At 38.4% G+C, this 72,089-nt stretch overlaps 1 protein-coding gene across 1 annotated transcript; it reads left to right on the top strand.

Annotated features, from left to right (window-relative positions):
* Positions 1-47,372: 47,372 nt before the first annotated feature.
* LOC133785666 (uncharacterized) lies at positions 47,373-48,867 on the top strand. The gene is made up of 4 exons (XM_062224886.1): positions 47,373-47,604; positions 47,683-47,805; positions 47,928-48,436; positions 48,616-48,867. Exons 1-4 carry the CDS (start codon positions 47,373-47,375, stop codon positions 48,865-48,867), a joined length of 1,116 nt encoding a protein of 371 aa, XP_062080870.1.
* Positions 48,868-72,089: the final 23,222 nt, after the last annotated feature.

Genomic DNA, 72,089 nt, shown 5'->3' with positions numbered 1-72,089 from the left:
GTTGGCGCTGGGATAGTAATGACGGGACCTGAGGGACATAAGATGTATTGTGCATTAAGATTCAGATTTGAAGCTTCCAGCAACGAAGCATAATACGAAGCACTCCTAGCTGGCCTGCGACTAGCCAGGGAGCTGAAGGTAACACATTTACATGTCTTTAGTGACTCACAGTTAGTAGTATTTCAGGTGAAGGGAAAATATCAAGCTAGAGGCCCAAAAATGGCTTCATGCCTGACAAAATTAAAAGGGTATTTGGATCAGTTTGAAAAATACACCATAGAACATATCCCAAGAGAGCAAAACACAAATGTCGACGCTCTCGCAAAACTCGCCTCTACTCAAGACGAAGACACACTTGATCCATCCTTATCGAATACCTCTCCAGGCCAAGCATAGCAGAAGAGGAGGTTCACATGGTCAATACTCCCGAGGAGTCATGGTCCACACCCATCTCGATGTACTTAAGTGATGGAACGTTTCCTTTGGACAAAAAAGACGCCCGTAAGCTGATTTACAAAGGCGCCCAATACACCCTAGTAGATGGAGTTTTGTATAAAATAGGCTTCTCCACCCCGCTCCTATAGTGTATAGACAAGGGGGAGGCTTTGAAGGTTCTGCAAGAGATACATGAAGGAGAGTGGAAATCATGTTGGGGGGCAATCCATGGAAAAAAAGGCCATACGACAGGGGTATTATTTGCCTACCATGGAAAAGGATGCGGGCGATTTCGCGAGAAGATGTGACAAGTACCAATGACATGCGAATTATCCCAGACAGTCACCAAATGAGCTAGTGAGCTTGACTAGTCTGTGGCCCTTTGCTGTGTGGGGGATTGACTTGGTTGGTGCGTTACCAACAGGAAGGGGAGGAGCAAAGTACGCGGTTGTAGCAGTCGATTACTTTACTAAATGGGTTGAAGCAGAGCCTCTAATCAATTTAACGACTAAGCAAATCACAACCTTCATCAACAAGTTCATCGTCTGTAGGTATGAAGTACCCTACAAGATAATCTCTGACAACGGGACCCAGTTTGAAGGGGGGTTATTCGAAAAATATTGCAGAGAAAGGGGGATCAAGAGGAGATTCTCCGCTGTAGTACACCCGCAAACCAATGGACAAGTGGAGGCCATCAACAAGATCCTAAAAAGGAATTTGAAAACAAAATTGGAGAAGTTGAAAGGAGCCTTGGTCGAAGAACTGCCCAATGTGCTTTGGGTCTACAGGACCACCCCTCGTTCCACTACTGGAGAAACGTCTTTCGCCTTAGCCTATGGGTGCGAGGCTATTCTGCCAATAGAAATGAAAGTCAACTCCTTTCGTATACAAACATATGATGACCATACTAAGCACACAGCATTGGCTGGAAATTTGGACCTGTTGGAGGAGAGAAAAGAAAGGGCACAACTGAGGTTGGCAACATACCAGCAATGGGTTGCAAGATACTATAACTGAAGGGTGCAAGAGAGGACGTTCAGGGTCGGAGACCTCGTGTTAGGGAAATTTCTACCAAACACTCGCGACCAGGGTGCGGGTATACTAGGGGCGAACTGGGAAAGGCCCTACCAAGTTGCCCAGGTGGTGCTCCCTAACACCTACAAGCTAGCACGTTTGGATGATACCATGGTACCTAGAGCATGGAATGCAGAGCACCTAAAAAAATATTATCAGTAAGACCTCCATGTCTGAGGCAAGAATATTATTGCTTTGTATAAACATGCAAGTTTAAGAGTAATAGCTATGAATTAGAGGGCTAACTTAGACCCCCTGATATGTAGTAAGAACAAGGTCGCAATAGATAGCTATGTACTCTACTCATTTCCAATGAATATGTTTCTTATTGGCATGACACATTCCTCATTTACGTGAACATATATCTAACTCTCGTGTACCTATCGCTAATTGGAATTATCAAATTGCATGAGGAAAATGATCAAAGTGCTCGATGAGATAAATCTCGCCAACCACTTGGGGGGTAGAGTATACAGCCAAAAAGGGTCCTAAAAGAGACCCTTACAAAAAAAAAAGGGAAGCAAGGAAGAAAACCTTGCAAGGCATCTCTTGAGTTCACGAGGATTAGCTGCCCTTATGAACATCGAGAGGGTCAAAAGGTCCTACAAGAAGAACCTCCTAATAAAGGCTGATACCTCCATGGGAGGAAAGGCCTCAGGAAGAGCATCCACCAATAAGCCTAGAGCGGCCACCAAGCTGTCTAGCCAAAAAGGGTCCTAAAAGAGACCCTTACAAAAATAGTACTATGAATAATGACGAGAATGACGCTTCTGGCAAGAAATAACCAGCGCACACAAAAATATATAAAAGGATGGCTAGAACCCAAAGGGTCAACATATCCTTACAAATACAATCAAGGTACACTAAAGAGACCATCACTACTGGTCCAAATAAAGAATCAACAAGTTATTAGGAAAAAGAGAGACATGTCGAACCCATTTGGCTCCTGTATACGAGGGTGGGCTCAAAAGGACCTCAAGCATAAAGAAGCAAAAACAAATGATCACATATATATATATAAAGAAGGTTGTGATAATATTACAAGATAAAATCAGCATCAGCATCAGCCACAGCAGGACTTAGAAAAGTTCCAAAAAAAATGAGGTTCAAATGAGCATACAACCAAATTGAATTAAAAGGTAAAAGTTGTAGAAGCAAAATCTGAAGGCCTCCCGCCGTGAGCATTCCACTCGGCCACCTTGACAATGACATGGTCACCAAAGGAGGAGAAATCGAAGCTAGGATTCTGCCTCCACATTCCATAGAGGGTGTGCTCTATGGACTTGTACTCAACCTAAGCTAAATTAGCCTCTAGGAGAGTGACCCTCTCCTGCAACATCGCAGCCTTGGCTTCCGCTCTCCCCAAATCAGCCTCTAGGAGAGTGACTCTCTCCTTAAACATCATAGCCTTAGCTTCCACTCTCCTCTTCTTTTTTGATGATGAAGAGGCCTTCGCCAGGGCCTTCTCTAGCTTAAGCTTGATGATAATAAGCTATCCCTGACCTCCTGAACTTTGACCGCTAGACGGTCCCTTTCAGCATTCGATGAAGAGAGGTCTTATGCCGAGTCTGCGAAGTGTTGAGCCACCAGAGAAGCTTGCAAGGAAGCAAAAAGAAAAAAAAAAAAGAGCAAACAAAGAACCCAAAACACAAAAAATGAAAAAGAAGAATGTAAGACGCATGAACTCACCTAGGTTGTGCAGTGCACAAGGGTCTCCCCAAGCTCTACCATGGGAAAATTCCTAAGACCTCTCCACTCATTCTCGTGAATACCCTCGGCGACTCGGGTATACCTTTGCACGTAAGGGGCTGATATGTGACCCACCCAGGATGTCCCCTCCAAATCAGGGGCACCTAGGTGAGCAGGGACAGGTGACCCACTCACCGAGGGAGGAGGAGGCGCAGGAACATCAGAAAAAGGGAGCCTTGAAGGGCCATGATTAGCGGGAGCGTAAGGAAGATTATCATAGTCCTTGGAGAAAGGCATAATGAAGCACCCTGGCATGGTCTGTGGACCGCGGGAATGAGAGACCGTGTCGCAGTCCGTAGGGACAAAAGGAGGCACCCATTGGAGGATGGAGATGATCAGGCTGGACGCTTAGATTCTGGGGAAACCTTCCCAGGCACCCATTCCACATCACCCTCGTATGGGTGAGGTTCATCTAGAGTCGCCTTCTTCTTTCACTCAGAAATATGCCACAACAAGTCGGGCTCCAAAAGCCTGGATAAACCACAGTGGTTAAGGTTGGGCCCAGTGAAGAGACAGGCGACCATTTTCATAGCAGGATAGGCATCGAGAAAGACGTCTACTGGTGCTGCCTCTAACTTGAGATCGTCGGGGATACCGAAGCTCTCTGAACAATTAACTCAGTTATCAATATGAGTGTAAGTTCCAAAATATAAAATTCAATGTAAAAGGAAAAACTTGAAGTGCTTACTTGGGGATGAGAAAAAATGTTCACAGACGGAAAGGGGACCCTTCACGAAGAAAAAGTCTTGCTTCCAGGAACCCGGGTTGGACACAGAACCCTCTATCGGGGAGACCTGAGAATTGGCTTTTTGCAGGAAGTAGAATCCTTTGGATTTAGGGGTGGGCCTGAGATTGTACATAAAATGCACCTCTTAGGCCATTGGAGCACGACCGTTAAGCTCCACAAACGCCATAAATAGCCAGCTTAAAGTCAACCAGCTGTTAGGTGCCAGCTGAAGCGGAGCAAGGTCAAAATGGTTGAGGACCATGACGAAGAACGGGTGTAAGGGAATGGTGCCATCCGCCTTCAAGATGTGCTCGCTCATGGCCATGTAGCCCTGGGGGGATTATCTGCCTGACACTTGTTGGAGGGTGCGTATAGCTTGTACTCTTTGCCAATGTGATACTTCTCGGATAATTCTAACAACCAGTTTTCTGACACGTTGGACATGATGGTGGATGCCAATAGAGGACTAGAATCTGGCTTCTCAGGAGCCACCTGTCACCACATTCTCTTTGACATATCTGCAAAACCCAAGGAAAAAGGTGAGGTCAAAATAGGGCACTTTACCCTCTATTTTTTCCTTCTGGCGAGAGTTTTCCACTGAGGCATTGAGTGTGGAAGCATCGAATACGGGTGGATTGAAGACAAGGGTTAAGGGGAACCAGGGGTGACCTCAGGGCTACTATAGAGAGAGAACGGGGCAGGAGGTTCAGGAGGGAGGTTTCCCTTCATGAACTCCAACTCCATTTTTAGATCAAAAAGGCTCACTCTAAGGCGTGCAATGTGATCGTTAAGATCAAAGGAGAAAGGGTCTCCATCACCCCTCAAAATCGAATCTATTTCGCTCTCCACTTCCCAAATTTTACGCCTAAGCTCAGCCATGCGCTCAAGGCGACATATACAGGCCCTCCTCAAGGTGTCATAGTCCTGGTAAGGGTTGTTCTCAAAGGACCCTGAGTCTGAAGATAAGTCTACAAACTCGACCCCCAGAGAAACGCTAGACGATCCCCCATATGCCATGAAACCTTGTCTTGTTGGTAATAGGGGTGCAAGTGTAGGTGGAAAGGGTGCTACAAAATACAAAGGAATAAGCTCAAAACCTCTAGACACAAGTGCTCAAAATGACCAACTACGGGGTACAAGGAAGGGTATATCTGCAAGACAACCCATCCCTAATAATGCTAATTCAAACACATTGAACATGAGAAAGGAAGAAAGTGTACCTTGGGCGGGTAAAATCGAGCACCGTCATGGTTGAAGGAATGCCAAGAGTCGAAAGTACACGTCGCGATCAAAGGAATGCCAAGGGTCGAAAGTACACATCGCGGTCAAAGGAATGCCAAGGGTTGAAAGTACACGTCGCGGTCGAAGGAATGCCAAAGGTCAAAAGTGCACGTATGTAAAAAGAAAGGAGAAAGGTGTTTTAGTCACCTAGCACCTATATAGACATTTACATATAAAAAAAATTAAATAATAAAGAGGAAAGAAAGCCAAAGTGACCTTGTGATGAATGGAACCACTTACCTCTTGGAGGATGGGAAGATACAAATACCACCAAGCTAAGAAAAGAGTGTGTAGTAATTATGTTTAAGATGAAGATCTATTTATAAGAAGCTCAAACTCATCTTAGCCGTTGAATACAATGCATGATCTATGGTCATAAATGGAGCCAAACACCTACATTGGAATCCGCAAAGCCAAATGATAGGCTCACATTCAATCTCAAGGGATCACAAGGATCACCACCTCCAAAGTGTGTTTTTATATGCCACCAAAGCAAAGAAACAAACTAATGCCACCTATGCTCTGAAGACACCCTACCGAAAAGTCTACCGGAGCACCTAAAGGTCCTCCCATAGACTGGGGAACAAGTAAGAATACCGACATTCTGCTTGAATGAGGCCCCTGCCTCATGACCCTCAAAATATAAGTTTGGGATGGAGATAGACTCACCCACACGCCCTTCCGCCTCGCGCCAAGGGGCCTCGCGGACACCGTCTCACCCACACACCCTTACGCCTCGCGCCACAACCTCATCTCGCGCGTAGGGGCCTCGCGCTAAAGGTCTCTCAAGGCACATGCCTCATCTCACGTTAAGGATGTTGCGGGGTCACACCGAAGGTGTCGCAGGGTCACACCGAAGGTGTCGCAGGGTCACGCCGAGGGATTCGCGAGGCACACGCCTCGTCTCGCGATGAGGGTGTCGCGGGGTCACGTCGAAGGTGTCGCGGGGTCGCGCCGAGGGAGTCGCGAGGGTCTCACTGAGGGAATCACGAAGGTCTCATGAGGCACACACCTCGTCTCACGCCGAGGGTGTCGCGGGGTCACGCCGAAGGTGTTGCGGGGTTGCGCCGAGGGAGTCGCGGGGGTCTCGCGAGGCGCACGCCTCGTCTCGCGCTGAGGGTGTCACGAGGTCACGCCGAGGGTGTCGCAGAGTTGCACCGAGGGAGTCGTGAGGATCTCGCAAGGCGCACGCCTTGCCTACGGAGCCACTCTTCGTAGCAAGTGTTTTGCAAGGCCATCCTACACTCCTATTGTCGCATCTCGTGCTGACAGTGTCGCGAGGCACATGCCCGCCTACGAGGCCATACCTTGCACCAAGAATATGCGCCTAGGGTCAAGAGGCCCCTCTCGTCTCATTTTCATAGGGCCATCTCATGAGGTCCTTGATTGCTAGGCATCTTGGAATAACATATAAGGATTTCAACACTTGAAGCCCTTGGGAATAAGGCACCGTGCGAGGGTGAAAACCTGTGACTTGAGGAGCTCATACAAGTACAGAATGCACCTACAAACCAAGAGGAGTTGGAGTACAAACATGATGTACACGCCATACAAGTAGTGGTCATATGATTAAGGTGCCTAATGTGGTCATTATCAGCCAATCTCTAACACTCGTACTAAACAAGTAGTGGAGGTACATCCAGGTACTGAAGTTGAGGTGCTCCAACAAACTCTCAACATGTATTAGAACCGACCACCACGCTCATAGCACCACTACCACCTGTAAACTTCATATGTAGGGTCGTGTCCCCAGGGACCACAATGTACTAAGAGTCATTAGTGCTTTACTATAAACATGACCTCCCTTCATCTGAGAAAGGGGGGAATTTTGGGGAGAATTTTGTAACCACTCATTGTTAATGGAAATAGACACTCTACATTCTCTATATTCTAAAATTTCTGCATTTACATTTTGTGTTCTTGAAATCATAAGAAAGTTTGCTTGAAGTTCATTTGACTTGAATATACTTCTTTTACAACTCACGAAGTTCTTGATCTAACTTAGTTGACAAGTTCTTACCATCAACAATAGCAAACCCCAAGATTTTTATCATTATCGTGGTTTGGAGTTATGATTTACATTACCTCAATTAGTAGACTGAGGACCTAGATGGGTTATCATATACTACCTTGTGATCTAACCTATCTCAATTAGTAGACTGATGACCTAGATGGTTTTATCATATGCCACAGTAATGAGTTGATGGCCATTAATATTGTAGTCCTATGTGATATACGTTTTTACGTCATATGTTTTATAGTATATGTTTTATGATATAGTCTTATGATTTATGATATATGTTTTTAGTAGATTTTCCTTGCTGGGAATTAGGCTTATTCCTTTTATTTTAGATGGTGCAGGAAAATGAACTTGGAAGGTGGGACAGATTCGTGGCAGCTTGGCATGTGTATGGGAGATGGATGGATTGAATGGACTGTGGGAAGATCGAGGATGACGTTGTTTAAAGTCTTTTAATTTATGTTTTATGTATTCCTGCACTTAGTATTTAAAAGATTTATTAAATTTTATGTTTTTACGTTTTATGTACTAAACAATGGGTACCCATACCTTATTTTGTATTTCGTACTGTATTTTGGATTTTCAGTAAAGTTCTAATATTTTACGTTTGTATGTATTCCAAAATAGTAGTTATGTTTAGTAGTTTTTAATGGTCCGAGGTCTAGAATTAGTCGGGGAATTACAAAACTTTTGTTTTGGGAACTCATTAATGTAAATGGCTGGGGACATAGTATATATATATATGGAATCTATAGCTACTTGTAAGAGATTGAATAATGGTTTTCTTAAGAGTTAACTTTTGGGACGGAAATGTTATTGAACTCAAATTCATAATTTAGTTATGAATTAACCTTCACTAGTAAAGTCAATGGTACTTAAGGAAACAAGATATAATTAAAAGGGTAAAAGGGTAATTTTATTCCCAGTTAATTATGAACCATTATTAGAGGGTTAATTTGTATGTAATGATTATATCAATGGATGCTTTATTGTATAAAGTACTCAGTAAATGAATGTCTATAATTACAAGAGTGCAATGTCATATTTATAGTGGAGTAATCAAAATTACTAAATTAATATTATTTAATTAAAGAGTTTAATTAATAATCTCAAATTTATTGGAGCTTGAAATTATAGGTCCATAGGTCCCCAGAGCAGCTTTATCAACACTATTCAAGACAAGAGTTAATATAAGGGGAAAAATGGTTGAAAGAGATGTTTAAGAATAAATTTGTTCTTCCGGGCCAAAGATGCAATTATGTGATATTAGTGATTAATTAATTAACTACAAATTAGTTGCGATTAACAAAATTAATTAATATTTAATTATTAAGTAATTTTTTAAATTATATTAAATAATTAAATTTATTTTCAAAATTATATTAAATAATTAATTAATTATAATTTTCAAAATTATAATAAATTGAATATTTAATTTCAAAATTTAAATTGGTTTTAATTAATTGGTAGAATTAATTAATGTTACCCATAAAATTAGCATTGATGACGTGGCAAGTAATCCCTGGACACGTGGCTGACACCTGGAAACGTCTGCTAGAGTATCGACCAGAGGACACATTAGAAGCAGTGTAAGCCTGTCTTACCCGCGACCAGTCTGGTCGATGGTTCCATGTACAAGGCGACATTTATGGGAAGATCTTTATGAATCCCGAATTGATCTCATACAATCTTCTGGGTATCCGATTATTCAGGAAAGAATATCTGTAACAATCTTTTGTAATCCCCCTTGAGCCTATAAATAGCAAGAGATAGCTCAAGGGAAGGGACCTTTTTTTTTGGCTTTTAAATCACTTGAGACTATAGTAATTCTCCTAGAAAACTTGTATCGTTCTTCAGAGATTAGTGAAACTCATCGAACCCCAGTTCTTCGATCACTCTTCTTATTTTTATATCAATATCAGTCTAAGTGGACGTAGGTCATTACCAGATTCTGGGGCCGACCCACTATAAATTACTGTGTCTTATTTACTTTTGTCATTACGTTCTTCTCATCTCTTTCATTCATATCAAGCATATTTTGACTCCATGTCAGTTGGCCAAATCTTGGGTCAACATTCTGGTGCTTTCATTGAGAGCTTGATTTATCGTCGTTGAGAAAACTAATGGCGAAAGCTGGAAGGAAAACTGGACAGGCGGCCGCCGCTGCACCGTCAAACCCGCCACCTCCTCCTCCTCCTGCGAGCATGGCGGAGGATGAGCCACAACTGGAATTTGAGGAGGAGGAAATGGATGATGCAACGCTGAAGAGTACCCTGGGCGCGTTGCAGGAAGAACTGGCTAGTCTAAGAGCCAGTCAGGAGACTGCCGCTGAAGTTATGGCGCGGCAGCAGTAGGAGATCGAACGGCAGCGCGCGGAATTGAGCGAAAGGCAGGCGGAGGTGGACCGCCGCCAGAACGAAGCCATGGAAGCCCTTGAAGCAGCCTTGCTACTAGCCAGAAATCAGACTGCACCTGCCTTGCAGCCTGACCAACTGGTGAATGAGCCACCCCAGAGGGGTCCTAATCCGAGCCCACCGATTCAGCCTTCGAGTCCGCAAAGGCCCGAGCAGCCTCAGATGCCCCATGACGATGTCCCACAGGATCTTGAGGCGCAGCCACCATCTCAAGCTGCTCGGGGTAATCCCCTGCAACAGAGGCAGAATAGGGCCGAGCATCAGCCTCGCAGCCCTAGACGTCATAGGGATGATGGGCCGAACCTACCAAACAGAGGTCAGTACCCTCCTGGCAACAGGTGAGACTCAGAGTTAGGCTCTGCGGTCCAGGGCCCCCCATGGCACGATGATGCACGAGGACACCACGACCAGCGCAGACCACCTTCTAATGCTCGGGATGGTTCAGCCAGGAACGGACATCGAGGGAACAGTCGATCTCACCATAGCCAGTCGAGGTTTAGAGATGGGCACGGATACAATGAGGCCGACTCAGGTAAGGGAAATGCCGGTGGGAGGAATGGAAAATGAGGTAAAAGTAGGAGTCAGGTACCTCAAGATGACCAACCAAATAGACAGGATGCTGGGGGGCAGCCCAATCAAAATAATGTCTTCAACCGGCTCGGTGGTAGGGAGCAGCGGAGAAGAGAAGAGGACCTGAGAGATGTACTCAATGATCGCCGCGAGAGGCACGGCGAGAACATCCCCCCAGCAACATAGGCCACCGCGATTCCTACCGCAGTACAGGCCCAGATAGACGCACTCAACCAGGCTGTGCAGCAGCTGGTCGGAGGAAGGACGTCTTACATTGACCACGATAGGAGAAAAGGCACTCCTTTCGTACAAAGGATAGCTAACGCTGAAACTCCCAGCAAATTCAAGATGCCTACGCTTCCAAACTTCGACGACTATGGAGACCCAGTCTCGCATGTCAATAAGTTTGAAATTCAGATGGACATTCAGAAAGTGTCCGAAGACGCTCGGTGCAGGATCTTCCCTGCAACACTTTTTGAAGCTGTGCAGGAGTGGTTCTTTAAGTTCCCTCCTGCGAGCATTGTATCTTGGGAAATGTTCGTACAGGAATTCTACGGACAATTTTATGCTGGTCGTGTGCACCCAACCGAAACAAACTAGCTAGTCGAAATTCGCCAGCAGGACGGGGAGTCAGTGAAGGATTACGTCCAGCGCTTTATGCGAGCGGCGGCTGGAGCAAAAATAGTAGGAGACGAAGGCAAGATGATGGCCATTACCGCAGGGGTTAAACGTTGCTCTCCCCTCTGGAAAAGTCTCTGAAAAGAAGGAGTGAGAACTACCCAAGAATTCTTAGACCGAGCTGACCGCTACATCAAGCTCGAAGAAGCCATTGCTGATGATGGAAAACCCTCGGACAAGGGTAAGAAGGCCGCCGAACCCGCCAAAGCCGCCAATGGTTCTAAACCTAATGGCAACGGCAAAGGTAACGGGAACGGCAATGGTAATGGCAAGAATGGTGGAAAACGGCCGTATAACGAGCCTTCCACCTCCGACAACAAACGAGCTAAGGGCAATCGTTATAAGCCTCGGTTCACTAACTACACTGCCCTCGTTGAGTCTCGGGGAGAGATTTACCAGGCCACAAGCTCCAGTGTGCCTTACAAGAAACCTGGACCGATTCGAAAGGACATTTCAAAAAGAGACACCACCAAGTTCTGTCGTTACCATAACGACTACGGACATGACACTAATGAATGCAACCAGTTAAAAGACGAAATCGAGTTCCTTATTAGGAAAGGACACTTGAGAAGATACGTACAGGCCTCGGGAAATTCCCAATGAGAAGCTCCAGGTGGCAACGAGCAGGCGTCCACACGCCAACGCTCGCCACCATTACAGCCTGTCCCCGTGGCTGGAACACTCTTAACCATCTGTGGAGGCCCGCACCTCGCGGGAAATGGCGGGAAGGCCAGAGAACGATATGCTTGGACTCTGCACCACAACCAGGACATCGAGATGATGACTGTGGAGGACCGTGCACCAAAGAAGGCTCGGTCAGAGGAAGGTGAGATAACCTTCTCTGATAGCGATACCCAACACGTCCGGTTCCCACATTCCGATCCGCTGGTCGTGGGCATCCAGATGGCCAATATGATGGTAAAGAGGGTACTGGTCGATACAGGAAGTTCAGTGAACATCCTATACAAATCAACATTGGACCGCATGAAATTGTCCGTAAAGGACTTGGAGCCCTGCAATCAAACGATATACGGCTTCTCTGGAGAAGGACTCGCCCCAGCCGGAATGATCAAACTCCCAGTAACGACAGGTACAGCGCCTGCAACAAGGACATTACTCGCCACTTTTGTAGTGGTCGATTGTCCTTCAGCGTACAACGCCATTATTGGAAGGCCCATACTGGTTGACCTACGGGCCGTCATCTTTATGTGGCACCTAGCCATGAAGTTTCCAACAGACGCGGGGGTAGGACGTGTTTTGGGAAACCAAAGAGAAGCCAGGGAGTGCTACAACGCCTCGATTACAAAGGCGAAAAGCGAAACGCCGAGAAGCACTGCCCCAGATAGATTGCAGATGGCAGTTGATACGCAAGCCCAATCAGGTGATGAAGTCACCAAATAGGGTGTTGCCCAAAGTGAGGATGGAGACTTGGATCCTCGCTTTGGGGATTTTGAGGAAAATTTTGGACCCGTCGAGGACCTGGAGGAGGTCCAACTCGACAAAGAAGACCCAACCAGAGTCATAAAGGTTGGGAAAAACTTAGAGCCTACCACAAAGCACGCACTGGTGGAATTCTTGCGAGAGAACCAGAAAGTTTTCGCCTGGTCGCATAAAGACATGGTTGGGATAGATCCTGCAATAATCAGCCATGTCCTGAATATAGACAAGACCTTTCCACCCGTGCAACAAAAAAGAAGGCTGCTCGATAAAGACAGATGACGAGCCTTAAAAGAAGAAGTGGAAAGGCTAAAGGAGAATGGATTCATAAGGGTAGCTTTTTATCCGTCGTGGGTCTCCAATCCGATGCTGGTCCCCAAGCCTAACGGCAAGTGGCGGACCTGTGTGGATTTTACAGACCTCAATAAAGCCTGCCCAAAAGACTGCTTCCCACTCCCAAGGATCGACCAGCTGGTCGATGCTACTGCAGGGCCCGAGATCCTCTCATTCATGGATGCATATTTGGGCTATAACCAGATTAGCATGCACCCCCTGATGAGGATCACACCAGCTTTCAGACCGATACGGGCTTGTATTGCTACAAAGTAATGCCCTTCAGACTGAAAAACGCAGGTGCGACTTACCAAAGGCTAGTCAACCACATGTTCAAAGAGCAAATCGGTGCAAACATGGAGGTATATGTGGATGACATGCTGGTAAAGTCTAAGAAAGCAGAAGGGCATGTGAGGGATTTACAAGAATGCTTTAATGTGTTAAACAAGTACCAAATGAAATTAAATCCCCTCAAGTGTTCCTTTGGAGTCGGATCAGGGAATTTTTTGGGGTTTATCGTAAATTCAAGGGGAATCGAGGCCAACCCCGACAAGATAAAAGCCCTGATCGACATGAAGTCGCCAGAAAGGATCAAAGATGTACAAAGTTTAATCGGAAGAATCGCAGCCCTAAGTAGATTCATTTCAAAATCAACAGACAAGTGCGTCCCGTTCTTCAATCTACTTAGGGGGAATAAAAAGTTTGAGTGGACAGAAAACTGCGAGCAAGCATTCCAGGCGCTGAAAGCTCATATGGCACAGCCTCCCATTCTATCAAAGCCGATCGAAGGAGAAACTTTGTTCATTTATCTGGCAATTACTGAAGTTGTTGCCAGCGCGGTGCTAGTGAGAGAGGAAGAAGGAGCACAAAAGGCAGTCTACTATGTCAGCAAGAGACTGATCGGGGCAGAATTGAGATATCCGCCAATCGAGAGGTTAGCATATTGCTTAATCCTTGCCTCTAGAAAGCTGCGCCCCTACTTCCAAGCTCATCCTATCACGGTTCTATCTGATCAGCCCCTTCGGCAAGTCCTCCAAAAACCCGAGGCGGCTGGGCGATTGTTAAAATGGGCAGTCGAGTTAGGGCAGTTTGACATAACCTATTCACCGCGAGCAGCGGTAAAAGGACAAGTCTTAGCCGATCTTATTGCAGAGTTCACCGAACTCCCAGATAGCGAGAAGTGCGAACAGCCTGAAGCGCCCGAGCCTCAAGACAGAACTCCTTCGTGGAAGCTATTCACGGATGGTTCATCCAACGAATCCCATGCTGGAGCGGGAGTGATATTGATAACGCCGGAAGGGCATCGATTTCACTGCGCCATCAGGTTTGAATTCACTGCATCAAACAATGAAGCAGAATACGAAGCACTCCTCGCTGGATTGAGAATGGCAAAGGATATGAGCATAAAGACGCTTGATATCTACAGTGATTCACAGCTGGTGGTGAATCAGGTCCTTGGAGAATATCAAGCGCGGGGTTTGATAATGGTAGCCTACTTAAATAAAGCGAAAGACCTGCTCGCCCAGTTCACGAAGTACACCCTCCAGCAGATCCCGCGAGATCAGAATTCAAACGCGGACGCCTTAGCCAAACTCGCGAGCGCAAAGGATGCTGACACTTTGAACATTGTGCCAGTTGAAAGACTGAGTAAGCTGAGCATACAAGCAACTGAGTCCAGTATGGAGATTCGAATGGAGGATACATGGATGGCGCCTTACTTGGAGTATCTGAGAAATGGTACGCTCCCAACAGATAGGAACAAAGCCAGAACTCTGCAAAGATGAGCTGCTAGGTACATAATGGTCGATGGAGTTATGTACCGAAGAGGATTTTCAATGCCACTACTCAGGTGCATTACGCCAGAAAAGGCTAAGGAACTCATGAAGGAGGTGCATGAAGGCTTCTGCGGGGATCACGCTGGGGGGCAGAGTTTGGCAAAAAAGATTCTAAGGCAAGGCTACTTCTGGCCAACGATGAACGAGGATTCGATAAAGTATGTACAAAGATGTGATAAATGTCAAAGGTTCTCCAAGATTCCACGAGCAGGTCCAAATGAACTGAAACAGATGCAGAGCCCGTGGCCTTTTGCAGTATGGGGGATAGATTTGATTGGATCCCTGCCCACAGGGAAAGGCGGAGTAAAGTACGCAGTTGTGGCAGTTGATTACTTCACCAAATGGGCCGAAGCTGAACCACTCGCAACCATCACGACCAAGAAAGTTCTTGACTTCATCATCAAGAACATTGTATGCAGTTATGGTTTGCCCATGAAGATAGTTTCAGACAACGGGACCCAATTTGACAGCGACTTGTTCACCAATTTTTGCGAGAGGCATGGAGTTATTAAAAGCTTTTCTTCAGTTGCACACCCCCAAGCAAACGGGCAGGTCGAAGCCATAAACAAAACCCTTAAAGACACCCTGAAGAAAAGACTTGAAGAAGCTAAAGGAGCGTGGCCAGAGCAGTTGCCTGAAGTCCTCTGGTCGTATAGAACGTCTCACCGTACAGCAACAGGACATACTCCATTTTCCCTAGCCTACAGATATGAAGCCATGTTACCTGTCGAGTTAGATCCTCCCTCGCATCGGCGTTTGACTTACGACCAAGATCAGAACAGCCAGCTAATGATGGAGTCCCTAGACTCAATCGATGAGATACGAGAGAAATCTCAACTCCGAGTTGCTGCATACCAGCAAAAAGTCGCCCGGTACTTTAACTCCAAAGTTAAAGAAAGAAAATTCAACGTCGGAGATTTGGTGCTACGACGAGTTTTCTTAAATACCCGCGACCCTACTGCTGGAGTGCTCGGACCTAATTGGGAGGGACCTTACCAGATTGAAGAAGTCCTTCACCCAGGCACATACAAACTTGCACGCTTAAACGGAGATCTCGTTCCACGTTACTGGAATGGAGAACACCTGCACAAGTATTATCAATGAACAGTCCTTTTTAAAGAACTGGCTTGTGTTAAAATTTTTAATTTTTACAAGTTTTGCAAAGAGGGTTAGCCACGCTGTATGGCTAACTGCTCGTATATGTAAGGTTCTATTATAGAATCACTCGTAAAGACATGTTTAGTCCATTTTTAATACGAGATTATAAGGGACTGTGTGCAGCCAGTCATTCTTGCCAACCTTTGTGAATTTACATTTACAAGTATTTGTTCATTACCTGTGTTGTTTTGCTGTATTATAAGTATCATTTTTCCGCATGAACAGGAATGTTCGAACAGGCCATGGTCAGGGCAAGTGACCAAGGACCTAAAGCACCTCGATCACTTGGGGGGCATATAAGGCACATCAATAGCAAAGCATACTCTCAAGGTATGTAAACACATGAACAAAATGAGTGAAAGCATGCTACAGTACTTAGAGTATTTTTCAAAATTTATGTTTTGTTAAATCATGCCAAAGTACTATGCTAAGTTCGGTCATACGGACAAATGTTATAATAAATAAAAATATTATAGCATCAAGATTTAAGATTTTACACCACAAGCATCGCTGCTTGGATGTAACTGTTCAAGTAAAAGGAAAAAGGGTTTACTGCCCATGCAGCGAAGTTTAAAAAGAAATTACTGTCTTTACATCACGACCCGTGGGTCGTATAGCCAAAAGGAAAGAAAAAATAAATGAGAAAGTTCAAGAGGCATTTGGGGCCGGAGGGTCCTGGGCAGCATCCTGGTTGGTCGCGTCCTCGACAACTTCCTCTTCTTCCACACCAACGATGCTTGGAGAGGCAGGGATCCTCAATCTTGCCTCCTCCTCGGCCAGTTGGGCGGTGCAGCGAGCCAACTTAGCAGCCCTAACTTCCTCCGAAAGATAGCTGAAGTCGGCACCCTGATTGTGTTTCCAGAAGTTGTAGAAACATCGGAGTGTCGTCCTCTTGTACTTTTCAAGATTTTTGGAGTTGTCAAGCTCCAGCTGCTTCACCTTGCCTTCAAGAGTAACAATAGCCTCGTCCTTGGACTTGAGTGTCACTCCCAAATGCTTGATCTCGCGAAGATGAGCTTGATTGAACTCTCGATACTCTTGCCTCAACTTCACAGCGGCATCTTTTGCAGCTTCAGCCTCTGACAGTTTGGTCACCGCAGCATCCCTCTCACGAGCCAGTGCCTCCAACTCCTTGGCGTGCCTGGCCTCGGCAGCCGAAAGCTCCTCAGCTGCCTTCACTTGATGCCTCTCAGTGGCCTTTGCCTTGGCCTCCTTGATGGAAGCCTGGAAACGGGTACGAGCAGTGATAGCAGACAACAAGGCCTGTGAACAAAGGAAAGAGTTAGAGCCTGCCGTGAAGAATAAAAGACTAAGGCTTAAAAAGTGAAGAAATACTCACACTGGAGATTTCATTCAAGGCCCTGTTCAGAACCTGGTCAGCCCCCAAGTTTTCAGCCTCGACCATTGCATCTCTGACCCAGTCCCCTTTGCCAATGCGATCAAGGCGATCCCTGGCTGATCGAAGGGTGCTGCTCATGAGTTTAGCCCCGAGAACTTCGTCGCGAACAATTCCCTCTCTGACGGGCGCAGCCGGAGGATTGGGTGGGGCAGGAGGAGTCTGCTTCTCAGTAGAAGCTGGTGGATGAGTTTGCCCCGATGGCCCAGGAGTTTGCCCAGTTGGCGCATCCTTAGGAAGGTCTTCTGTTCGACCCTTCTTGGCTGAAGGGCCTCGACTGGATTCGTCAGTTCTCTTTTTGGATCTCCGCTGGAGTTGGGGAACCTCATCTTCCTCCTCGGCCTGGTACATGTCGAAGATATTGGGTGTAGCCATATCTGCATGCAAGTAAACACAGGAAACTGATAAGAATAAGAGGCAGATGAAAATATATTATATGCAACAGAAGGAAGGCAACAAAGTGAATACCCGAGCTACAACTACTGGTCGCTACACTATTGACCCTATTAGTCATATACTCATTATCTGGCATGAAGAAGTCTGGCCCTAATTTTGGAGTATACGTAAAAGTGCCTTCCCCGTCGAAAAAATGACAGGGAATTGGCAAACCATTTAAAAGTAAAATTTTGTTACCATTATCATCAGAGGACTCTCCCAAGTCCATAGCTGGCTCTTTGGCCTTTTGTTTCCCCTTGCCTTGGGGAGCAGAAGGCATTTCTGCGGAAGGATTGCCCGTGGGCTCCCTAATAGTAATCCCCGTTGGCCTCCTCCGAGGAAGAGACACGGGAGGTTGCTACTCGGGAACCCCCTCGGCAGTGGCTTCGTCCACCACGGACCCTCTATTTTCATGGCGAGGAGCCAGGAGGCCAGACCGCCTCAAGTTTTCTTCAGTCACCAGGATCTTGAGGCTTTTTGCTGCGTCGGACATCCTGGCCAGAGTGTTAGACCTCAACACCATGTCTGGTGTTGGGGTTGGACGTAACCAAGGGCCTGAAAAACAGAATATGGTTTAAGAAAAACGAAAGGAGACACCTTGAGTAAAAGTATCGACCAATCAGGAACGGTGCTTACCTCCTCGTGCGAAGGCCAGGTTGTTGCTGGATATGTCCGGGGTGAGGAAGTACTCCTTATTATACTGCCCCACGTTCGAGATATGCGTAATGTCACTCAGGAATGTTCGATTGGTTTCCTGGTGACAAAAGTGGAAGAAACCCGTTCCGTGTTGTTGCGGGTTAGACTTGAGGTCAAAGAGATAGTTGACCTCGTGGGGTGAAGGTTCTGGCCATTTCTTAAGTTTATACAGGATATAGAGTGCGGCCAGCATTCTATATCCATTTGGAGTTATTTGGAAAGGGGCGACACCGAAATAATCGGCCGCCCCCACAAAAAAGGGATGAAGAGGGAGATAAGCTCCCGCCTCAATATGATACTGAGACCAGGTGCTGTTGACAACCCCGGGGAGGTTAGCCCTCTGATCTGCGGTAGGTTGTATAATGGAAACCCCTGTGAGGGGGAATTTTCTGAAGCAGTTAGCAATCATTCGAAGAGTTACTGAACTGGCTGGGGAAGTATACCACTCGACATCAGGCAAGTTCTGATGGCGAGGGCTGGCCCTAAGTTGGATATTAGGGTCAGGGGCAAGATTTTCTCGACCACTGGTCGAGGGAGCCCTTGCCTGCGAATCAGGACGGGCAGGAGAATTTGGGTTGTTTTCAGACTCGAGTCTTTTCTTGCCTGAAGATTTGGAACGGGCCATTGAAGGAGAAGGATGGGGTCTGGAAGAGGATCGCGAAAAAGGGATCTCATGGACATGGTCAGCTGGTTGATCTTCTCCCTCGAGCAGTTGGGCGAGAAGGTCGTCGTCAATAGGCCTTTCACCTCCCCACAAATCTGGCATTAAAATCTGCATACAGAAGAATGGGGAGGTGAGGATAGAAAACTTTTAAAAGCTTTTTAGAATAACGCTGGTCGAGTATAAAAATTAAGTTTTTATACAACAGCATTCTAACGAAAAGCTAAATCTTTCTACACGAACAGTTTGAAAAATGGATCAAAGGGTGAAAGTAAAAAGTTTTTCTGAAAGAGCTTTTTCAACTCCCCTTAGGGCGGGAAAAATTTATTTTTTCAACTAGCCTAAAGATCGAATTTTTACTTCGATTTTACGTCCTAAAAAGCATGATCCTAGATTTTAAGCTAACTCGTAACTCTACTTTGCCTACAAAACATTCTGTCTACAAGTACCTCAAACCAGAAACAGATAATCTCAAACGGTCCGCATTCAGAAGCATGCACCACAAAAAATTAGAAGCGTGGGATCTCGAAAACTTACCAAGAAGGGTGATCGTGGAGGTGGAAGAAAGGTCTTTGGAGATCAAGAAGCTCACAGTTTGAGTCTTGGAAGTGCAGGAAAACGGACTCCGGGGAAGTTTAAAACTCTGGTTTTTAGGGTTTCTTGCAAAAACAGTGGCGTGCGTAAAAAGAAAAAGGAGGCTTTGAAGGTTTTATATAAGTTTGTCTCTGACATTAAAAAGTGTAATCATTATTTTCCCTTTTCAAAGTATTGGGAAACGGGATGGCCGTCGAAATCGTTTCTGGGGAACCGAGAGGACATGATTAGACAGAAGTGGGTTACTTTTTTCAAGAACACACGAAGGGTTCTGACACGTCAGGCGGGGTTACCGAAGAGTCCTTCATCCAAAAGTTTATTTACTGCTCGTGATAAATAAACTTGGGGGGCAAATGTTATCCATAAAATTAGCATTGATGACGTGGCAAGTAATCCCTGGACACGTGGCTGACACCTGGAAACGTCTGCTAGAGTAACGACCAGAGGACACATTAGAAGCAGTGTAAGCCTGTCTTACCCGCGACCAGTCTGGTCGATGGTTCCGTGTACAAGGCGACATTTATGGGAAGATCTTTATGAATCCCGAATTGATCTCATACAATCTTCTGGGTATCCGATTATTCAAGAAAGAATATTTGTAACAATCTTTTGTAATCCCCCTTGAGCCTATAAATAGCAAGAGATAGCTCAAGGGAAGGGACCTTTTTTTTTTTGCTTTTAAATCACTTGAGACTATAGTAATTCTCCTAGAAAACTTGTATCGTTCTTCAGAGATTAGTGAAACTCATCCAACCCCAGTTCTTTGATCACTCTTCTTATTTTTATATCAATATCAGTCTAAGTGGACGTAGGTCATTACCAGATTCTGGGGCCGAACCACTATAAATTACTTTGTCTTATTTACTTTTGTCATTACGTTCTTCTCATCTCTTTCATTCATATCAAGCATATTTTGACTCCGTGTCAGTTGGCCAAATCTTGGGTCAACAATTAAATATCTATATTTGAGTGGGAGATCATAATTTGATAAGTTCAAATTGAATTTGAATTTAAAAGATTGATAATTAATTAAAAAGATAATTAATTCAAATTTGAATTGATTATTAGGTTGTTGGATTTTTATCTGATAAGGTAGTTTGAATAAATAATTAAATAATTATGGAAAAATTAAATATTCCTAAAATATAGGGGGGACATGACACACACAATCCATGGACTGTGTGTGGCGTGTACTACACATTTTTCATGGATAGATTTTTCAATTTTATTTTTTTAATTAATTAATTAATGGAAAATTCAAAAGTTAGTTTTGGATATTTTCATTAATAAGATAATTAATTAATTAAAAGATAAATTGTAAATTGGTTATAGATTTATTTTTTAAATTTAAATATTTTCTATTTAAGTTAGACTTATCAGAAAATAAGAAAAGTCTCTATTATTTGCTCTAAATAAAAGAACGATACATTTCTATGTCTCCCTGAAAAAGATAATGAACCAATCTCAGGCCTATTTTCTTGATCTCATGTGTTGAGTACATCAAGTAGAATCAGAAATAAACTATCATTTATTTCTAATTGCCCACACATTTCTTGAGGTGTAGAGAACGTTGTGGAAGATCTTGATGTGAGTATCTGGGAGCAGCTTGGATAGGAAGTTCGTTCAAATTACGAAAAGATAGCAAGGACACTTAATAGGCATCAAGAGATACGTTTTCTATTCTTTTCTTACTTATGATTAATGTATGTATATTAATGGATCCGCATATTTAAAGGTAGTTTAAATATGTTACAAAAAAATTTGTTGTACACTGGGCCAACCCACCACCATTCCACTGCGTATTAGGAAATAACAGTTTGTGGGGACAGTGAATGGACCACGAGTACCTATGATCTCTGCATTGAGAGCTAGAGACCTGTTGCAAGAAGTTTGCATAGGATTCCTAGAAAACATAGTGGATACCTTTAGGTTCGTTTCAGTTGGACCGAGTGAGACTATGTTGATGTGTGAGATTTCTGATGTATTTCCAGCAGACCTGCCAAGATTGCCGCCACACTAAGAGATTGAAATTGTCATAGATTTGGCACCAGGAGTAGAATTAGTAGCAAGGACACCTTACAGAATGGCACAGCAGAGTTTAAGGAACTGAAGATTCAGTTGCAGGAATTAATGGATCTAGGGTTCATTAGACTCAGATTTTCACCAAGGGGAAGAAGGATGGGTCCTTAATAATGTGCATCGACTACCGAGAACTTAATAAGTTGACTATTAAGAATAAATATCCACTGCCCAAGATCGACGAATTGTTTGACCAGTTATAAGGGAAAACAGTATTTTCCAAGATTGACCTTCAGTCTAGTTACCATCAGTTGAGGATTAAGGAAGAGGACATACCAAAGACCGCGTTTCATACGAGGTATGGACATTATGAATTTTTGGTCATGTCTTATGGATTAACCAATGCCCCAGCAGCCTTCATGGATTTGATGAATAGGGTATTCGGGGATTATTTGGATAAGTTTGTAATCGTATTCATCGATGATATATTGGTGTACTCCAAATCAGAAGCCGCTGTAGTACCAAACAGAGATAGAGGCGGTGAGAGATTGGCCGAGACCAAGAAGTGTACCACAAGTTAGAAGCTCCTTCGGTATAGCAAGGTACTATTAGCGATTCGTTGAGGGATTCTCCATAATAGTCACACCATTGACGGAGCTAACACGTAAGAAGACGAAGTATGTCTGGATAGATAGATGTGATAATATTTTCAAGGAGTTGAAGCGGCAGCTGATCACGGCTCCGATAATGAGACTTCCATCAGATAGAGAAAAGTTTGTGGTCCACTGCTGGAACGTCCCAAATTCCCTGATGTGGCTTAGAGCCTTGATTAGGGGGACAGGAGGGCAATAACTAGTTTATTATATCATTATACGATAATATGCATGATTATGTGAGTTATATTATTATATGGTTGTATTTGCATGCATGTGAGCCTGTTTCTTATTAGAAGGGCATTTTCGTAATTTTGACCCGTTAGGGGTATATGTGAATATATGATTATATATTTGTGATATATGATGAGACCACATTATTATGTGGATATATTTGGATTATTCAGCACGAGATGATCCTAGCGAGCAAAGTAGCAGTTTGGTCATAACGGGATTAAATATCGGGCTTGGGGTGAGCCTAGGGGTAATTTGGTACTTAGTACATTACTAGGATTGGGCGGGTAATGGGAAACTATTTGGTAATTATTTGAGGAAATTGGAAGTGACGGGAATTCTGAGACGTTAATTTTAATTAACGGGAAAAGTTGTAAAAGGCTAAGCTGCCCTTAGAAGGCTTTGAGAGAGATGGGGCCTTAAGGGTATGGTGGTCATTTCCTAGCCTAAGGGAGGATATATTCCGATCCTAGTGGAATAAGAACTCAAACTCTCAGCTCTCTTCTCTCTCTTGACCATTCTTTCTCTCGATTTCTCTCTCAATTTGGTTTGAGATTTTGGGGCAAGCTTGAGGATTCAAAGCTTGAGGTTAAGGATTGAATTGATGAAACTAAGTCACAGTTGAGGTAACGATTATAAACTCTGTTTTAGATGGTAATTTTGTTGTGGTTTTAGTTGTTCTTGAGCTTGAAAGTTCAAGGTTGTGGATTTATTTTTTGGTGGTATTTTGAGTGTGTTAAAGCTTGGGTTTTGCAGTTAGATTAGAGCTAATGTTGTGCTGGGATTAAGGTGTAATTTTTGGATTTTTTGGTAATAATTTTTATGAGTTCTGGGCTTAGGAAAACATAGATTTTTTTGGGTTCGTGTGGTCGCAACGCGGCCTTGTTCTTGGGCGCCGCGGCCCGTGCCTTGGTTCCAGACAGGGGGCTTGCTGTATGGGAGGCTCTGTCTTGGAGGTACCGCGACCCTCTAGAGCACTGCGGCTCGTGCCTTGGTTCTAGACAGGGGGCTTGCTGTATGGGAGGCTTGCCGCGACCCTTAGGGTCAAATCGCGGCCCGCCTGGCCATTTTTGGCCACCTTAGGTTTTAATTACTGGATTTCAAACCTAAAGGCTCGGGATCGATTCTACTACCCTGTTTAGTAGAATTCAAGGTCCCGGAGGCTAGGACTTGGTCCAGAAGCCTTTATTTTCTCATTTTGATAGGATTCTATATATGGTTATGACTAGGTTATTGCTAGGAGCTCAGGATCAGGATGGTACTCGGGGGTCGTTTTTATTTTATATTACACTCGGACCTGAGGTAAGAAAACTGCACCCATTATGTGATATACATGATTAGGGCTTGGACTGAATGCTGAATATAGACTTGATTTGGCATTGGTCTTGTAAATGTGCATGAATATGATTATGCATGTGAATTATTAATTAAGCATGTTGAATGCTCTGTATATGGATATTTGTTATATGATGAATGCCTGTTAGCATTATATTATTGATAAAGGCTTGACTTATGAGTCAAGTACAGCAATAGCACTGAGCGCTAGCCGAAAGGCTTTGACTTATTAGTTAAGAGCGGCAAAAGCGCGTTGAGCGCTAGTCGATATGATTAGATCTAATTAGGAGCGCATTATACGCTTGTCCGACCCAATGGTCCTAGAAAAACCAAAGCGCCAGGTATGCTGGGCCAGCTCCAAGGTTGGTTATACAGAGGATAGAGCAATGGGCCCGAGGTGATTTATCAGTCCCAAATCCTAGGGCACTGAGCCCTAGAGTGACTTATTAGTCATGTACTTGGGCAATGGGCTCCGATATGAATCAGTTAATCATTTATTTAAGGCGAATGGCCCCCACATGACACTGTAGTCATTTATATGAATGGTATGCATGCATGAGTGGGGTTATTACTGCGGGGCATGTTTATTGTGATTTGGAAATGTGTTATTCAATGCTTAAGAGCATGTTTAAGTTTTCTTACTGGGTCTTGGCTCACGGGTGCTATGTGGTGGAGGTAAAGGGAAAGAAAAGCTGGACCAACCATGAGTTGGAGAGCTTAGGAGGTGATGTGTACATATGCGGCCGCTTGACCCCCACGACCAAGGTTTCTCATAGGAACTCGGGTTAAACTCTATTTTTGCTGCTTAGGTCGGCAGATTGTATCTTTTGAGTTGTATTGTCCCTTTTGGAACTGTAAATAACTTTGTAAATGTTATTATGGGATCCCATATATAGTTTAATGTTTTAATGAAATATTCATTCCTCTTGACCGAAATTTTTAACCCTGGACCATTAATCATATTCAGATGCACGTTTATGGCCTAATGACTCATTTAGCGAGTTAAGAACTATTTAAAATACACAGTTTAACAGTCTTGGCTTACTAGGGCGTTACAACTTGGCATCAGAGCGTTCCACGGTTAAGGGTTCCTGAAGACAGGTTGGGCATGTACACTCGCCACTAAAGACAAGCTTGACTCAGAGTTCGATAAAAATTTATGTGGTTATGAGTTTAACTGCTTAAATAGGATATAAATGCCTTATCTCCATGCCTTATTAGGTAGCATGAGATATTCTTATAGGGCCTAGCCCTTGATTGTTGCATGATATAAAAGGATGTGCTTATTAGCACTGATATTGCTTGTGGATGCAAAGGAACCGCTTATTAGCGTTGTTATATGGACATGTAGGTCAGGACATGCTCATTAGTGCTGCCAGAGATATATGTATGTCAGAAAATGTTTATGAACATTGTTATTAGGTTGTTGTTTACCAAATTTTTCGGAAACGAATACAAACAAAATAATAAAAAGATAAGAACTGTAGAAGTGCAGAAATATAAATAGACAAACAGGTTTTTTACGTGGTTCAGGCGTTAACGAGCCCTAGTCCACAAGTCGATGTTATTATACTTGTAGAGAATTACAGTAAGATGGCTGGTGTACAAGAACCTCACAAACTCACAATGTTTCTCTCGGGTTCTCTTGAGGAAGATGAAGCTAGAGAGATTTTGGCAGAGTTCTTGCTATGTCATTTTTTGGCCTCCCTCCTATCGTAAAATGAGGAGGTCTTTATAGCTAGGGTTTTGGATTAGGGTTTTACTCTACCCTCATGAGTCTTAATTACACCAGCCGTAAATATGGGATACAATTACCCTAGCAGCATGTCTACAAGGCTCTACGTAGGTATAATTACATGAAAATATGGGGAATGTCAAAAGGCAGCTGTCTTTTCCAGGCTGTCAGAGGAACAGTAGGCGAAAAGGCACTTTTAGGCGTGCTGGGATGTGTGCGGCCTCGACCTGTCAGGCGGGATCCTGTGTCAGGTGAGTATCATTCCAACTGTGCCTCCTCCGTGACTCGACCGCTTGATCTTCTTCCGTGCGAGGCACGGAACTGTATCCGCGAAGGTAACCTGAAGAGCTTCTCCTGGAAGGACCTTCCCCAAAGGATATCCCTTCGGGAGTCCGGGAGAATTGACGAGCTTTCGGGTCGCGGTTGCTTGAAAGAGTGTGCTAGACACTAAACGGGAGAGGCGAAGCCTTTCTGTCCATCCGCGAGCCCTGGTCACCCTTCGTGAAAGACTTTGATAATTCTGCTTCCCCGAGGCTACCCATCTAAACGCTATCCGGAAATCTGGATAACAGTTGTGAATGCCAGAAAGTACTTATTAGCATTGTTATTTGTTATGAATATCCAGAAGTGCTTATTTGCACCAGATTTGGATATGAATATGAATCAACATGATTATTAGCATGACTATTGAATGTGATTGATTATATGCTTGATCTTGGACCGTGATGGAGCAAGAGCTTTAGTTATCACTACCTAACTGGCCGAATTGGTTATTGCAGCAAGGTATAAGCTTGGAAGTATGCTTCTAAGGTAGATAGAGTCATCAGCTGGCCAGGAAGTTCAGGGCCAGAATGACAGATAGGGCCAGGATAATTACCAGGGTCAGACCCCTCCGCCAGCTCTTGAGAACTAGCAACAGGTGCTTGCTGATTTGCAAGCCAGGGTATTGAGGCAGGAAGAAGAAATCAGCCTCCTGATACAACGACAGGTTCCTGTAGGGAACATTTTACCAGAGACACCACCTGTGACGGTGCCGATAGTTGAGCAGCCACAAGAGGCTGGGAATAAATGGGAACCTCATTATGAAAGGTTCAAGAAACAATACCCTCTAATTTTTTAGGGTAGTGCAGATCCAGCCAAGGCTGAACAGTGGATGAGCATGGTTACCACCATCCTAGACTGTATGAGGGTGGTTGGTAATGAGAGGGTGGCTTGTGGCACATATATGTTTCGAGAGGATGCCCAAATCTAGTGGGAAGTGATATCCTAGACAATAAATGTTAATGCCCAGGATTAGGAAGAGTTTCAAACTCTGTTTGATGAAAAGTACTATAATGATGCCATCAGAGTGGCAAAGGATGAAGAGTTCGACAGATTACTTCAAGGAAACTCATCAATGATTGAATACGCCCTGAAATTTGATAGATTGGAAAAGTTTGTGAGGAACTGGTGCCCATTGATGGGACTAGAAGGGAGAGGTTGCTCCAGGAGCTACAGCCTATGATAGCCCGGGATGTTCGTATTATCACTATGCCAAGGGTGACTACCTATGCATAGATTGTTGAGAAGGCGCTCATAGCAGAGAGCAGAGAGAATAAAATATGACACGAGAATGCGGTCAGAAGAGACACTAGGAGGGTGGGACCCCCATTTATGGGTTCAGGTAGGGGCGAAGACCCTAGTGATCAGAAAAGGAAGGCTCATGATGCCTTTCCAGCTCCATGCTCTGACAGGAGACCACGTGGTATTGCAATAGGCCGCCAGGGCGATAATGAGGGCTGAAGGACTTTTCAAGAGTGCGTCAGATGCAAAAGGTGCCATATAGGGGAGATTCAGGCACAGACTTGCTTTTTATGTGAGATAGTAGGACACTTAAAGAAAGATTGCCCAAAGGCAAGAAAGGAAAAACCAAGAAAGGCAGACAGCTTGACCCCAGCTCGAGTGTTCGCATTATCATAGGCAAAAGTTTAGGCTTGTCCCTTAGTAGTCATAGGTCAGCTTTTTAGTGCTGGAACCTCTTATATTGTTTTGATTGATTCTGGTGCAACACATTCTTTTGTTGCTAGTAGAATTATTGATAGATTGTGTAAACCATGTGATTATTATGTTGTGGGGTTCGAGACCTTATTACCCACTCGGGAGTTAGTAGCATCCAGGAGATGGGTTAGATCTTTGCCAGTAACAGTGGAAGGCAGAAAGTTGTCAGTTGATCTGATAGAGTTTGTTGCGACAGACTTTGAAATGATTCTGGGTATGGACTGTTTAGTGAAGTATGGGGCAACCATAGATTGCATATGGAAGATGGTAACCTTTGAGCCTAAGGGTGAGGACCATTTTGTATTTGCTGGCAATGTGCATGGATCCCATGTACCTATGATATATGTATTGAGGGCTAGAGATCTATTGCAAGGTGGTTGCATAGGATTCTTAGCTAGTGTAATTGATACCGCTCATGTCGTGTTAGTGGGACCACAAGAGACTAGACTAGTCTCTATGTTTCTTGATGTGTTTCTAGATGATTTACCAGGGTTTCCGCCACACAGAGAGATAGAAGTTGTTATTGAACTGGCACCAGGGATAGAGCCAGTGTCTATGGTGCCATACAGAATGGCCCCAGTAGAGTTAAAATAATTAAAGGTACAGTTGTAGGAGCTGTTAGAATTGGGTTTTATTAGACCCAGTTTCTCACCATGGAGTGCACCAGTCCTGTTTGTAAAGAAGAATGATGGTTCTCTGAGAATGTGTATTGACTACAGAGAACTGAATAAGTTAACAATTAAGAGCAAGTATCATCTGCCAAGGATAGATGATCAGTTGCTGGGTAAGATGGTATTCTCAAATATAGATCTTCAATCTGGTTATCACCAACTAAGGATCAATGAGGGAGATATACCGAAGACTTCTTTTCACACCAGGTATGGACATTATGAGTTCTTAGTCATGTCCTTTGGGTAGACTAATGCCCCAGTTGCTTTTATGGATCTGATGAACAGGGTGTTTAAAGATTATCTAGACCGGTTTGTGATCGTCTTTATCGACGATATTCTAGTTTATTCTTACTCAGAGTCAGAACATGAGAAGCATCTGAGGTTGGTTCTATAGAGACTGGGGGAACATAGAGTGTTTGCAAAATTCAAGAAATGTGAGTTTTGGTTACCTCAGGTAACTTTCCTTGGTCATATTGTTAGTAGGGATAGGATCAAGGTGGACCCAGCCAAGATTGAGGTAGTCAGAGATTGGCCAAGGCCAAGGAATGCCTCAGAGATCAGGAGCTTCCTTGGATTGACAGGTTACTACCGGCATTTCGTGGAAGGGTTCTCAATGATTGCTACTTAATTGACTAAACTAACATGCAAGAATAAGAAGTTTGCATGGTTAGATAAGTGTGAGAATATCTTCCAGGAACTGAAGCAGCGATTGATTACAGCTCCAGTTCTGAGTCTCCCGACAGATTAGGAGAAGTTTGTGATATACTATGATGCCTCACATTAGGGTTTGGGTTGTGTTCTTATGCAGTCGCATAAGGTGATTGCCTATGCATCACTTCAGTTTAAAGAGTATGAACAGAGATACCCCACTCATGATTTAGAATTAGCAACATTTGTCTTTGCATTAAAGGTATGGAGGCATTACCTTTATGGGGAGAAGTGTGAGATATACACTGACCACAAGAGCCTAAAGTACTTTTTCACAGAGAAAGATCTGAACATGAGACAGAGGCATTGGCTAGAGTTTGTGAAGGACTATGATTGTGAAATCCTATATCACCCAGGGAAGGCCAACGTGGTCGCACATGCCTTAAGCCGGAAGGGTCCGAGACAGATATGTGAGACAAATATCCAAAGAGTTGGTAGAGGATATGACCAGAGCTGGTATAGAGTTGCTTATGGGCCAGTTGGCCAATATCACGCTACATTCTACGCTGTTAGAAAGGATAAAGGAAGGTCAGTTGGATGATCCACAACTAACAAAGATCAGAGAGGACGTCCTAGATGGAATGTCTAAGGATTATGCAATGTCAGATATGGGCTTGTTGAGATACAAGGGTCAGATCTGTGTTTTGATGGACACTGTTATCAGATGGGAGATTCTAGATTAATCTCATACTACTCCTTACTCTTTGCATCCAGGCACCACGAAGATGTATCAGGATGTGAGATCACTATATTGGTGCCTTGGGATGAAGAAGGATGTAATAGAATATGTGGCTAAGTGTGCATGTCAACAGGTCAAGGGTGAACATCAGAGACCAGCAGGGCTATTACAGCCTCTAGACATCCCATAGTGGAAATGGGAAGACATCACGATGGATTTCGTTGTGTGGTTACCCAGGATTGTGGGTTAACATGATTCGGTGTGGGTTATTGTGGATGATACACTAAGTCAACTCACTTCTTACCAGTGAGGACAACTTATATAGTTGACCAGTATGCAGATGTCTATGTGAGAGAGTAGTACGCCGTCATGGGACTCTGAGGTCGATCTTGTCAGATTGGGACCCCACATTTACTTCCAAGTTTTGGGGAAGTTTGCAGAAGGCTATGGGTATACAGTTGAAGGTTAGTACTGCTTATCATCCTCAAACAAATGGACAATCTGAAAGGATGATTCAGATATTAGAGGACATGCTGCGAGCATGTGTGCGGACTTTGATGGGTCCTGGAGTAAGTATTTGCCTTTGATAGTGTTTTCCTACAATAACAGTTATCAGTCGACCATTGGGGTAGCACCTTATGAGACGTTGTATGGTAGGAAATGCAGGTCTCCCATTCATTAGGATGAGATAGGAGAAAGGAAATACTTGGGTCGTGAGGTAGTTCAGATGACCAATGAGGCTATTGAGAAGATCAGAGCTCAGATGCTCGCTTCTCAAAGCAGACAGAAAAGTTATGCTGATCCCAAACGTAGGAACGTGGAGTTCCAAGTGGAAGACTATGTCTTCCTTAGAGTCTCACCATGGAAACAGGTGAGAAGATTTGGGAAGAAGGGCAAGTTGAGCCCTAGATATGTAGGACCATATGAGATTCTGGAGAGGATTGATCAGGTGGCCTATAGGTTGGCCTTACCTCCGACAGTGTCAGTCGTACACAATTTATTTCATATTTTGGCCCTTCGAAAATATGTGTCAAATGTGACTCGTGTATTGAGCTACGAGGATCTAGAGCTTGAGGCAGATCTCTCCTATGAGGAACAGCCAGTCCAGATACTAGACAGAAAGGACAAGGTCCTGAGAAACAATACTATACCTTTGGTTAAGTATTATGGAGGAACAGTAAGGTGGAGGAAGTGACCTGGGAGTTGGAATCGGATATGCAGAATCAGTATCCCGAGTTGTTTAGGTAAATTTTTAAGGACGAAATTCCTGTAAGGAGGGGATAGTTGTAATGTCCCAAATTCCCAATGTGGCTTAGAGCCTTGATTAGGTGGTCAGGAGGGAAATAATTGGTTTATTGTACTATTATGTGATAATATGCATGGTTATGAGAGTTGTATTATTATATGGTTGTATATGCATGCATGTGGGCTCGTTTCTTATTAGAAGGGCATTTTTGTAATTTTGACCCATTAGGGGTATGTGTGAGTATATGATTATATATTTGTGATATGATGAGACCACATTATTATGTGGATATATTTGGATTATTCCGCACGAGACGATCCTAGTGAGCAAAGTAACGGTTTGATCATAAAGGGATTAAATAGTGGGCTCGGGGTGAGCCTAGGGTTAATTTGGTTCTTAGTTTATTACCGGAATTGAGCAGGTAATGGGATACTATTTGGTAATTATTTGATGAAATTGGAAGTGACGGGAATTGTAAGACGTTAATTTTAATTAACGGGAATAGTGGTAAAAGACTAAGTTGCCCTTAGAAGGCTTTGAGAGAGAGATGGGGCCTTAAGGGTATAGTGGTCATTTACTAGCCTAAGGGAGGATATATTCAGAACCTAGTGGAATAAGCACTCAAACTCTCAGCTTTCTTCTCTCTCTCTCTCTCTCTCAATTATCCTTTCTCTTGGTTTCTCTCTCAATTGGGTTTGAGATTTTGGGGAAAGCTTGAGGATTCAAAGCTTGAGGTTAAAGATTGAATTATTGTAGCTAAGGGAGTGTAATTCACAGCTGAGGTAAGGATTATAAACTCTGTTTTAGTTGGTAATTTTGTGGTGGTTTTAGTTGTTCTTGAGCTTGAAAGTTCAAGGTTGTGGATTGAGTTTTTGGTGGTGTTTTGAGTGTGTTAAAGCTTGGGTTTTGCAGCTGGATTAGTGCTAATGTTGTGTTGGGATTGAAGTGTGATTTTGGGATTGTTTGGTAATGATTTTTGATAAGTTTTGGGTTGAGGAAAATAAGATTTTTTTTGGGTTCGCAGGATCGCACCACGGCCTTGTTCTTGGGTGTCGCGGCCCGCGCGAACCCCAGGGCCTAGGAGAGGTTCTGTCTTGGAGGCGCATCCCGGCCCTCTGGGGCATGCTGCTGCCCATGCCCTAGTTTTAGATATGGGGCTTGCTATCTGGTAGGCACGCCGTGGCCATTAGGGGCAAGTCACAGCCCTCCTGGCCATTTTTTGCCACCTTAGGTTTTAATGACGGGATTTCAAACCTAAAGGCTCGGGATCAATTCTACTACCCGGTTTAGTGAGGTCCTAGAGGCTAGGACTTGGTCCAGAAGCCTTTATTTTCTCATTTTGACGGGATTCTATATTTGGTTATGACTAGGTTACCGCTAGGGGCTTAGGATCAGGATCGTGCTCGGGGGTCGTTCTTATTTTATTTTACACTCGGACCTGAGGTAAGAAAACTGCACCCATTATGTGATATACATGATTAGGGCTTGGACCGAATGCTGAATTTAGTCTTGATTGGGCATTGGCCCTGTAAATGCACATGAATAGGATTATGCCTGTGAATTATTAGTTAAGCATGTTGAATGCTCTGTATATGGAGATTTGTTATATGATGAATGCATGTTAGCATTATATTATTGATAAAGGCTTAACTTATGAGTCAAGTACGGCAATAGCACTGAGCACTGGCCGAAAGGCTTTGACTTATCAAGCAAGGGCAGAAAAAGCGCACTGAGCACTAGTCAATATGATTAGATCTAATAAGGAGCGCATTATACACTTTTCCAACCCAATGGTCCTAGAATAACCAAAGCGCAGGTACGCTAGGCCAGCTCCAAGGATGGTTATAAAGAGGATAAGGCAATGAGGCCCAGGTTGACTTATTAGTCCCAGAACCTAGGGCACTGAGCCCCAGAGTTACTTTTTAGTCATGTACTTGGGCAACGGGCTCCGATATGAATCAGTTAATTATTTTTTTAAGGCGATTGGCCCCCATATGACACTGTAGTCATTTATATGTATGGTATGCATGCATCAGGAGGGTTATTCCTGCGAGGCATGTTTATTGTGATTTGGAGATGTGTTATTCACTGCTTATGAGCATGTTTAAGTTTTCTTGTTGGGCCTTGGCTCATGGGTGCTATGTGGTGCAGGTAAAGGGAAATAAGAGCTGGACCAACCATGAGTTGGAGAGCTTAGGTGGCGTTGTGTACATATGCGATCGCTTGACCACCATGGCCAAGGTTTCTCAGAGGAACTAGGGTTAAACCCTATTTTTGTCGCTTAGGTCGGTGGATTGTTACTTTTGAGTTGTAATGACTCTTTTAGAATTGTAACTATCTTTGTAAACGTTATTATGGGATCCCATGTATAGTTTAATGTTTTAATGAAATATCCATTCCTCTTTCCCAAAAAATTTAACCCTGGACCACTAATCATTTTTAGATGCACGTTTATGGCCAAATTACTCATTTATTGAGAGGGCCATAGTCAACACTCGAGAGAAAATGTGAGGTTTACCCCTAGTAACCTTGGGCACGGCAAGCAACCTCATGTCTCACCCCACGTGAGATCCATGCCTCATGAGAGGCCTTTGCGAAAGTGCCCATCTTGTCCCACGTGAGGCCCTTGCGAGGTCGTGACCCCTGGGGTATCTCGCCTCGCCTTGCCTAGATGAAGGTCCGAAAGGCCACATTTGGCATGCATCGCCTCGCATGCCCACCAATGGTCTCGCACCTCAGGCGTGCGCCGCAGCCTCGCTCACCCGCACACCAGGAGTGATGCGCACCCGCACACCAGGCACCTCCCGCCTCTAGCTAGCGCCTCGAGCACCCATGCATCAGGCGCCTCACGCACCCGCACACCAAGCGCCTCACGCCTCTTGCCAATGCCTCTCACACCTGCGAACCCGTGCTCCAGGCGCCTTGCGCACCCGTGCACCAGGCACCTCGCGCACCAGCGCCTCGCGCACCCACCCTCCAGGCACCTCGCACCATCAGCTGCATGAGGTACCTCGTGCCTCTAGCCCACGTCTCGCACCACGGTCTCACGAGACACCCTATGTGCCCCGCCTCATATGCCTACGGAGCTACGCTTTGTGCCCAGAACATGCGCATGGGGTCGAGAGGCCCTTCTCATCTCATTTTCATAGGGCCATCTCGCAAGATCCTTGATTGCCAGGCATCTGGGAATAACATATAAGAATTGCGGCACCCTTATCCCTTAGTAATATGGTACCTTACGAGGTTGAAAACTTGTGGCTCGAGGAGTTCGTACAAATACGGAATGTACCTACAAACCAAGAGGAGGCAAAGTATGTACGGGGGTACGGCCCTGAATGCCCCAGGTGTCTGACCCTAAACACCACGCCAGACAAGTAGTGGTCGTACGAATAGGGTACCTAATGTGGTCCTTCCCAGCCAACCTCTGACGTTCATAGTAAACAGATGGTGGAGGTATAACTAGGTACTAAAGTGGAGGTGCTCCCGTAGACCTTGAGCATGTACTGGAGCCAACCACCACGCTCCTGGCACCACTATTATCTATAGACTGCATATGCAAAGTCGTGTCCCCAGGGACCACCATGTACAATGAGCCAATAGTGTTCTACTATAAATATGACCTCCCTTCACCTGAGAAGGGGGGAGAGAATTTTTTAACCACACATTTTTAATGTGAATAGACACTAGACATTCTATCTATTTTTCATTCTGAAATTTCAGCATTTACATTTTTGTGTTCTATAAATCATAAGAGAGCTTGCTTAAAGTTCATTTGATTTGAATCTATTTCTTTTAACTCACAAAGTTCTCGATCTAACTTAGTTGACGAGTTCTTACCGTCAAAAAGCACTATTTAAAATACACAGTGCAACGGTCTTGGCTAACCATGGCATTACAACTGTTACGCTTCGAGGCAAGGTTTGGGTTGTGTATCGATGCAAGCTGGGAATGTGATAGCCTACTCGTCTAGACCGTTGAAGGAGTATGAGTAGAGGTACCCTACTCATGATCTAGAACTGGCAGCGATGGTATTCGCACTGAAGGTATGGAGGCATTACCTGTATGGAGAGAAATGTGAAATATGCATTGATCATAAAAAGTTTGAAGTATTTCTTTACTCAAAAGGATTTGAATATGTGCCAAAGACGTTGGCTGAAGTTGGTGAAGGACTACAATTGTGAGATTTTGTACCATCCAGGAAAGGCCAATTTGGTGGCCGACGTATTGAGTCGGAAGGGCTCAGGATAGTATTCAGTTCGAGACAGACATCAAAAAATCTAGTTGAAGAAATGAAAAGAGCATGAATTGAACTGGTAGTTGGTCAGCTAGCCAACATTACTCTTCAGTCCACACTCCTTGAGAGAATCAGAGAAGCGCAGAAGGAGGATCCTCAGTTGAGGAAACACAAGGAGAATGTCTTAGCTGGACTGGCTAGAGACTTTTCTATTTTAGAGGTACATCTGCTGAGGTATAAAGTTCGAATGTAAAGACTCTATATTGGTGGCCATGAATGAAGAAGGATGTGGTGGATTATGTGGCCAGGTGCTTAACTTGTCAGCAAGTGAAGGCTGAACATCAAAGGCCAGCAAGGCTGCTACAACCTTTAGGGATTTCAGAGTGGAAGTGGCAAGATATTACCATGGATTTCATTGTTGAATTTCCAAGAACAGTGGGGCAACATGATTCTATGTAGGTGATTGTGGATAGGTACACCAAATCAGCCTACTTTTTTCCCGTTAGAACGAATTATATGGTGGAGCAGTAAGCTGAGTTGTATGTAAAGGAGATTGTGCGTCTCCATGGGGCTCCGAGGTCGATAGTATCAGTCAGGGACCCCACCTTCACCTCTAAGTTTTGGGAAAGCATGCAGAAGGCTATGGGCATGCATTTGAGGTTCAGCATAGCCTATCATCCTCAGACAGATGGACAGTCTGAGAGGACAATTCATGCAATGCCCCAAATTTCCTAATAAGGTTTAGGACCTTGATTAGGAGGCCGGGAGGGAAATAATTGATTTATTATGCTATTTAATGATTATATACATGTTTATGTGAATTATATTATTATATAATGGTAAATGCATGCATATGGGTTCATTTTAATTATAAGGGCATTTTGGAAATTTGGCCCGTTGAGGGCGTGATTGTGTATTTTCATGCATGTAGGTGAATTATAAATAATACCACATTATATGTGGATTGGTTTGAGCCATTCGGCATTAGACGATCATGGAAAGCAAGTTTCCGGTCTAGTCATAACGGGGTTAGTTTCGAGGCTCGGGGTGAGTCTCGGGGTGATTTTAATGATTAGAACATTGCCGGGAAATTAGAGGGTAACAGGATATGAATTATTAGTATTTGAGAATATTGAGAATAGCGGGAATTAGAGGGTGTTAATTATAATTAACGAGATAGGCAGGAAAGGACGGTTTTGCCCTTGGTGACTGTTAAGGGTTTTAATTTGACCTAGGGGAAAAATGGTCTTTTCACCCCTAAGTTTTATATCAGCCCTTTAAGTTTAGAAAGATGTAGAAGATATAAGAAAATAGAGCATCATTATCATCCTCATCTCTCCCCCCCCCCCCCCCCCCCCGTACATGTTCTTCTCTCCTTCTTCCATTTGATTTTTGAGAGTCAATTTGAGGATCCAAGCTAGGAGAGTAAGGCTTGAGGGCTTAGGACCTTCGTTCAACAATTGAAGGGGGTCTAAATCAAGCTTGAGTTAAGATTACATCCATGAATTTAAGCTATACTCTATTTTTTTCAAGTAAGTTTTCAGTTGAGAATTTGAGGTGTTAGTTGTGAGAATTCATGGAAGTTTTTGTGTAAGATTGCTTGGGTTTTGATGAGGGTGTGTTGTATATGAAGTTTAGGGGTTGAATTGGATGTTTGGTTGATGTTTGGGATTGATTTGGATGCTTGGTTTTCAAGGGGGATCGCAGGGGAGAAGACCAAAAAAGTTGCTGGTCTGCTGATGGCACCCCAGCGCCATTCCTGGTGCCCCAGCGCTAGGCAGGGCAGGAATTGGGCTTCTCTGACTTTGGGGCAGTGCCCCAGCACCATTAGGCAGCGCCCCAGTGCTAGTGCAATTTCCAACAAACATATTTTGGGGGTTTTGGATGATTTTGGGGGCTCGAAGGATGGTTCCACTACCCCGTTTGGGTGATTGAGAGTCCCGAGAGTGCGGGATAGATCCCGAGACTGAGGTTTTAGATTATAAACCTTTTTATGATTTATTTTATTGATGGGATTCCATATTTGGTTATGACTAGGTGACCGCTAAAGGATCAAAGGATTGATCGTTCTCAAGGGTCGTTCTTTTACTAATTCTTACTCGAACCCGAGGTAAGAAAACTGCACCCTGTGTATATGTGACATGCATGGTTATTCTTGATGCATGTTGGATGCTTAAATGTGACATGCATGGTTATTGTTGAGGCATGTCAAGTGATTAAATGTGATGCATGTGTTGCACGAGAAACATGTGGTTAGGGCATGCTATGATTATTGAATATGAGATCGTTCAGAGCTTGAGCCTCTGTGTTTATGCATGGTCCTAATTATGCTAGCAGTTGTTAAGTAAGCATGTTTGGTAGCATTGCTTGCTTATATGTGTGTGGCACCAACTGTTCAGGATCGGCACTGGTCGCGTATTACTGATCTGAGAGTCAGAAAAGGCATAAGCATCGAGGACGCAGGGCCGAATGAAGATTAGATCTAATCGATATCAGCGTTGAATGACTCATATGGGGTATTAATGTTGGACGGACCCGAAGGTCGATGAAAATTATAAGCGATTGTCTATTCTAAGACTAGTTACTCAGAGCCAGGACCAAAGGCCTAGGTGACAGTTTGTCACATGGCTAGGGAACAGTGTTCCATAGTTTTGACTCTAGGGTCATGAGGAAGGTTATGTTGGTGACTAATCATCATGCACCTATCTTGTTTAAGCTAGTGAAAGGATCACTTATTTATAAAGGGAACGGAACCCACCTTAGTGACTGTACCAATTGTCACTCTTTTATTAAGGGCTATCAGCCCAGTATGGTTACCGGAACCACCAGTGTTAAATCACTTATCTGATTAGGAATGACTTGATAGTCATCCACTCAGGAGGGCAGGATTCCTTATCCTGGATACCCATCATTACATGAACTTATTTGGCTTCTTGAATAGGGCTGAATGTGCTAGGCGTGTGCCATATGATTTGATGACATGTTATTACTGTTCATGAGCATATTGAGTTTTCTTGCTAGGCTTCGGCTCACGGGTGCTATGATGCAGGTATAGGCAAAAGAAAGTTGGACCATCCTTGAGTTGGAGAGCTTAGGTGATGATGTGTACATATGCAGCTGCTCGACCACCACGGCCGAGGTTTGAAGAGGAACTAGGGTTAAACCCTGTTTTGCTGCTTAGATCGGCTGGTTGTAAATATTTTCTTGTAATAGACCTTTAAATTATATTTTTGGGATCCCAATGTATATAATAAATGTTCTAATGAAACGTTATATCTTAACCAAAATTTTTAATCCCTAAACTGCTAATCATACTTAGTTACACGATTTTGGCCAAATGACTCGATTAGCGAGTTTAGCACTGTTTACAAGGCACACCGTAACGGTCCCTGGAGTTTAGGGTGTTACAATTCAAATACTATATGATATGTTGCGGGCATGTGTGTTGGATTTTGGGGGATCTTGGAGTAAGTATCTCCTTTTGATTGAGTTTTCTTATAATAACAGTTATTAGGAGACTATCGGAGTGGCTTTGTATGAAATGTTGTATGGGAGGAAATGTAGATCCCCCATTCATTGGAATGAGATGGGTGAGAGGAAGTACTTAGGTCTTGAGGCAGTTCAAAGGACTAATGAGGCAATTGAGAATATCAGAGCTCGAATGCTCGCTTCCAAGAATAGATAGAAGAGTTACTACTCAGACATGAGACGTAAAAGTGTAGAATTTCAAGTCAGTGATCATGTGTTTCTCAGAGTTTCTCCTTTGAGAGGAGTGAAACAAAAATTAATCCCTAGGTTTGTTGGCCCCTTTGAGATTCTGGAACGAGTTGGAGAGGTGGCGTATAGGCTAGCTATGCCTCCAGCCTTATCAGGGGTTCACAACGTATTGCATGTGTCTATGCTCCGGAAGTACGTATCAGATTTTGTACATGTGTAGAGTTATGAAAACCTGGAATTGGATCAAGATTTATCTTATGAGGAGCAACCGGTTCAGATCCTAGATCGAAAGGATAAAGTCTTATGGAACAATACCATTGCCTTGGTGAAAGTTCTGTGGAGAAACAACAAAGTAGAGAATGCAACTTGGGAACTTGAGTCTGATATGCAAAATCGGTATCCCAAACTATTCATGTAAATTTCGAGGAAGAAATTTCTTTAAGGAGGGGATAGTTGTAACGTCCCAAGTTTGCTAATAAGCCTTAGTGCTTTGATTAGTGTGTCAGAGGGCAATAAATAATTTAATTGTATTATTATGTGATTAATCATGATTTATGTGCATCGTTATTTGATTACTTGAGTTATATAATAATGTGAATATATATATGCATGTTTAGATGTAATAAATGTGCATGTGGGCACGTTCTGGTTAATAAGGGCATGTTTGCAACTTTGGCCCGTTGAGGGCATAAATGTAATTATGTGTGTGTTATGCTTGAGACCACAATATTGTGGAGATATATTTGAGACGTGAGGTCTGAGGCGGCCCTAGGGAGCAGATTAGCAGAATAGTCACAACAAGGTCAAATACTCGGCTCAGGGTGAGCCTAGTGGTATTTTGGAAACGTAATACGTATTCGGGGCTACCGGGTAAGTGGTAGTTATTTAGAAATTATTTGGGTATACTGGGATTAATTGGGGATTTATAGGACTAATCGAGGAATTAGTAGGAATGTGGCTAATGACCATTTTTCCCTTGGGGGCATTGAAACGAAAGGTCTTGACCTAGGGGCACTTTAGTCTTTTTGATGTTAGGGGATAGACTTGGGAAGCTTTAGGAAACAAACACTCAGCTGCTCTCTCTCTCTCTCGCTCTCTCTCTCTAGCCTTGGGGATATTTGGAGTTCTTGAGAAGTTGGGCTTTGGAAATTGAATATTGAGGCTAAGCTAATTGGGGATTTAGCTCAGGGGTCAAAATCCTTTCTAAGGTAAGCTTTGCAACTTGGTTTTTCTATGAATTCTCTAATTAGTTTAAGATTTGACTGAGTTTTATTCTAGTTTTGGTTTTGAGTGGGGATAGGGATTTGGTCTTGATTTTGGGTTGTTTGTGTTGTCTAGGATGTGTTATTAAGGATCCTAGACGCAATTATGACTTTAGTGTGTGTGTCTATACTGAATTATGGTTAGTTTAGCTTGGGAAAACGCTATTCTTAGGTGTTGCGGCTCACATGAACCCAGAAGGCCTTAGGGGTCTCTGAAATCTCCCAGGCGCCGCGACCCGTGTCCCCCAGGTGAGAGCCTCAAGCTCTCTGACTTGTAGAGGGTCGTGAGGCCTCTGAGGAAGGTTGGCCAATTAGGGTTTTTAGGCTCAGGAACTCAACTTAGGGGGATCGGGAAGGATCCTACTACCCAGTTTAGTAGAATTCAAGGCCCTGGAGACTAAAACTAGGTTTAGAAGTCGTTATTTACTTGAGATTGATGGAGGTTCCATATTTTGTGACTTAGGGCTAATCTTAGCGATTGAAGGGGATCTTCTCTAGGCTGTTTACCTAGGGCTTGCGGGACTCAAGGTAAGAAAATTGTTCGTGCTCGTAGAGCATGGCATGGCCCGATTATCTGTGTTTAGTGTTATGTATGAATGTTTATAATTTTTATGTGATGTTTATATGTTTATGACTGATCGATGAGACCAGGGTCAGTGAAGGCTGGGATTGGCAAAGGCCAAAATCGACAAGGGCAGAAACGATAATAAGCATGCTGATTGCAGGCCACCATGGCATGGCCATCTAGGGTTCTGTACTCACCCGCCAGGTTAGAACCGTGAACCTAGTGCCTAGTAACGCACCTGGATCGACTTAGGCCACTCTTGTGAATTGTCTGTTATATATGTTTAAGTTATGTGTTTAATGAAATAAACTGCTATATGTTATGTTTGTGGAGTTTTCTTGCTGAACCTTGGCACACGGGTGCTCTATGGTGCAGGTAAGGGCAAGGGAAAGGATGACCAAGCATGAGTTGGAGGGCATGGAGCGGTGCGTACATGTTTGGCCTACCTGGCCGCCACGGCTAGGGTAGTTTTGAGGAACGTACTATAAATGTTTGATTTTGTTGCCTAGGTCAACTGTACACTAGCTTTTGAGTTGTAAATATGTTTTACAACAATATTTTGGGATCCCAATGTGACACTTTTATAATTTAAATGAATGTCCAAACTTTTATACCGAATTCTTGTTTGAATGAGTCTTTACTTTAATTAATCACATGTTTTGGTCTAATACCTCGATTGGCGAGTTAATTGCACGTTTTAAAATCACATGGTAACGGCTCTAAGGAGTAGGACGTTACAATTATTATTTTTAAGCAAATGTTATTATGGTGATAGGTTTGTGACTTGAAGTGGGGTTGTTATATTTCTCGAAGACTCTCTCTCTCTCTCTCTCTCTCACACACACACACCTACCTGGTAAGGAAGTATACATGTTTTATGCTATATGATCTTATGGAATTGCATGTGGTATGCTAAGTTTCAGGAAACGTGTACTTGGAAAGATGAAAAGTTTGGCATCAGTTGTCATAGTATGACCGAGGTGGTCTCCGAGGACCTCTAGTGCTTCCTCCCAATCATCTTTTTCATTTAGATGTAGTTGTGCGCATAAGTGTTTATATGTTTATGTTTATGTTGCTATGAGTTGTGATTTGTGATATGCTATCTTGTTGCTTTACTTTCCTTACTGAGTTGTTAGCTTACCCCCTTACTTTTCCCTCTCAGGTAATAAGTGAAAGTATACTTTGTCATGTATAGCGGTTTGAGATCCTTTCCAAGGGATGTATGTACGCTGTGAGGGGCCTTATGAACAAAATCCATCAAGAACGTAATGTTATTTTATTAGTTATTTTATTATGGAGCAAACTCTAATTGCATGAAATTATCTTTTCTTTTGTTTTAAACAAATATCGGAATGTTATTGCATGTTTTTAAATGTCTTTAAGAATGAATGTTCAATTTTAAAGTTCAAAGTTAAGTTTTTGTTTCAAATACTTGTTGTATCGAGAGAAGTCAAATTAGGGCATTACACCAAACAAACACAAAAGCTAAAGCCATAAATATAATCTAATCGAGAACAGTCTTGCATTACATATTCAACGTATACAAAATCGTAATACGTATTACCGGTGTCGTTTCGACCGTTTATTAGTGTTGTTCTGGCCAGTGTACAACCGAGCACTAATTAATCATAAGTATGTGATATTCATAACATAAGCATGCCAAACAAACATTCAACATATAACATAACATTCATAACATAACATAACCTAACATAACATAATCATACACAATGTTCATAACACGTAACATACTACCATATACAATATACAATCATACTTTTATTATCATACTTAAGTACGTCGAGAGTACACCCTTTGTGTAGGTGTCCACTCTTCTTACCTTGATATCCAGCAACAACCACGATCACGTTTCTTCAAGTAGCCTTACTAAGGCCTTAAGCCAAAATCATACAACCATTTACATTTATAGATACATAACTCAATCCAATGTCATATAATCAATTCTAATTCTTTCAGTGGCTTAAACACCTCTAAAATATTCGTAAGACAGTTCTAAATACCCCGAACAGAATCTTGTTTCTAGACAACCAGCATGGGCGCCAAGGTTGGGCACGGTTGTGCCCGATGTCGCTCCCAAATTACAGATCGTAATTTTGTCAAGTTTTTCCACCACAATCAACCCCCAAAATGTCCCAACTACATATACATACATATAATCGACCCTAGATGCACCCTACAACATTCCTAGCATGATCTAACATCCAAACATAACATCAAAATCTATACATGTTGTTGACCACCAATTTGGTCAACGACACTAAATTGAATTTACGACGATAATAAATAAAAAGAGCTGAACTTAGATAAGCGACACAATTATTTTATATTGGTTCGGCCCCAAGAATTGGTAATGACATACGTCCACTTGCACTTTTATTAATTACAAAGATCTTAGACTCAAGATTAGAAGAACAAGAATCAATTGAGTTTCCCAAGCTTGAGAGAGAGAATACAATTTGACAAAATTTTAGTATGTAGAGTGCGCACGAAAAATCATGACTGTGAGATATCTCTATTTATAGAGTCCCTTAACAGGTCATGGGTCTTACAAGCATAAATGGGTCATACACGCATAATGTGGGTTTGTTACAACTGAATATGTAATAATAGACCAAATTGTGAATGGTTAATAAATAGCATATTTGTGCATGTATTATGTTTGTAATATCCCTCTTTTCATTTTATAGGTATTTTGGCAATTTGGAGGCAATTTAGTAATTTTATAGATATATATTGAATTTTTAAGTTATACAAATTTTTTATGGAAATAATTTTTTAATTAAATTTATAGAATTTGCATTCCCATATTTTTTAATTTTTATTATCTAATGCTATATGTATATATTTTTTATAAGGTGTAGTTATAATTAATTTTAAGTTCAGTTTATAGTTTTTTTTCTTTCAGAATTTTCTAACTTATATCTTATTTATTTATTTTTATTAGTGTTAAGGTTAGTTTTGTAGTTACATAGTACTTTTTTTTTTCTTTCAATTTTTTAAGTTATAACTTATTTATTTATTTCCTTATTTTTCTTCTCTCTTCCCATGATGCTTCTTCTCAAGCTATTTACGATTTTTCCTCTCACACTTTCTTCAAATTTTTTTCACTCCCTCCCATTTTAGGAACTACATGGTAGTTTTTTTTGTCTATCATTATTGATATTCTCTTATGTTTCCTTGCATGGGACTAACGATGGAAGGTGTTGGTGCATCCTAATACAACCCATTCCAACACTATTTTGGTCTAAATTTGTGAAATTTTTGGGCACTTATTAATCCTAATTTTTTTAATTAATTTTGCTGCAAATTAGTTTTTTTTTTCTGAAGTGAGCCTTGGATAAAGCAAGAACATACAAATTCATACCAATCAAAAAGGACTAATACAACGAAAAGGGCACTTCCAAACGAGCAGCCCACCAAAGCAATACAACAACCATAAACAACTTAGAGGTGGATAACATAGTGTACAACCTATAACACACCCTAGGATAACACAAATGTCTAACCCAACTAAAAAAAGAGCTGGGACTAATACAGAACAACACAACAGAAAACAGAAAGTTAAAGAAAAACAATTTAACCAACAATAGAACAAGGACCTCACGGCATAAAACTATCCTTTGGTGATAAGAAAACTTGCCAACAAAAAGTAGCCTACAAGACCAAGGAGCTGCCTGAACCCAACCAATATAGAGCTCTTTATGGTGGAACTCATGCCTTATAGTTATTGAGAATATCATCTCCACATTTGCTCATGACTCACTGTAAACTAGTATATTGAGAACCCATGCCTACAAGAATATTGAGAACCCACGCCTCATTGCTAACTAGTAATTGGTTATCAGTTATTGTGTCATTTGATCCGATTTTGGCACATTAATAAGTAGTTACCACTCTAAAATTGAGAAAATAGTAACCAATTATTATGTTAGATTTTTCAAATTTTGGTGAACTATTAATCAATTTTTTCTTTAAACTGAAAAAATAAACTATTAAACAATTACTACAACAGTAACAGATACCAATTTTTTTATTGATACAATAGTAAGTAGTTACTAAATTAAGAAAACTGGATTAACAAATAAGGAAGATGACATTAATCAACTAGGAATATGAAATAATCAATAATCATATACTAGGCAAACTCAAATGGCGTGTAGAAAAGCTAAAAATACTACAAAATAAGCAACATGTTACTAAAGGAGAACAAAACTCCTCGATTAATGTCAGTAACTAGTAACTAACAAGGAAAAAATCTTGAATCTGTAAGTTAAGCACAAACATTAATGAATAAGTTTTGAAGAAACGGTTATGGACATGGTGGTGTATTGAAGGAAGACCTCTTTAATATAGTTCATGTTCGCAGTGAAAGGTTTTGCGAACAAAAATCTAGAGTGCTTAGAGTCTATTTGGCATTGTTTTCTATTTTTTGTTTTTAAAATTGTGTTTTCAGAAATGAGAACAGAATAGAGTTTTTGTAGTTTTCAAAAAACAACAGGTGTTTGGTTAATATTTTCTAAAAAAAAATTTTTAGTTTTATTTTTTTTTAAAATAAAAATAAAAAATTAATAAATATATTTATAAAGAGAAAAATATTTTAAAAGTTTTTAATAAATAATGAGATAAAGTAATGTGAAAGAAAAAGTGATGAAAAATAAGGAGAGACAAAGTAATGAGAGAAATTTTGAGGGAAAAAATTGAGAAGAGAGAAAAAAAAATAAGAGAGAAAATGAGGAGAGAGAGAAAATGAGGATACAAGAAGTGATGAGAGATAAAATAATGAGATAATAAGTGATGAGAGATAAAATAATGAGATAAAAAGTGAGTTAGAGAAAGTGAGCATAGAAAAAGTGAGGAAATATATTAATGAGAGAGAAAATGATGTGAGATAATAATAATTAAAAGAGGATTTTTCATAAATATGGCTTTTTAGCCATTAATGTGCAAAAATATGGTAATTAAACTTTACTTACTTTGTATGGAAAAATTTAACTAAAATAATCAGAATATGGGAAAAGTTATCCCATATTAAAAAAATAAACAAACAAATCAGGCATTAAGGAGGGTAGTATTGTAATTAAAGTTGCAAATACTACAATGCTGAAATTTTGGCTCGATCAAAATCCTCCCCAACAGGAAAAAAAAAAAATTCAGCAAGAACACCCATCTCCGGCAACTCCTTGAAGAGATCCTCAAGATCCAATCAAAATCAACTCCAGCCACAAACCCGAACCTCCAGCCACCTGAAACAATTGCCTTCCTACAGTCGGATCTGCTTCTCCAGCGACGTCCTTCTCCATCACCGGCGATGTCCTTCTCCATCGTCCAAAGCATCCAAGAAAACCAGGTTTGTAAAATCTTGCTCTGTCAAATAATATTTTAATCTCATTTTCTTCAACTTAAAATCTATTAAATTCATAATTCTTCTACATGATATAGAACCATTGATTTCATATTTTTCTCATAGCTATTTACAGATTATAATGATAATCATGAAGTTCATGATGTCCATTTTTAAATAATAATAATAATAATAATTAGCTTGAAATTTGAAAAAAATAATTAAACCTACTAATATTGTTACATTGATTTACCAAAAATATACAAAAAACAAGAACTATGATTATTTTAGATTCAACTTTGTCTTTGCGATAAAAAAAACATTTGATATTGGTCTGAATTCTAATTATCAAAACATTCAGTAACAACAAAATAACCAGTTACCTTGAAAAACTTTCATTTTTTCCAATTAAGTTTTTCAGTGACATATGTAATTGCAGCCTAAAGTAACTAGTTACCTTCACCAGTTACACCCAATTAACTACTTAAAAAATTACAAAATATAACAGGTATGGAAAATACTACTTCTTTGGTTCAATTTGGAGGCAAGTGGAATGAAAAAACGAGTACGAAGAGTACACAATGACTGGAATATTGATTCCACCAAATTGTTCTCTTAACAACTTGGTGAATTTGGTAAAATAGGAGATAAAGGAAACAAGAGCAAGCATTGAAGTTTATTATCAAGTAGCCAAATGAACACCACCAATGAAGATTGAATCAGACAATTCAGTGTTGTTCTATATGAAAATAAAGAAAAAAGTTGCTGAAAAAAATAACAGACTTACCATTGTGTGTGAATATAGTTCAAGAATCAAGTGATGAAAATAATCTTCTTCAACTATCAAATCAGAAAGCTACAGCACAAGAAATGGAGGTGGGAACATTATTAATGCAAGCAAACAAAGCTTCCATCAATGAACATATGTTACTTGAAGAATGAATGTCAAGCACAACAAATGAGGGAATCAATGTGGCATACATACCTCACCTTGCTAAAGAAGTAGCTGATTTTATAATTGAAGACAATTCAAAAAGAAAAAAGAAATTGGTGGAAATTGAAATAGTAATATCTGATTACAGAGTGAACAAAATAGAGCAAGGACAAATTTACAAGGACAAGAACACAATCAAATCAGCTCTTAGCTACCATGCAATGCTACATAACTTCCAATTCAAAACAAAAAGATTAGAACCGAGAGAGTACTTGGTTACCTGCGCAGATGACAAATGCAGTTGATTTGTGAGAGCTTCTAAATACAGAAATCAAGATTTATTCAAGGTACGAAAATTCATTCCTAATCATACTTGCTCTGTTGAAATTATTATGGAGGATCATAGGCAAGCAAAAAGCATCATAATTGGAGAATTAATAAAGAATAAGTACAAGTCAATCAAAAGAAATTATACTCCAAATGACATCATGAATGACATGAATGATGACTTTGGAGTAACCATGGGATACACAAAAGCATGGAGATCAAGAGAAAAAGCTTTGCTTCTAGTAAGAGGGAACCCCGATGATTCATATCAAAAGTTGCCAATTTATCTTTACATGTTGAAGCAAGCAAATCCAGGAACAGTAACACATCTACTCACAGACAATGAAGATAGATTCAAATACATGTACATAGATTTCTCTAACTCAATCAAAGGTTGGAGATACTTGAGGCCTATCATTGTTGTTGATGGAATTTTCTTAAAAAATGCACATGGCGGCACCCTATTTTCAGCATCAACATTAGATCCAAACAACAACATTTTTGTCTTGGCTTTTGGAATAGCAGACTTAGAAAATGATAACTCTTGGCTTTGGTTCTTCTCCAAACTAAGAGACACATATGGAGAACCCGAAGGTATGGTAGCTTCAATTATATCATATGGTTTACATATAAAAATGAAATGGTTACCCAAACCCAATACACAATACATGCAATTTCTTTTAGTATCTTATAAAAGTAACTGGTTACCTTCACAGGATTGGCTATTGTTTCCGACAGACACAAGAGCATAGAGAATGCAGTACATATAGTGTACCCAAATGCGTTCCATGGAGCTTGCATGTATCACTTGCTCAATAATTTGAAAAGCAAGTATGGAAACCATGGAGAAGAGCTACAAATGAATTTCATTGCAGCAGCAAAAGCATACACAAAAACAAAATGTGAACACTACATGAGAAGCCTTGATAGACTTGACAGACGCATCAGACCCTATTTAGAGAAAGCCAAGTATGAAACTTTGGCAAGATCATACTCACCAACAAAAAGATACACCATGATGACATCCAACATCGCAGAATTGCATAACGCTGCACTAAAAGCTGCAAGAAATCTCCCTATTGATATCTTGGTTGAATGTCTTAGATGTTTGGTTCAAAAGTGGGTTTGGAACAATTCAAATAATGCAAATGGAGCATTCACAAAAGTCTCTACAGCAACAGAAAATGAGTTGAGACATGACATTGTTTCAAAAATGAAGTATGAGGTATGCAACTAAACTTATTCTTACTATTCTTTTATTAGACAGTGAATGGTAACCAGTTACCTTGTGTAACAGCAAAAAAAAAACAATAAACTACACAGAGTGGGAACGGGATACTTTCAACGTTAATTGTACATAAATGTTTATTATTTTATTTTAATTCATGACAAAACTATTTTCAGGTCTTGCCTTTCAACCCAATAGAATATCAAGTTTGTGATGAAAAGGGGACCAATTTCACAGTAAATATACACAATAGAACATGTACATGTAATAGGTTTCAAGAAGATGAAATGTCTTGTGGGCATGCAGTAGTTGTAATTGCAAAGAGAAACTTGGGAGTGTATGATTACTGTGCAAAGTTTTACAAAATAGAAACTTTGAAAGCAATGTATGAAGAAAATGTTCATCCTTTGTCCCATAAAGATGAATAGAATCTCCCACAACACTTAGACATAGTGGTGCTTCCTCCAAAGGCAACATTCCCTGCAGGAAGACCAAGAAAGAAAATAATAAGATCAAGGGGAGAACCAAAAGTGATAATCACCTGTAGTAAATGTGACCAACCAGGACATAACAGGAAGACTTGCAGGAATCCACCAATTGACAAGGCAAAAAAGCAAAAAAAAACAAATGTCATAGCTTGATATATTACAGCAAAACAACCATATCATAGCTTCATTCATTAAATAAGTGACTTTCATATTCATACATTGTTATTGAGTATTATAATAACTCTGTTGCAAATTCAAATAAATTGAATGATTACACAAAGCATATAAGATTCCTTTTAGAATAAATTGTTGGTTTTTTTGATGTCTGACAAATATTTATGCAACCAACACCATGAAAACATGTTTTTTTAAAATTAAACATAATATTATGGGTAAGGTAACCAGTTACCGCTTTGTATTTAACATGATGACCCAGCTAGGTACTTGGTTATTATATCTCAATTGCTTTGTATATCACAGTTACTTTAAAAAAGTTGAATATTATTATATATAATTATTAAACATGAAATACAAAAAAAAAAAAAAAAAACAAGAAAGTAGGTACTATGATCTAACATTTGCCACACAAAAAAAAGAATATCAAAATCAACAAACACCAAAAGTAATCAGTTACCCCTTGTATAAAAGACGAAGACCAAACTAAGCACCTGGTTACCATTAAAATGTCTCAGTTGCTTTAAAAGTAGAATATGTATTAAATATAATTATTAAACATGAAATACAGTAAAAAACAAACAAGAGAAACTGGGTACTTTGCTCTAAAAATTATCACAAATAGCAAAAACATCAAGCACCAAAAGTACCTAGCTACACTTTTGTATATAAGACAAACACCAAACAAAGTACCTGGTTACCATTAAAATATTCCTGAAAAACTAAGTAAATATATACAAATAAATAACACAAAAAAGATCAAAAGATATATATAATATTCTTAAGTAACCAAGGTTTTACAATAGTACAAATTTAACATATACAAGTATCAAACTAACTATTGGTAATCATTTCCAAAAGTCAAACATCCTTTTCCAAAAGTTGATCTGGTCTAGAGTATAGAAAAAATAAAAAAAGTCTAATATCCTTTCCTAAAGCTTCCTAAATAACCTATGCAGTAGTCTTAAGTGAACCAATGCAGCAGTCTTCCTCCTCTTCTGCTTCCTATCCAAAAGCTTTTCACTAAACTCATCGCTAGTCAAATATCCATTATCTTGTTTCTTCTTCCCATGAAAATACAAGCTAACAGCAATGTCTTGGCGAAGCAACTGAGCATCAATTTCTTTTGGCATCTCATTTTCCTTTCCAAGAATTAATTGCTCGGCAAAATACGTTGTAAAAATTCCACAGTTGCTGCAATATTACAAACACATAAAAAACTAAGAACATAAAAACAAAACCAGAAACAAACAAGATAAACAAACTTAAAAAAAAAACTCATCAATCAACTTGTTGAGGAATGCCTCTAGCAATACTCAATTGCAAAACAGCATTCTCAGCAACATCATAAGGACTAATATAAATATTTATGTCAGGACGATCAAAAAAACCAATATTCTCCAATAGAAGAGGAAGCATTACAACAAATGCTCCAATTATAGGTAAACTCAAATTTTCAAGCCTCGCCCCCGACATAGAATCATAAACAATGAGCAACCTCCTCTTTATGTCAAAATGTAGCAAAAGCCAATGAGCAAGATCCTTCACATTAACAGGCATAAGAACATGATCCAGTAGATTTCAATGAGTGCTGCAAAATAATGACTTGCCCCTCATAATCTTCAAAGCAACATAACTGTCATCAATGCTAAATGTACCACTGTCTGATTTCTCAAATTTCTCATACATGAACACAATATTTTGGCCAAAACAACTATCAGTAGTAGAGACCATCCTCTTCAAATCTTTGAACAACTTAACCTTTCTCCTCAAATAATACATCATGACATCAATATGCTGCATTTTAAAAAATAAATGCTTATAAGACCACTATGTAGAAACCTGTTACCACTTACAACAAACACATAATCAAAAAACAAAGGGTAACCAATTCCAATCAGCTGCACAACAAAATAAAAAGTTTGGGTAACAAGTTACCATCAGCTAAACATCAAAATTATACATTTGGGTAACCAGTTACACAAATCATTGCAACACAAAAAATGACTGTGGTAACTAGTTACCCCGGCTAAACTACTAGATTATACATTTGGGTAACCAGTTACATATTGTGGAAACATAAAAAAAGACTGTGGGAACTAGTTACCCCATCAAAACACAGTAATATAGAATTCAATCACATCAAAGATTTTTTTTTAAATGAGAAACATAACATAAAAATAAAAAGAAACTCACCGATGAATCAACAAACTGCCCAGGATAATACAAATGGTAGAACCAAGTCTTCTCGTCAATAAAAATGAAAGTGAAATCGATCGATGGCTCAACCTTGTTATCATCATATTTATTATACCTAAAAAACAAAAAAACCAAACAATTTTTAGAAAATAAAACAAACAATTTCACACAAAACAAAAAAAAAATTCAAAAAAAAAAAAAAACAAATTGTACATACTTGTTATTGTGCTTCACTTTAGTTTCAATCCAACTATGAAACTCAGAAGCTTGTTCTTCAGTGTGATTATGACCAAGATCATTAGAAAAAGGACATATATTATTCAATACAGTCTTCTTTCTTTTGTGTTTACCTTCATCTTCAGAAGAACCAAACTTTGTCATGAAAGGAGACTTGACCACAGCACTTGGCTTCACCTCTCTTTTCTTAGGCAAAATAGCCACAGGATCAGATACCCTTGAAGAATCATAAACAATAATTGACCAATTGCTCTTATCCTCCATATTACTACTATCATTTGATGGTCTCTCAGTAGACTCATTTATCATCTTCCACATTTCATTTGACACGTGAAATGTAGGAGTTGAAGGAGTCGAGCATTGCAATGAGACTTCATTAGATTGACTCTGCAAAAAAAAAAGGAAAAAAATTAAAATTTATAACAAACATAAAAAAACAAACTACTTCCTTAGAAAAAATGTGATTAAAACTACATACCTTAACAGGAGTAACAAAATCTGAAGCAATCTTCATAGAATGCTCCAAATCAGCCCCCAACTTTTCACCAACTTCAACATCTTAGTACTCCCCACACAAACATCATCAATATAATCCTGTAGAAAAACAATGAAATATTTAATCAAGATATACAACAAAATAATATAAGAAAAGACAATTACACAATAAACTGTTTACCTGAGAAACATAGTCAAAGTCCATTTGATTTTCATAATCTAAATCTCCACCATCAGTTTTGATAGACACAACTGACTTAATGTCTACAAGCAAACCGATAGCTATTGCAAAATCAGCTTCAAAACTTTTCTTCAAAGAACCAAGTTCACCAATAATCAACTTTTGCGAAACTTGAACTTCAGTCAGCTTTACATGTAACTCCTTGATTTGATCTTGGAGCCCCTTGTTATATTGATCCTACATATAATTTAACAAGATGACAAAAACATTAAAACATAATGACATATAAAAAGGGTTTTAAAAAAAAATAAAAAAGGAAAAAAACAACAAAAACAAACCTCCAAACGCTTCTTTGGAAGAAAGAGTCCAGGCCTCAACAAAGACATATCCGATAGTGGAATGTCATCACCTATAGGTGGTGGTGTTGGGCAGAATACACTTTCAAATGATAAATTTTTCAATATACCAAATTTCTTTTCTTCCACATTAGGAATGGCAATATTGACATCAAACTGCATTAAATTTAAAAAAAAAATAGAATCAAATAAAAATAACATGAATAGCAACAAAAATCTATAAAAATGAGAAGTAACCAGTTACTTACAAATATAAAAGATATAAAAATACAACACAAAACAAAGAGAGGAAAAAAACTACCTTCTCATCTATAAAAACTTTCTCAAGAACTTCTTGATAACTCACACTATCCTTGCTACGCCAATTCAATATCCTTGGAAATGAAGAACCAATCCTCCGACATAAAAACGATGAACAACTTGGAAGGGTCTCGTAAATCCATATAAGGAATGCAAGAGGAAAACCAAAACACTTGTAACTCCAATTATCAAGAGACCCATCTGCTTTTCTAGGAATCATCATGTAAAGAGCATTCCTCTCCTTTAAAGCAGAGCGCATATAACACCTAGTTCTTTGCCACAAAAGTTTGCCAAATGCAAACTTTTTCAACATGGAAAGCTCACAATCAACTATACCAAATAACTTATTGTCTACCCTTGTCTCATTCTGGGTCCCAAACAAAAAATCAGCCAAAAAGTGGACAATACCCAACTTCACAACAAGCTCATCCCCCATAGCATTAAAATTCTCTGAATTAAAAAGACTACTAACTTCATTTTTGCTAACTTTGTCATTTGCTTTAACACCAGGGAAAAATTCTTTCCTAAGACCTTTTTTACCATCAGGAAATATACTTAAATCAACACTACCAGCACAATCTAGCCCAGTGATTAATCCAAACTCACTAATAGAAAACATCACTACCTTATCACCAAGCTTAAACTAAAACTTAAATTCTTCTTTTTCCTGATGAACCTCTCTCATCAAAACACTATGTACAAGCTGTGCTTGCCATGCAGTACTTGGAAAATCCAAAAAATGACCAAAAGGAGTCCTTCTAAACATAGCCTTCTGCTTCTTGGTGAAGACTTTTTTCAAATCACCTATAACTTCTTGTTTATTCCATTGCTGAACCTTACTTCCAAACCGAAACTCTGGTTTGATCATATAATGCACAGCTTGAATAAAATATAACACAAATACCACAAAAAGGAAAATTAAAATAAAAAATTACTACAACATTAAAAAAACCATACACATCTAAGGAAACAAGTTACTTTAAAACTTAACCAGCTACATTACAACATATACAATTAAAAAAAATCAAAATGAAAACAGGAACAATAAAAATAACTAATAAAAATGATTATGTACCAGAATTAGAAACAACTAATCTCAAAAAAAAAAAAAAGTTACATCCTACAAGTAACCAGTTACCTTAAACATTAAACAACAATTGAAAATGAATACACTTGAAGGGTAACTAGTTACATCCTACAAGTAACCAGTTACCTATAAAATTACACAACACATGAAAAAAGCATACAACCTATACAAACCAAAAACATATCAAATATAGAAACAAGAATAGTAAAGAATCACAAATAAATGATCACTTAGAATCATTAAAAAACAGACACTCTAAAAAAGGAACAAATTATGTATCAAAGAAACCGGTTACCTTAACATTTAAACAACATAATTAAAATATCAATAACCTCAATTGAATCAATTACCTATAACAGAAAGAAATATAAATGAATCACAATAAACAAAAAAAAAAAGATAGAAACCGGTTACTGAGCATATAAAAATTGGTTCACTATAAAATGACTAAACACCCAACTAAGAAAAAAAAAACAAAATTGAACCAGGAAAATAAGAAAACTAAAATATCTTATTGTTTGTCTCATCGATAATCACAGGTCCACAGGGCTTCAATCCTCCCCCAGGATTTCGAGGAGAACGTTGCAATTTTAATGAGGGTCCACCATGATCATAGGACTTAGAAGAGCCAGCATCACCTCCCTTTTGAACCATTTATACACAAACAGAAAACACAGAAAAATCTCAATCATTAAAGTGAAATTAAAACCTCCAATCAAGGGTATAATTCATGCAATGCAACATATCTGTAAAAAGCCTTTTTCAGAGCAAAAATAGTTGACACTAGCAAAGCTAAATAAGTATCCTTAGGTCAGTTCCATTGATACCAAATTTCAAATTGAATCTCAAACACAACAATAAAGAATATCACATACTAGCACACAACAATCATGCAACGTTTCAATATGTCAATATGTCACAAGCACAACAATTTGTATTATTTTTAAGATAAACTGATAAAGTATCAATATGTCACAAGCAAAGTTAACCATATTCCAAAAGTACACAATTTAGTATAATGAAAAAAAAAAATCAATAGTAACATCTATTACAAAAAGAAATAATATCATGATGTTACCAGCAATAAGGAAGAAGGTAAATGATGAAAAATCATGCATTATCCTTTCTAGCTAAAATAAATAAACAAATACAAAAAACACTAATAATATTCAGAAAAGTTCATATGAATGTTGTAACATAGACAGAAAACCAACATACATTGACTGATAGTTTATACAAGGGTTAGTTTACAATAAATTGAAGTAGAAACTAAGAAAATAATATTTTTTTTAAAACACCTACAAGAAAACAACAACATGAGAGCCCTCAGATCTTACTGCAAAATTTTCAATCACATCATCCAAATGGCTTAACACCAATGCCACTACAACGACCACCACATACATTCACTGCAATCACCTTAAGATGGAGATCATCACCACCAACAACAACAATTAAAAAGAGTACAGATATGTGCACACAAAATATGCACCACAACATTACACATTGATAGGGCATTGGTAGCTTACTATGAGTATCAATGATGGTAGGAGCAGAAAGATGGAAGATCAAAATGAAAACTCATTGCAACAAAATGCCATCGGGAATTAAAAAGTTTAGATAAATGATTGAGGAGCCAAATATAATATAGCCAAAAAAAATGATTAACTTCTACATAGTAGAGGTCAAATACAAAACCAAAACCTACTGCAAAGTAACTTCTATTTACTAATAATAAAGATAATCATTAGTTTTCATTAGAAAAATCTTCAATAACATTTCTTAGTAACAAGTAGCATTATAAAACAACATGGATAAACAAACATGAATATTCAAAAGAAAAGACTAAGATCAACCAAAGAAAGCCCTCAGATCTCATAGCTAATCTGGTCATTAACAGTACACAACATGGGAATCTTCATTATGAGCCTTGCTACACTTTCCACCCACCCTATGAGAGAGAAAGAGAGAGATATAAATATATATATATAGACACACACACACACATGAGTATTGCTACAAGGCACCATAGAGAAGAGAAGAGAGAGACAGAGTGTAGGATATATGTAACAAGGCTCATGATGAAAACCATGGAACTGCTTCCCATAATGAGTTTTTCCATCACAGGTCAGAAAACACTTAAATATTGAAACCTAAAATACCACATAAACAATATCTTGACCTATCACGGGCCTTATCTTGCAAGTAAGTTATATGTAGAGACATTCTAATATGCACTCAAAGATTATAAAGTAACTGTGTGTGTGTGGGTGATGAAAACCAGAAGGATATATAGTCATAATAAATGGAAATACAAACGAACAGGAACACATCCTTACACAAATGGCAAACCACCAAACACCTCTGCTCAACGACCACCGTTTGCCTGCGACGACCACAGTTCGCCTGTCACGACCACCGATCGCCAACGCCGTTCGGCAACTGTTGGAGAAGAAGAAAGGGTGAAACCCTTCGGTGAAATCAAACAAAATAAAAAGGTAAAAAAGTGAAAAGTAAATATTAACTTATATAAAATTAAATTAAAAATAAATAATAAAAAAACTGAAAAGATAATTTTTTCACATAATATAATAACTTAAATAAATAATTAGGAAATTACATAATAACCCTTCTACAAACGAAATTACATAATTACCCTTCTATATTTATAAAATATAATTAGAAATTTAACTATGGCATAATAATGATTTTATAAAAAAATATGGGAAAAAAATCCCATAGAATGGAATAAAAGTTTTAAAAAGCCATAAAATAATACTAGTAAAAAAAAGCCATATTTTTTAAAACATTATTAAAAAACCCATATTAAATGTAATTTTCACTAATTAAAAAGGTCATGTGAGAAAAAAATTGACAAAAAAAATATGAGAACAACTAAAAACAACTTTATGTTGTTTTCAAAATTTTATGTTTTTGTAACTTTGTTTTTTAAAATTATTTTCTGAAAACAATGCCAAACACCCCTATTTGTTTTCAGAAAACAAATTTTAGGTTTTAAAAACAAAAAACAGTTTTTTAGTTAATGAGTCAAACACCCTCTTAGTATCTGATCGCATGTTTCTGATGCTAAACATGTCAGCGAGCATGGATAGCTAGGACTTGTTTATTTTATTTAAACTTTGTCATTTATTCTATTTTACCTAATTAAATAGCCCTTTGCATATTTTTAGGAGTTTAGTGCTTATTTGAATTGGGAAATTTCATGTTATATGCATGATAACTTAGTAAAAATTTTAATATGCCAACATAAGTTACTATCCCAAATATATGACAATTTCAATTTTTTAGACAAAAATAACCCTAACATTCAAACACTCATTTTCTCTCTCAATCCAACTTTCTCTCTCTAACATCTATCATTCTCTCACTCTCTCTAACATTCTAATCTTGTAGATCTCGAAAAAATACCAAAATTTAAAAAAATCATCTGAAATCGACATTTGAGTGAAAAAAATATGAACCTCCAAAGCTTTCATCAAATTTCAGTGCAATGCATCGAAATTGCATTGAAAAAGCATCGTTTTGGACAAAAATCAAGTTTTCATGATTGCATCGCAACACCATCGAAACACCATCGCTTTTGCATCGAAGAGTCATTGTTTTGGCAAAAAAAAAGTTTTCATGATTGCATCACAAGAGCAACGAAACACCATCAATTTTGCATCGAAATTGCATCGAAACACCATAAAAAAAGAATCTAAATTGCATCAAAATGATGCAATTTCGATGCTCTTGTGATGCAATCATGAAACTTGATTTTTGGCAAAAACAATGATTTTTCGATGCAAAATCGATGCAATTTCGATGCAAAATCAATGGTGTTTCGATGTTCTTGCGGTGCAAACATGAAAACTTGTTTTTTTGCCAAAACGATACTTTTTCAATGCAAAATCGATGGTGTTTCGAAGAAAAATCGATGGTGTTTCGAAGCAAAATCGATGGTATATCGATGATGTTTCGATGCAAAATCGGTGCTGTTTCGATGATGTTGCGATGCAATTGTAAAAACTTGATTTTTGGCCAAAACAATGCTTTTTCGATGCAATTTCGATACAAAATCGATGGTGTTTCGATGTTCCGATGTTCTTGCGATGCAATCATAAAAAGTTATTTTTTTCCAAAACGATGCTTTTTCGATGCAAAATCGATTGTGTTTCGATGCAAAATCGATTGTGCATCGATGATGTTTCGATGCAAAATCGATGGTGTTTCGATACTGTTGCGATGCAATCATGAAAACTTGATTTTTGGCCAAAACGATGTTTTTTCAATGCAATTTCGATGCAAAATTGATGGTGTTTTGATGCTCTTGCGATACAATCATAAAAACTTGTTTTTTTTTGGCAAAATAATACTTTTTCGATGCAAATTCGATGGTGTTTCGATGTTATTACGATGTAAGCATGAAAAAAACTTGATTTTTGGCCAAACCGATGCTTTTTCAATGTTGTTTCGATGCAATTTCAATACATATTTTTCACTAGGAACCTATAAATAAGAGACTTCACTATACATATTTTTCAAAAGAGAATTAGATACCGAAAGGTTGTCAAACTGTAAAGATTGATCTTTGTTCTTAAAAAAAAATTAGTTGACTCAAGTTCATTTGATTCTTGACATTCAAATTAAAAGATTAAAATTGACTCATGAATGTAGATTAGTTCTTGAGACTAAACCATGTTAAGAGTATGTTCTTTCTTTGTTGAATTCGTTTATTCAAAAAATTGTTGTTTTTATAGAATATAATTTAAAAAGATATCCAGTTAGTTAATTTTCATTATTTTTTTCCCATAAAATCCTTTTTTTTCTTTCTCAATTTTTTATATCATAAAAATATATCTTTTAAAACTCATCCTTTCATCTTTAAATAAAAAAATTTCCCTTTCCGGGTTTTGAATTGTGATTGTCTTACAAATATTATTAAACATACAAATCTTAGAATTAGTTATATGTTTATTTTTAGAGTAAATAGCAGCTAAAATATTTAATATTTTCAAAATATTGCATTTTTATACCCAATACTTTTTTGCGGTAAATATAGTCAATGTCTTCGAAAACTTATACTTTTATACACAAATATTTTTTTGGCAGTAAATATAACTAATGTTTTTAAATTGTTGCACATTTATACTTATTTTTTAAAATATTTTTGAGAAATAATAAGAAAGTAAAGGAGAAATATAAGATTTTAGTTATTTTTAAAATTTTAAATTATTTTCACTTTCAAAATAATAAAAAAATTAAGATTAGTAAAATTAATTAAAATAATTTAACTTATATTTTTTTCTTTGCTTTTTTTTTTAATTAAAAACTTATATTTTAAATTGATGAAAATATATAAGTTTTTAATTATTTTAAATCATTTCTATTAATTTTAATAAAATATTTTAATGTTTAATTTAAAATAGTAATTTTGAGAAAGAATAAGAAATAGAAAATAATTTAAAATTTAAAAAATAATTAAAATCCTATGTTTTTCCTTCACTTTTTTATTATTTATCAAAATAATAAAAAAATAAGTATAAAAGTGCAACATTTTAAAAACATTGAGTATATTTACTGTCAAAAAAAATTTGATTATAAAAGTGCAACATTTTAAAGACATTAAGTATATTTACTTCCAAAAAAAAAGATTGAGTATAAAAATGCAACTTTTTTAAAATATTGAGTATTTTAGCCGTCATTTACTCTTATTTTTAATGGGTACCACTATAGTAATGATTGTTTTTATCACTACCTATAATTACTTTTAGTATTTTCAGTACATGAATAAATTACAACTTAATTTTTTATATAACAATGTATAATGTAGTTACAATGGATCTCAAACAAATTTTCAGGAAATTCTAGATAATTTAGTGTGCAACAAGTTGTTTGAACCATGATTTCAACATCCTCAATTATTTGGAATTTTCTGAAAATTTGTGGAATATCTCAAATAGCTGTATTATATACCGTCATGTAAAAAATATGAAATTGCAACTTATCCATATACCAAAAATATTAAAAGTAGTTGTGGGATAATGATTAAAAACAATCACTATCTAATATTTTTTCATTTTTAATATATACTAATTACTATTATATTTGTATTTTCCATATATATATATATATATTTAGGACAATTCTTCTATAGGGGTTTCACTTTAAGTCCTATCGGTAGGGCTCTCAGTGTTTCTTGACCTGTGAACAGTTTTCGGCACGACTTTTTTTTATGACCGTGTATATTGTAGCTATTTAGAGCTTCCTGCAAATTTTTAGAAAATTCCGAATAGCTTATAGTACTGAAAACTAGGTTCAAACATGTTGTTTTCCACGCGCATACAAAAAATTAGTCACGCGTGCAACAACATGTTTGAACCTAGTTTTCGGTATTGTAAACTATTCGGAATTTTCTGAAAATTTGCAGAATGCTCTAAATAGCTACAATATATACGGTCATAAAAAAAATCGCACCGAAAACTGTTCAAGGGTTGAGAACACTGAGAGCTCTACCGGTAGGGCTTAAAATGAAGCCCCTATAGGAGAATTCCTCTATTCCGAATAGTTTATAGTACCGAAAACCAAGTTCAAACATGTTGTTGCACGTGTGACTAATTTTTTTATTCGCGTGAAAAACAACATATTTGAACCTAGTTTTCGGTACTATAAACTATTCGAAATTTTCTGAAAATTTGCAGGATGCTCTAAATAGCTACAATATACACGGTCATAAAAAAAAATTGCGCCGAAAACTGTTCACGGGTCGAGAAACACTAAAAGTCCTATTAGTAGGGCTTAAAGTGAAACCCTTATAAAAAAATTGTCCTATATATATACTCCTAAAGATATTTTCTTTGTAATAAATAATGACTTGTTATATTGTTAGGGTAATAATGTACACTAAATTATATTAATAAAAAACGGTATATCCTATTGATTGCATTGTTACAATTAATATAGTGTGTGCTTGAAATTTGTTAAATTGAATAGTCATTATAATTTGGGATATTAATTAATCGATTTATATCTCAGTCCCACTAGAGTCACGTACGAGGTTAAGACGTGTAATTAAATCTCCTTAGTGTTTTTTCTGATGAAATTCAGTTAAGTGTCTTCAAGAGTAAGAAGAAACCCTAAATTCAACACCTAATTCAGTACTTTTTATAGTACTACTTGCAATAATAGCTACGTACGGCTTATTAATAAGGTATTTCTCTACCTTTATATAGACTATAATTCACCTCATTCAGTTTTTTTTTCTTTTTTCTAAAATCTTACTATGAACTTAAATAATTTGACGAATAACCATATCTAAAGTTAATTGATTCGAAAAGTTTCTTAAAATCATATTAATATTGTAAAGTTATAAAAACAATATAAAGTTGTGTTTATTCTTATATACAATAAAAGAATAAATTTAATATTTCAAATAGTAATCTAAATTTGATTAACACTAATTAAAACCCAAATATTTATTTGAAAAATTCTTAAAAATCATATAATTCTAGAATAAGATCTAAAATAATACAAAATTTTACAACAATATAGAATTTTATTATAAAATTCATCAGGTAATATTGCATTTATCATATCAATTTATAGTAAATACTAAATAAAAAGTCCTATAGTTTTTTTTAAATATGATAATTTCCTTAATTTGAATACTAAATATAACTTGCTTTATAATTTTTTCTATACATCTCTTCTACATAAAAAATATGTAGATAACGAAAATTCTTAATTTTAATACATTTTTTTTTGTTAACTTTAATATAATATTACAAATATTTAATAGAATATACCTTAAAATTATTGAAAATAGATATTTATTAATTATATTAATATAAATTCAAATATTATAAAAATTTATTATTATAATAATATTTAATACAAAACTAGATATTTAATAATTATATTAATATAAATTTAAATATTATAAAATATAATTATTATAATAATATATAATACATAATCTTAGTTTTTATTAGTTAATGTGCAACATCCTCTTAATCAAGGATTGCTACACTGTGTAATTTAAATAGTGTTTAACTCGCTAAACGAGTCATTTGGACTTACATCGTGTAATTACAACTAACCACGAGTTCAGGTACTGAAAATTTCATTAAAAGAGTTTGACTTCAACACATGGGAACCCAACATAGGTTAGAAGTCAATCATTTCATTAAAATAGTTTGACTTCAACACATAGGAACCCAACATAGTTAAAAATAGTTACAACCCAAAAGTGTATACAAAAGCTGACCTATGCGGCAAAATCAGGGTCCAATCCTAGTTCTAACTAATAACCTCGATCGTGGCGAACGAGCAGGTCGCATATGTACACTCCGCCCCTGAAGCTCTCCAACTCATGGCTGGTCCAACTTTTCCTTTACCTACACCATTTAGCACTTGTGAGTCGAGGCTCAGTAAGAAAACATAATCATGCTTATAAGCAGTACATTATCAGATCACAGATTCATAATTAGTATGCCTAGCAGTAATAACCCTACTCATGCGTGCAATCAATCCAAATAAGTGACTATAGAGTCACATTAGGGCCTATTGCACAATCTCTCATATAACCAGCCTTAGAGCTGGCCAAGCAAGCCCGATGCTTAACATTCCAGATGACCCTAGGGGCGTTCAAGCGTATATCTCGCTATCGGGTTGGCTTAACCCTATTGGCTAGTGGTTAGCACGCTATTGCCTCCCTCGGCTCCTAAGCTGAGCCTTTAAACCCTCAACTTATAAGCCGAGTCCCTTAACATTCGACTGATAAATCGAGCCTTTTTAACGTTCGATTGATAAGTCGAGTCTTTTAAATCTCGACTGATAAGTCTAGTCTTTTAACCTTTGACTGACAAGTCGAGTCTATAGCCTATGACTGATAAGTCAAGTCCTTAACCTTCGACTGATAAGTTGAGTCTGTAGCCTTCGAATGATAAGTCTAGTCCTTAACTTTTGACTGATAAGTCGAGTCTATAGCCTTCGACTGATAAGTTGTGTTCTTAACCTTTGATTGATAAGCTGAGTCTTTTAACCTTCAACTGATAAGTCTAGTCTTTAACCTTCGAATGATAAGTCTAATCCTTAACCTTCGATTGATAAGTCGAGTCTTTTAACCTTCGACTAATAAGTCGAGTCTTTAACATTTGACTGATAAGTCGAGTCTTTCAACCTTCGACTGATAAGTCGAGTCTTTTAACATTCGACTGATAAGTCAAGTCTTTCAACCTTCGACTGATAAGTCAAGACCTTTAGAATCAACTATACCCTTGACTATTAAGCCAAGTTTTTCATCAGATAACACAGATAAATTTTCAGCTTATAAGCTGAGCTTCCCAATCAGATATACAGACAAGCAGCTATTACATAGCATAGGTAAACACAACGCATTTACTATGTTTAACAAAACATTCTCAACATAGTAATAGCCTTGTACCATAACCGGGCCAAGCCCTCAATGTAGATCGAGTGCAGTTTTCGTAACTCAGGTCCGAGTGCAAAATATAATAAGAATGACCCTCGAGCACGATTTGTTGGTTTTTATAGATCAAATCAGAGATTATACGCAGCGGAACAACAATCAAAATTGTTAATTTAACCCCACAAGATTTCTAGATCTACTTCTTCACATACATATATATATTGAATCAAAGATATGAATAGAAAATTACCTCAAGTTTTTCCTTGCTGCTATCTTTTTGTATGGCAAAAATCCTTGAGATCTCACACCAAGATCTTCCAAAATGTTCTCAGCACACAAAGAACGAGTGTGGGCTCGCTATACAAAATAATAGGCAAAATCTGTTTATCAGATGTTCTCAACACATGAGATCTGATAAAGTTTGGACTTAAGTTTGTGAAGAACAATGACCTATGCTTGTATCACTGTTCTCTTTCTCTCAGAGAGATTTCACAATATATTTTCTATCCCTGAAAAGTATCGTTCTGAAAAACTAATATCTTATATTTAATATATCCAATATATTAAAAAATATATATTAGTTATTTTAAACAATTTAAAAATAACTAATCAGTTATCAGATTTTGATTAAATAATAATATTTTAATCATATTACAATATCTCATTATTTATTTAATATTTAAATAACTAAAATTGTGGAACCAAGAAACTACCAAGAGCTTCTTATGCGTGTAGCACAGTGACTGAGCACTGTGCTACACGTGTACCACATGCCAAAGAAAGCATGTGATTTTTCCCAATTTTTTTTATTATTTAAATACCAACAATCTCAAAAATAAATTAATTCAAAATTAATTATATTTTTGTTAAATCAAATAATTAATTAATTACACATAATTATACAATAATTATGTTTAGTGCATAGAAAAATATTTTACTTATCAAATAAGTCCTTATTCCCATTTTTGTATTTACCTTTGTCAGTGTTTGTTTGAGCTATTTTGAGGACCATGGACCTATAACATTAAGCTCCAATAAATTATAACTAAATAATTATACTCTTTAATTATAATAGTTAATTTATTAATTCTGATATTTCTCCACTATAAATTCAGAATTGCACTCTTTATGTTATAGATATACTTTTACAGAAATCTTATTCTAAGCTGTCCATTGATATAACCATCTTACAATAGTTCAACCCTCTAATTAATTAGTTCATAATTTAGAATGGAACAATTACCATTTTACCTTTGTAATTTACTTCTTATTCCTTAAGTACCATTAATTCACTAGTGAATAATTAACCTATAATCTAATTATAGATTTGAGCTCAAAATCATCCAGTTCCAAAATTAACCCTTAAGGGAACTTATACGATACGTTAGAAAATATTAGATTTCGTATTGTTGATACATGTTCCCAGCCATCCATGATATTAAATCTCCAAAACAAAAGTCATTAACCTCATTCTATGAAGAGACCTTAACGAATGAATCAAAAGATTTAATAAACAGGAACATGAGTTCATGAACACTCAGGATTTAGGTTGATCTATAAATGATCATCAGTTATGATATGAATTACAAATCTTTATTATTAAATGGTTTTTGGATAAAGAATTTTATTCATATCGGTCCATATCATATATAATCATATTATATAAAGCACATTTACCGAGATGTCTTACCACATCAATAATCTGAATCTAGATTATTTGTATCATCATGATACTCAGCAAACCGTACTTACAACCCCAATTAAAGAATTCCATAACTTTAATCTGTTGTTGTTGACTATTTTTATTCATTCATGTGATCTTAATTCTCTCGTACTAATACAAGATCACATCCTCAATAATGACTGAAAATTTTCTGATATTTACAAAATTATTCAAACAATAATTTAATAATCTAAATATAACAATAATAAACCATTGTATTTATTTATTCATCGAAATAATAAATGTCTTTTACATGCTTTTAGGACATAATCCTAACACGATCCTGATACGAGCCCTAGTGTTAAACCTAGTCACAACCATAATATAGAATCTCGTCAATAACGAGCGAGTAAAGGCTCCTGAACCGAGTCATAACCTCTGGGAGGTCGAATTCTACTAAATCAGGTAGAAGAATCAATCCCGAGCCCTTAGGTTTGAGTCCCTATCACTCAAAACCTACTTTGGGCAATATTCCCATTTTGAGTTGCGGCGCCCCTCACAGGCACCACGACTCTCCACAAGTTAGAGAGCCCAGCCTCTCCTTTCTCTGGACATGGGCCACGGTGCGATGGCGGTTCAGGGAACTGCCTAGGTTCTTGTGTTCATGAGGGCAGCGACGCGACCTTGCAAACCCAGTTTTCTCCGATCCAATTCCTCCAAAACTCACCCCAAAATAGTATAAAGCCCACAATTCAATCCCAAATAATCATCAGTATATCCCAGGCAGCAAAACCCAACTTTCAAACAGATTAAAAACTCATCAAAACCATAGAATTCTATCCAGCTTAAAAAACTTCAGAATACAAAAACTCAGAAGTTTAGGAGCTCGAATTACCTCTGATAAATCTGTTTCCAACTAAATTCCCAGGCTAACAAGCTTCTATTCTTCCCTAGAATCGTTATGACTTTAACCTTGCTTGAATCCAAGCTCTAAAACTCGAGCTTCCTTCGAAAATGCTAACGTGCGTGAAGAGTGAACGGGAGAGAGAGAATGAGAGTGAGACTTAAGTGTTTTTATGAGTTAATGGACTCAACTGAGCCCTTATATACAAACAGTCCCAAATGACCAAAATATCCCCACTCAACCCGCTACTCTCTCAACACCCTATAAGGGAAAAAATGTAATTTTCACTCTCAAATCCCGCTCTATACCCAAATTTCCTCAAATAATTGCGCTAAACCTGGAATATTGCTATTTCTCCCACAATATGACTCACGCTATAATGAGTCCTGGTGACTCTCCAAATCACCCAAAATACCCCTTGGCTCGTCCCAAGCCGGGTATTTCTCCCCGTTGTGACTAAACCACTACTTGCTCCCTAGGATCATCTTGTGCCAAATAACTCAAACATATCCACATAATAATGTTGTCCATATCAATATGTACACATGTTTATACAAATATGTCATCAATGTGCCAAATCATGAATATGCCCTTCTAATAAGAAACAGGCCCACTTGCATGCTTAATACACCTAAACATGCCAATATAGTCATATTATAATATAACTCACATAGTTCATATAATCACACATAATCAGCTATATAATAGTATAACACATGCCATTCACATAATTGCATCAATATCCAATTAATTCACATAAATATTCCAATATTGTCTTCCCAAACCCCTAACTTAGGCAAGCCTTATTAGGGATTTTGGGAAATTACATAATGTAACTTAATTAACTAAATATATATATATTCATATTAAATAACAACATACATTATTGTTAGAATATATTAGCTGTAAATTGGCTAGAAATTAGGGTCAATTGTAATTATTTTAGTTTCCTATTTTCTCTCCTACTTTCCTAGTTTAGTTTCCCTAATGTTATATAAATAAATGTTACTTACATGAATAAAATACACAATTCATTCACCATTTTGTACATGGTATCAGAGCCAGGTTTGATTAGGGTTCGAATATTGAGATTCAAAATTAGGGTTTGTGTTTTTGGGTTTTGTTCTTCTTTGTTTTAGGCTTCCTTTTTCTAAAACCCTATTTGGAGTGCGTCTTAGTTCTCACCGCCCACTTAGATGGATTGCCCAGCCTCCGATCGTCAAAACCCCAGAGTCTGATCGTCAGAATCACCGTGAGTGGTCCCCACGCACCGCCACTTACCGTTGCATTCATCCCCATGCGCTGGCGTGTGTAGGCGTATCCGACCATGTTTCCGGCAACGGTCAGCTTACGCTCCCTTTTTGGCCCTACTCTGTCCTTCTTGCATCTGTCTCCGGTGGTTCTTCTCAATTTTTGGTTTGATACTTTTGACCCTTCGTGTGTTAGGTGTTCTTTCTTTGCTGTTCGCTTTCTACCTTTTCCTTTTCCATTTTTTCTTTCGAGATTATGGCAGAGACAAAATTAGACTCAAAATCAGTGGTTGTATTTGATGTGGTTTCCGTGATGTCTAAAATCACGGACCATAAATTGACTGGTTCAAATTATTTGGAATGGAGTAAGACGGTTGCACTTTATGTAAGTAGTATTGAAAAAGGTGATCATTTGAGTGATGATCCTCCAAAAGAAGAAGATGATTTGAGAAAGATGTGGCTAGGGGATGATGCTCGCTTGTTTCTCCAAATTCAGAATTCTATTGACAATGAGGTAATTAGCTTGATTAATCACTGTGAATTGGTTAAAGAACTAATGTATTACTTGGAGTTTTTGTATTCTGGAAAAGACAATCTATCTCGTATGTATGATGTTTGCAAAGCCTTTACCGTGCGGAGAAACAGATCAGTCTCTTATGAATTATTTTATGGCATTTAAGAAAATGTACCAAGAGCTTAATGTGTTGCTGCCATTTAGTCCTGATGTGAAAGTTCAACAACACCAACAAGAGCAGATGGCTATCATGAGCTATCTAGCAGGACTTTCATCTTAATTTGACTATGCAAAGTCACAAGTTCTTTGTGGTTCTGATGTCTCCTCTTTACAAAATATCTTTACCCGTGTTCTTTGCACAGAAACTACTTCTTCTGTTCCTCTTAATAGTGCTTTGGCGAGTCCTAATAATGTATCATGGAAAACCTCTACTCCAAGTGGATATAGAGGAGGCAATTCACAAAGACCTGACAATCGAACATCGGATTCTGGAAGCATTATGTGCAACTATTGTAAGAAACCAGGCCACATGTAGTGCACCAAATTTTTTTTTTAGATTATTTAAATTTTGTGATTTATTTTATTTAAATGTTAAGTGTGATGAATTGTTTTATTTAAGTGTTGTTATTTTATTTAATTGTTGTTCTTTTTATTTGATTGTTTATTATTTTATTTGATTGTTAGAATTGTTTGGTATAATCTTTTGAATTTAAAATTTGTTAATTGTTTGTTTGGTTAATTAATTTAATAAGTGAATAATTGTGTAACATGTTTATTTTACTATTAGTGTTACATTTTAAATAAGTGTGACAATTGAGGTAATTATGTGAGTTATGGTTGAATGCACTAAGGTGCATGGTAGATAGTGATGCACTCTAGTGTTTTAGTGTGTGCTAGTATATGGTAATAAGGTGCACATGTGTGGATTTTCTACACATTTTATAATTGCCATTTATTGATATTTTTGGGTAGTTTATTTTAATAAATAGGGAAATAAATAAATAAAAATTCAAAAGGGGCTAGTGGTGGACGTGTAGTGTGTGGTGTGTAGTGGGAAAGGGATTGTTTTTTTTTTTAGGTAATAAAATCAAAATTTGAAGACACTAGCCATTTTGGGATAGGAATGTGATCACCCTTTATTCTTTTATATCTATTATTATAAAAGAAAATTAAAAAGGAATTATGAGGAAATAAAATAGAAAAAGGAAACTTACCATTTTGTGTTGGTGAGGCTTTATTGAGAGAGTTGAATAAAGGGGAAAAGAAAGAAAGAGGAGGGCATTTTTGGTGTGGCTGCCGTGACCTAGAGAGAGAGAGAGTGGCGTGTAGAGAGAGAGAGAGGGAGAAGAAGAAAGAAAGAAAGAAAGAAGAAGAAGGTGAAGAGGAGCCCATTTTAGAGTATGTTTTCTTGTATTTTTGGTTTGTCAAATCTCTTTTCTTGATTATATGTTATTGACTTTGTTTATTTGTTGTGTGTGATTGGATTCTTTCTCCTCCTCATGGTGGTTTTCAAATAAAACCCTAGGCTTGAACAAGGGGTGTGAAGTTTGGGTGTTGATCATATTGTGTTCTTGATTTTACAATCAAGAGAGGTAATGGTCTTTCTTAGCCTATATATTGGTTTTGATGGGTTTATCTTTGAGGTTTTTGACGGTGATGCTAATGGTTGATTATTGTAGGATTGATGATTATGATTTGTATTTTTAAGAGAATATGATTTGTTTAAAAAGGGTTCATGGGTATGATTGAGAAAATGGATTTGATAGGGTTTATAATGAGGATATATGTTATGTTTATATTGCTATGGTTATCTTTTTAATCTTTGATTTATGTAAAATGGTAAATGATGATTTTAGAAATATGATAAGAAATATGTTAGGATTGTTATAAGGCATGTTCATGAGATATGGTGTTATGAATTTATGTATGTTATTGCCATTGTTATTGTAGTTGGATTTCATGCGTAGATTCAATGGAATAGAAAAAATGGTTTTATAAGATTTCATGTGAATATGTTAGTAATATTCTTAGAATCATGTATATAATAAGAGTATGATGAGATTTTGGACATGTATGATTTTATGTGAAATTTTTGGGATAAAAGATGAATCTCATGAGAAATTAAGCTTGCTGATTTTTGTAAATAATTGGGTAAAAGTTTGATAAAAAGATGATTTGCATGCATATGTAATGTCCTTGATGTTATGTTAATTTTATGAAATTAAAAAGGGGATTTTAAGTCCCATTAAAATGATATTTTACTCAAATAATTACCTACAGAACTTTTATTGAATTTTTGAGAAAATATGAGCTTTTAAATTGAATATGGTGATTTTTAATGATAAAAATATTTGCTGGAATTTTTGTAAGAAAATATGAAGTGAGTTTCACTAAGATGAATTTGATGAGTTTTTGGAACAAATTATTTTTCCTAAGTTATGGTAATATTGAAAAATGGTATTTTAAAATGGTATGAATGCATATTTTAATAAGTTATGATTTTCCTTTATTTTGATTGAGAAAAATATTTAGATTCTATTTATTTGTGATTTTTGAAGAAAATAAATGGTGGCTGAAAGTTTGTTTTAAAAAGGTTAAAAATTGTTATTTAATTGTCACATATGGATTTTTGTTACATAAAACTAAGTCTTAAATAATTTAAATAAAAATATATTTTCCACATTTAAAAATATATTTTCTCACATCATTTATGTAACACAATGATAAAATTTATTTTTTTAAAGAAATATTTTAAACATAGGTATTTTAATTAATTCCAAGCTTTTTGGTTAATTCTTTGTAATTTGAGATTAATAAATGAAATTGTCACATATTTTATTTTTTTAAGCTAAAATAAAATAATTTTTTGAGAAATTTAATCAACTTAGAAATTTTAAGAAAAATAAAGCATGTTATATGTCTATTGATTTTAAAATAATAAAAGTAAGAAACGTAGAATTATCGTTTTTGAAAACGTCACAATTACGTAATGTTCCCACGTATGCATGTTACATGCAACTCCACTTTTACGTCCAAAATTATGTTTATTATTCAACTATGTGGTTTTTATAAAAAGATCATGCATGTAAAATAAGTAAAACGAGCATTATTCTTTTATGGCTTTATGTGTAGTTAAGAATAATTACATGTTATGTGTAACGGTTATTATGTGTGCATGGCCCATGCACACGTGAGTTGTGTGGAAGGGCAAAATAGTAATTTTATGAACCTAAGAAATGTTGTTTTGATTATGATATAGACGCGTTGAAAGATTGTGAAATTTCTTAGCTTGGACCTGAGGTAAGGAAGTTAGATAGATTTTATGCTACGAATTGTAAGATTGCTGTATGAATGAATTGTTATGAATTATGAATGCCATAATGTGATGATATGTTGGCTTGTATGAATATGATATGTTTATGGATGTTAGCGTGATGAACGCGACACATCAAACGAGTTACTAAAGATATAAAGACGTAACTCCTAGGACGGACGCATCGAGGTTATTCAAGGACCAGAGACTCCTGTTTACCTCACATTGTGACATGGACAACTAGCGATCCATGCTCATCATGTATGCTGTATGTTTGTGATATGATGATATGTTACGATTTTGTTATGATATGATGATATGTTACGATTATGTTATGATATGATGATATGTTACGATTATGTTATGATATACCATGATGTTTTAGATGAACGTTAGTGTTTGTATTTGTTGTATTCTTACTTGCTTATTTGTTTGTACTTCCTTACTGGGCTTTTAGCTCACCCCCTTACTTTCCTTCCAGGTAGCAAATAGGATTTCTTTATGGCACGCGTGGTGACGTGAGGAGTTCTATCATCATGGGGTGTATGGCGTAGGGTAATCCTATGGACGGAAAAACGATCATCGTAGAACGCCATTTAAATTATGTTTTATTTTTAAGAGACTTTCCTAAATTATCAGTGGGACTCAGTTATTTAATTTTTGTTTCTTTGAACTTTGCATAAAAATCTATGTTTTCTTTTAAAACTTATGGCGCCAACTTGCATGGTTTTAAGCAAGTCCCCATTGAGACTTTGATAATGAGTGGTATTCTTTTATAAACTATGTTATGCGAATGTTTTGTAAGTATTAGTCTAGGGCGTTCTTTACACCACACCAAGTTTGAGTGTAGGAAGTTACAGTATAAAAATCAGCAAAAACACTCTACTAATATTACAAGCACTAGTGATGCATCTGACAAATCGGTCCTTATTTCTGTCGATGAATTTGCCAAGTTCTCAAGGTACCAGGAATTACTTAAGTCATCATCCCCTTCTGTCACTGCGATTTCTGATTCAGGTAAATCTAATGCATGCCTTCTTTCCACATCCTCAAAATGGG

This window comes from Humulus lupulus, chromosome 6 (genome assembly GCF_963169125.1).
Source record: "Humulus lupulus chromosome 6, drHumLupu1.1, whole genome shotgun sequence".
In the NCBI taxonomy this organism is placed as follows: Eukaryota; Viridiplantae; Streptophyta; class Magnoliopsida; order Rosales; family Cannabaceae; genus Humulus; species Humulus lupulus.
The sequence above is the reverse complement of the archived record's forward strand: the minus strand, read 5'-3'. Positions and strand labels throughout refer to the sequence as shown.

Excerpts from the sequence above, each read along its gene's own strand:
- LOC133785666 (XM_062224886.1), top strand. The coding sequence starts at position 47,373 with ATGAATGACATGAATGATGACTTTGGAGTAACCATGGGATACACAAAA. Across the intron at positions 47,605-47,682 it reads TTTCTCTAACTCAATCAAAG|CATCAACATTAGATCCAAAC; the intron begins GTTGGAGATACT and ends CCCTATTTTCAG. Across the intron at positions 48,437-48,615 it reads TTTCAAAAATGAAGTATGAG|GTCTTGCCTTTCAACCCAAT; the intron begins GTATGCAACTAA and ends AACTATTTTCAG.